We start from the raw sequence: 67,761 nt of genomic DNA on the forward strand, positions 1-67,761 counted from the left end.
CTCTTCCACATGGAGATTTTCTCCAGTTACACTGTTTTATTTTCATTTCATTCTCCTAGATTTTAACCATTACATGAACCTGATTTTCTCTTGGAAAAATCCCATAATATACCCATTTTCTTTGTTTGCACTGTATGCCTGCGTGCTATCTTTTTCTTACTTGCCCCCATGTATCATTGTATCTTTTGCTTACAAACACTATTCACAATATAAATCTAATATAAATATTCACTCTTAAAGTGCATATAGTCAAGGACTATATGCATAAAATAAGTTGAATTATACCTCCTATACTGTAGCTTTCTCTGTAGAAGTTTTTCTGAAAAATATTTCTCTCAAAAGACTCATTTGCATAGCCAAGAGGACACAGGCCTACCTAGGACATTCCCCTTTTATGTATTTCTCTGATGAAATACCATTTCTTTTCTCTTCTCTTGCATCATACAAAGATAATTATTAAAATGAGTTCATTAATGAAAATGCACTTCTGAATAATGAGCTGTGAAGTCTCTATTTTCTCCTATTTACTTATTTATTTATTCAATAAATAAATGAGTGTGTTGGTGTCCAAGCCTTGCAAAGTAATTTGAGATGAATTGACTAGGAAGGCTTAGCCACATGCAATTAGCACCAAGCATAGTGAATGTGTGGCTCAATTAATAATTCATAAAGATATGGCACAATCAAAAGTCTTTTTTTAAAATCCTGTAACAATTATGCCATAATCTAGCTCAAAATAGCACAAGCTCTTACTAAGTCTATATCACACTATGAAAATGAAAATGGTACACTTGTCAAGACAGAGATGGGGGAGAAAATGATTGGGAAACTCTAAGGGTTCTATCTATCACCTGCTATTCCCAGAACAAAGACCAGGAAAAAAAGGAACGTAGCAGTCATGTAACAGCATCTTATTCCACCACCCAATTTTAAATGTGAGGTCCCTTTAATTTTTTTATTCCTCTTGACTTGCAAACCACCTTTGGGGAAGGGGAAACAAAAGAAAAATCCCCTTTTGTGCAGCATTTTAAATTTTGTGTCAGCACACATGCACATAAATAAAATAAAATGGACACAGAAGGGAAACATAGCTACAGTTCATAATAATTGATGATTCTTTACAATAAATCTATTGATGTAGATGTGCAGACAGAAGCTAGAAGTTTCATATAGAATAATGGGATTTGTTTGTCATCAACCTTGAGGACGGGGAACATCCATGTCATAACATAGAGATCCTAATAAAGAAGTACATAAACATGAGCCTAAACTGAGCTTCCGCCTGACAGATTTGATGGAAGTAAGCTCAGTTAACTGAGGCCTTGCTCTTTTCCTTAGTAATAGTCACATACTGGTACCCCCAGAATATCTCTGGGAAGTGAGATTAGACCTAGTATTCCTCACCTGTCATCTGTGTGGAAGGTGACCAGTAGTGACAAAGTATGGCCACTCTAATGAATCCTGGAGATGACCACCGGGAGAAATTTGGATTATGAAGGCCACGTGGCAATCTGGACACTTATAACCTCATGTTAATCTACCTCAGAGATCACTTAAGTGATCACAGTGCCAGTAATCACATCTATGACTAGATTTGAAACTGTCTCAGAAACCTATGAAGACTTAACAAATACTAAGTCTTTTTTTTGCTAATTCCAAGGATCTTTTTTCTTAATGTTGACATACACATAGGGTGGAAGATAAAAAAAAATTCATTTATCAAATTCTTCCCTCACCTAGAATATTGACACTGCCAGATACACTGACTCATAATACTTTTCAACAGAGTTTCTGACACATACAACCATTATCTTATCTATCAGAGTGTATGCCTGGGATAGGAATGTCCTTCTTATGACCTCAAGTAGAGGGTCATAAACTCTTATGATTCTCCCAAGGTACATAATCAATTTTGTGCATATATGTGTTCTAATCCACCCTATCTAGTGTCAGTGTTCCATTTGGAGGCTGATCATTGCTAAAATTACTAATTAAAAAATTTTAAATGTCAAAAATAAGTCTGGATCTTGACAATCAACTGGGGATTTTTCCCCATTGTAGTGTAGTAGATCAACAGAAGACCTGCTCTGAAGGAGTCCCATATCTATCCTTGCTTCTGACTCAGGGTACCAAGGAATCTCAAAGCTACTATAGATCCAACTTTTCAGTGAACCAAAGGCCCTGAGAGTAGGAGGCAGGGTGGCGCTTTGCTTCCAGGGACTCAAAGAATAGAAGCTGAATGTCAGCTCCACTTTCAGCGGATATTCTGGATTGAGCCTTATCCTCCACCATTTTGCAATGAGACTTCAGGGAGGGTCATAAGGGGTTGAGTTTAGCACAAGTCCCAAAAATCCATTTGCCACATTATAAATTCCCCAATCTAGAACTCTAAGAGTTCTCAGATGCCTGTGAACCAGAGGCTATCAAGGGACCATACCAGTTCCATGCTCTGTCATCAGGATAAGTGCCCAATTAAGATTATTCTGTCATGATATGCTGGGAAAGCTCCCAATTACTGCTCTTCTTTTGCTTGCGATTCAAAGTCAGTATCTGTCAAGGGGAAAATTCTCCCTTCCTACCTCTTCCTGTATTCTTATACCAATATACCCTAAGCTTGTCACTCCACAGTCAATAAATACCCTCTTCTGCTGTCTCTTTACATAGCTACGTGGCAATCCTTTTATTCTTCCCTGATGGTCTTTCTATTGCAATGTCCACAGCATCAATTCTAAACCTTCTTCTCTTTCTCCACTACTTCTAAACCATACCTTCCATCCCCACCACCTCAACTGAGGACTAAATTTGCTACTTTATTGAAAAAATAGAGGCAAAAGTTCTCCCTTTGAGAGGTGGAGCCAAGATGATGGAGTAAAGGCAAGGTTCACCTGAGCTCTCCCCCAAAACTCCTCCAAATACCTTTAAATAATGACTCTAAACAAATTCTAGGGCAGCAGAGCCCACAAAAAGATGGAGTGAAACAATTTTCCAGCCCAAGACAACTTAGAAAGTCAGCAAGAAAGGTCTGTTGAACCAAGGTAAGAGTGGGGCACAGTTCAGCACAGGCCAAGCCAATGCAGACCAGGCCCCAGTAAATCAAGAGCAGGCCTGGGTCAACTGAATGAGTAGCACAGTGGCCATTTCCAGACTGCTCGGCCCACAAAGAATAAGGGGATTGGGCAACAGGTCAGAAGGAGATTTATACTGGAGCACTAATGCATTGTTGGTAGAGTTGTGAAATGATTGAATCATTCTATAGAGCAATTTGGAACTATGCACAAAGGGCTATAAAACTGTGCATACCCTTTGACCCAGCAATAACTTCTAAGTCTGTATCCCAAAGGGATCATGAAAAAGGGAAAATGATCCCAATGTTTATAGCAGCTCTTTTTGTGGTGACAAAGAATTAGAAATTGAGAAGATACCCATCAGTTGGAGAATGGCTGAACAAGTTGTGGTATATGAGTGTAATAGAATATTATTGTTCCATAAGAAATGATGAGCAGGCAAATTTCAGAAAACTTGGAAAGACCTATATGAACTGATGCTGAGTGAAGTGATCAGGAGAATAATGTACCTAGTAATGTCAACACTGTGGGATGATCAACAATGATAGATTTAGCTCTTCTCAGCAATATAACAATCCAAGAAAACTCCAAAAGACTCACGATGGAAAATGCTCACATCCAAAGAAAGAACTATGGAGTCTGAATGCAGATCATAGCATTCTATTTTCACTTTTTTGTTGTTTTTTGCTTATATTGTTTTTCCCTTTTGTTCTGGATTCTTCTTTCACAACATGACTAATATGGAAATATATTTAATATAATTGTAAATGTATTACCTCCATATCATATTTCTTGCTGCCTTCTGGAAGATAGTGGGTAAGAAGGAAAGGAAGAAAATTTGGAAATCAAAATCTTACAAAAGTGAATATTAAAAACTATCTTTACATGTAATTGGGAAAAGATAAAATACTATTGAGTGGGGGTGGGGGAAGAAGGAGATTTACAGGTGTTCCTTTGCTGGCACCAGGGGCAGAACTCTGTTATATCGCCTACACTTGGATCTGGGTCAAAGTCCTGGGTCTTAGTCCCAATGTAAGAAGGAGCATTAGCATAGCAGAGCTTATAGACGCAGGTGAGCAGAGACCCTGCTCACAGTTCCAGAGTGCTTGTGGGTGCTCATAAACTAGTGCACAGGCCAGGAGAGTTAGTAAACACACCTTTCCCAAGATCATATCACCTGAGAAGAGCCAAAAACTTATAGGTCCCCAGAATTACCTCTGAAAACATCTACAGAAAAATCCTGAAGCTTGAGACAGTGCCTCCTCCACTTGGGAAGCTGAACCTCACTTTAGCATAGAGTTAAAAGTCAAGAAATAGGCTGGAAAATTAACAAACAACAGAGGAAATCTGACCATAGAAGTTACTATGATGACAAGAAGGATCAAAATACACACTCAGAAGAAGACAACAAAGCCAAAATGTCTGCATTGAAGCATCTAAGAAAAATATGAATTGGTCTCAGGCCATTGAAAAGCTCAAAAGAATTTTAAAAATCAAGTAAGAGAGGTAGATGAAAAAATGGGAAGAGAAATGAGAGTGATGGAAGAAAATCATGAAAAAAGAGTCAACAGCTTGATAAAGGAGGCACTGAAAATACTGAAGAAAATAACCTTAAAAAAACAGAATAGGCCAAATGATAAAAGAGGCATAAAAAATCCAATGAGGAGAAAAATGCCTTAAAAAGTAGAATTGGTCAAATGAAAAAAGAGGTACAAAAGCTCACCGAAGAAAATAATTCCTCAAAAGATAGAATTGACATAATAGAAACTAATGACTTTATAAGACATCAAGAAACAATCAAACCAAATCAAAAGAATTAAAAAAATAGAATAAAATGGAAATATCTCATTGGAAACACAACTGACCTGGAAAATAGATCCAAGAGAGATAATTTAAGAATTAATTTTTGGACTACATGAAAGTCATGATCAAAAAAAGAGCCTAGACATTATCTTTCAAGAAATTATCAAGGAAATCTGCCCTGATATTCTAGAACCAGAGGGTAAAATAGAAATGGAAAGAATCCACCAATTACCTCCTGAAAGAGATCCTAAAATAAAAACTCCCAGGAACATTGTAGCAAAATTTCAGACCTCCCAAATAGAGGAGAAAATATTGCAAGCAGCCAAAAAGAAACAATTCAAATATCGTGGAGCCACAATCAGGACAACACAAGATTTGGCAGTTTCTACATCAAAGGATCAGAGAGCTTGGAATATGATATTCCAGAGGGCAAAGGAGCTAAGATTACAAACAAGAATCACCTACCCATTAAAACTGAGTATAATCCTTCAGGATAGAAATGGATATTTAATGAAATAGAGGGCTTTCAAGCATTCCTGATGAAAAGACCAGAGCTGAATAGAAAATATGACTTTCAAATATGAGGTGCAAAAGAAGCATAAAAAGGTGAACAGGAAAGAAAAATCATAAGGGATTCAATAAGTTAAAACTTTTCACATTCCTATATGGGAAAACGATATTTATAATTCCTAAAAACTTTCTCATTATTAGTGCAGTTAGAAGGAGTACACATAGACAGAAAGCAGAGGTGTGATTTGACTGTGATGGTACGATTATCTAAAAAAATAAAATTAAGGGATGAGAAAGAAGAATGGACTGGGAGAAGGGGAAAGGGAGATGTAGAATGGGATAAATTATCTGACATAAAAGCGGCTTGAAAGAGATTTTAGAGTGGAGAGGAAGATAGGGGAAGTAGGGAATGGAGCACATGAACCTTACTCTCATCAGAATTGGCTCAAAGAGGGAATAATATACACACTCAGGTATAGAAATCTATCTTACCATATGGGAAAGTAGGAAGGGAAGGGAATAAGGGAAGAAAAGGAGCTAATAAAAGGGAGAGCAGCTTGGGGGAGGTAAAAGTCAGAACAAAACACCTTTGAGAATGGATGGGGTAAAAGGAGAGAGAGGGAGAGAGAGTAGCATAAACAGGAAAATAGGATGGAGGGAAATACATAGCTAGTAATCATTGCTGTGAAAGAAAAATTTACAGTGAGTTTCACTGATAAATTCACTGATAAACACTTCATTTCTCAAACGTATAGAAAACTGAGTCAAAATTATAGAAATATGAGCCATTCCCCAAAGGATATGAACAGGAAGTTTTCGTACAAAATAATCAAAGCTGTCAATATGAAAAAAAATTCTAAATCACTATTGATGAGAGAAATACAAATTAAAACAACTCTGAACTACTACCCAATACCTATCAGATTGGATAACATGACAGAAAAAATGACAAATGTTGGAGTGGATGTGGGAAAATCAAAGCACTAATGTACTATTGGTGAAGTTGTATACTGATTCAACAATTCTGGGGAGCAATTTGGAACTATGCCCAAAGGGTTAGAAAACCATGCATACCCTTTGACCAAGCAATGCCACTACTAGGTCTGTATCCCAAAGAGATTTAAAAAAATGAAAAAGGACATATGTATACAAAAATATTTATAGCACCTCTTTTAGTGGTGCAAAGAATTGGAAATTGAGCTGGAAAGTGGGGAATGGCTAAACAAGTTGTATATGATTGTGATGGAATACTATTGTGCTTTAAGAAATGAGCAAGATGCTCTCAGAACTGATGCAAAGTGAAATGAGCAGAACCAGGAGAACACTGTGCATAGTAACGGCAATATTGTATGATGATCTGCTATGATCTACTACTATGTCTACTACTACTTTCTTATCTAGTCTATTCCATTTAGCTATTCTCAGCAATACAATAGAACCAAGACAATTCTGCAGGACATGATGAAAGGTGCTGTCCAGCTGGTAGAGCCTGCATGCAGACCAAAGATATTTTTTCTTTATGTTTCTTGGGGTTTTTGTCTGTGTTTTCTTTCACAGAATGACTTACATGGAAATGTGTTTTGCATAACTACACATGTATAACCTATGTCAAATTGCTTGCCTTCTCAATTGAGGTGGGGAGGGAGAAAATTTGAAACTCAAAATTTTCCAAAAAAAGAATATTAAAATTGTTTTTACAGTAATTGGGAAAAATAAAATATTAAATAAGATTTTTTAAAAAGTTCTCCCTTCTCACCTACTTCAACTTCAAAACCCCTTTTTCATAACCTACATTCTCTTATCCTTTGCTTCAGTCTCTAAAGAAGAGTTGATCCTTCTTTCCTGGACCCGTCCCTCTTCTGGAGCTCTCAATCCCCACATCCTCCTGTCACCACTAGCAGCTTGTCCCTTTGATGACAGGATCATGGAGCTGAAAGGGGCTTTAGAAGTCATCCAGTCTACTTCCTTTATTTTATTGATGAAGAAACTAAGGCCCAGAAGTGTTTAAGTGACTTGCCCATAGTCACACAGCTAGTAAATGCTTTTCCAAACTCGTTTCCCTTTTTTGCCATTTTGAAGAGTGTCAAGTGAAACCTCTGAGTTGTTTTGATTTGTATCTTTTATTATTAATGATTTAGAACAATCATTCATATGGTTGTTAATCTTTTTCAATTCATCTTTGGAGAGCTGTTTGCTCATATTCCCAATAATTTATTGAAGAAGGATTCCTGGTCTTACATATTTGTGTCAATTTACTCTATAACAGATATTTAATGCAAAGATTTTTTTCCTACATGACAATTCCTCTTCTTGTTCATTATACACGTTGTTTTTTAAATGTATAAGTTCTTAAATTATAATTGAAATAATATTTTATTTTTTTATGATTGTCTCTATTCCTTGATTAGTCAAAATTCTCCTAATAGTCATAGTATGGAAGATGCCTCCTATTCTCCCCAATATTTTTTGGTATGACCTTTTATATTTAGGTTTTATATCTATTTGGAACTTATAGTGATATATTGTATAAGATGCTGGTAAAACCCTAATTTCTTCCAAATGTATCCTAGTTTTTCCAAAAGTTCTTGTCAAATAGGAATTCTTTAAGTCCTCCTCCCATCCAAAGTAGTCTGTGTCTTGGGTTTATTGAACGTAAGATTGCTTCAGTATTTATTCTGGGTCTTTCTTATCTAGTCTATTCCACTCTTCTATTTTTCTATTTTTAACTACTATCAATTAAATTGTTCTTCAGGGAAGATTTATTTTCAAAATGTGCAAGGTGCTATATTTTTTACCTCACTTTTCTTATGATTGACATTATATACGTGGGGCTATAGGCATATACCAGCAAATTATTTGAATTGCTCTATGTTCTTATTAATTTTCAAGCTCCCTCTGATACATAGAGATAGCTGCTCATCCATGACTATTCCTCCTCTATAACTCTTAAACATGTCCTCTTACAAAATTTCCAAAATGGGGAAAGATGAGAGGGTCACCTCCAAACTTCTAGGAGACTTCTACTAGATGTTTCATTGAATGAACACCCGCTGAGAGCCACCACCACCACCACCAAGATACTCAGTCTTCTAACAAATGGTAACAGATTCAAATCCTTTATGTTTCTACCTAATTCCAGCATTGAATCTAAGTTCAGTACCTGATATATGGCATGGCCACCTCCCCTTGCCCCTGCCCCCTCTGTCTGCTGATTTGTTAATACCTACTAGTATGAGACCATAACTACTTGTATGAAGATGAGTTGGATTCCCAGAGCCGCACCACCACCACAAGGCTATGATTCAAATTCCAGGATTGTTACAAGTTAAAAGACTTTATTGCTGCTTCAGTAATTCAAGAGTAGAAGAGGCATAAATTTGCCTTTGTGAGGACCAGAAGGGGAGCAACTATCAGACATTCTCCTTGATAAGATTAATAACATAATAAAACATCACAATCAAGTGAAAAGAATACTTGATTTAGAGTCAAACGGCATGAGTAGGGATAGTTTCTCATTCACTTACTAGCTATATAACCCTGAGCAAATCATTTAACTTCTCTAAGTAACGGAGTATACATCAACAAAATGGGGATAAATATTTGTTTTGGTTGACGTGGAAAGAGAGCTGCTGCAGATGTGTTTGGAAAGAGTGGGGGTAGGAAAATGATACTGGAAAGGGAGAAAGATTACGACAAAAGAAATGCGCTCCTTAAATTTTTGAAAAATTTAAATCGTGAACTAGAAAATCATCAACAAAAAACGAATATTTCAAGAAAAAAGATCATTTATGTATCTATGAGACCCAACCTATTTAAGATTAAATTTAAGATGGTAGCACAAATATTGTCCTGCTTGTTTGCGTTCCCTTCTGAACTTTCTTCTGCTCTCCTCTGCGTATTTGAAGCATTCAATAGATGCTTCAGAATCACTTTCGCTCCCTACCATTTCCCCCCAAAATAAAAATCCACCTTTGTAACAAACAAGTATGGTCAAGGAAAGCAAATTTGTGTTGTGTGGGTTATTTCTAAACCATACGTCTCGTATGTGCTCATTTGCCATTATTGTTATTGTTCAGTCATTTCAGTCACATCCATCCAACTCTTCGTGACCCCATTTGTCATTTTCTTGGCAAAGATCCTGGGTAAGTCACTTAACCCTGTTGGCCTCCATTTCCTCATCTGTAAGTTGCCATTTCCTTCTCCAATTCAACTTACAGATGAGGAAATGGAGGAAAACAGGGATAAATGACTTGCCCAGGTTCACACAGCTGGTAAATGTCTGAGGCTGGATTTGAACTCAGGAAGAGGAGTCTTCCTAACTCAAGGCCAAGTGCTATCCACTGTCCTGAATTACGACTAGTTATTGCATTAATTAGGGTTTTTAAGACTTTAAAACTTATTTTCCTTTAAATTGTCACGGGCACTGTATAAATAATTTCTTTATTCTCCTCATTTAACTTTTTATCAATTCATGCAAGTCTTCCCAGGTTTCTCTGAATCTATTCCTTTTGCCATTTCTCAAGACACAACAATATTCCACCAAATTCTATACCATAATTGGTTCAGCCATTCTTTGAATGATGGGTACCCACTTTGTTTCCACTGCTGTTTGCTATAAGACAAAAGCCTACTACAAATAATTTTAAGCATATGGGAATTTTCCCTCTCCCTTCGATCCTTTTGGGGTATATCAATAGCAGTAATATCATTGGGTCAAGGGATTTGTTCAGTTTACAGACTACAGGAGTATAATGAGTCAGTCAACAAGCATTTATTAAGTGCTTACTATATACCAGGTACTGTGCCAAGCGCTGGGGATGCAAAGAAAGGCAAAAAAAATCTCTCGTCTTTAAAGAGTATACATTTTAGTGGAGGGAAGCAACATGTAATAACTATAACTATGTAACTATAACTATATATACGTGTGTGTATTATATGTGTGTGTGTGTGTGTGTATATATATATATATATATAGAGAGAGAGAGAGAGAGAGAGAGAGTATGTAGGGAGAGAGACAGAGAGAGAGAAACAGAGAGAGAGAGAGAGAGTGTGTGTGTGTATATGTAGGTACTCTTAAAGCGAAAGGCACTAATAGCTGGAGGAACTGGGAAAGGCCTCTTGCAGAAGGTAGCTTTGAGTGGAGTCTTAAAAAAAAAAAACAGGAAACCTAAGAGGCTTAAGTGGGGAGGAAGAACATTTCAGGCATAGGGGCCAGCCAGTGCAATGATACGGAGATAGGAGATAGTGTGTGAGGAATTGTAAGCATGCCAGTGTAGCTGGATCATAGAGTATATGGAGGAGAGTTAAGTATAAAAAGGCTGGAAAAGGAAAAAGGCCGAGGGGAGGTGGCACAGGTTGTGAAGAGTTTTAAATGTCAAACAGAACAGTTTATATTTGATCCTGGAGGTAAAAGCTCCACTTGAGCTCATTGAGTCAGACCTACACTTTAAGAAAAACCACTTTGGCAGCTAAGTGGAGGATGGGTTAGAGCTGGGAGAGATGTGAGGCAGAGAGACCAATTAGAAGACTAATGATAGTCCAGGTAAGAGGTGATAAAGGCCTGAACTAGCACTATGGCTATGAGTAGAGAAGAGGGAAAGTGTAAGAGAGGTAGTGTGAAGGTAGAAATAACAAGACTTAGTTATGGATCTGACACATGAGGTGAGTGAGAGTAAGGTGTCGAAGGTAACAGCAAGGCTGTGAGTCTGGGTGAGCTGAGAGGATGGTGGTACCCTCAAAAGTAATAGGGAAGTTTGGAAGAGTGGCAGAGTTTGGAGGGAAAGATAAGTTGTTTTGGAAATGTTGAGTTTGAAATGCTTACAGTACCTCTAATATAGTTCAAGATGTTAAAAAAAAAGATGGTGATATAAAACTAGCTCAGGAGAGAGACTTAGGGCTGGACATGTAAATCTGGGAATCATCTGCATAGAGATTTTAATTGACCCCAGGAGAGCTGATAAGATCACCAACTAAGGTAATAAAGAAAAGAGAAGGGCAGGCCCTTGAGGGACACACACAGTTAGTGGATGTGTCTTGGATGAAGATCTAGCAAAAAGGATTGAGAAAGAGTGGTCATAATGATAGATGGGGAATCAGAAGAGAATAGTGTCATGAAAACCTAAAGAGGAGTAAGAATTCAAGAAGAGATCCTGATTGACAGGTTCAAAGTTCAAGAAGGATGAGGACTGAAGATTAGGCACTGAAGAAATCACTGGAAACTTTGGAGAGGCCAGTTTCAGTTGAAGCCAAGTTCCAGAGGGTTTAGAAGAGAGTTGGAGGGGAATAATTAAGGATATCAATTGCAAATGACTTTGTCAAGGAATTCAGCCAAGAATGAGGGGAGAGTATAAAATAATAATTGGTGGGGCTAGATGGATCAAACGAGGTTTTATTATTGTTGTTTTTGTACTGTTTTTTTTTGTTTTGTTGTTGGGATGAGGGAGACATGGGAATATTTGTAGGCATCAGGAAGGACACAAGTATGTAGGGAAATACTGATGATAAGAGAATGGAGATGATAGTGAGGACAATTTGTTATACAAGTTAAGAGGGTATAGGATTAAGGGTACATATAGAGGGGCTTGCCTGGGAAAGGAGAAGGGCCATATTTTCATCTGAGCCTGGAAGGAAGGAAGAGAAAGTGAAGAAAGATTTCTGAAAGAAATGAGTTGGTGAGGAGAAGTAAATAGAGTAGCTTGATGAATTGTCTCAATTTTTCCAGTGAAGTACAAGTTGAGATCCCAAGCTAAGAAGATGTGGGAGGAGGGAGTATCTTGAGAGACTTAAGAAGAACCAAAATTTGGAATAACTATTATAGAGAGTAGAGTAGAAAATCAATTAGGGAGGAATTGAATGTTTGTCTTGCTTCACTGAAATTCCAGTTGAGACTAAATACCATCAATTTGCCCAGTCAGTATGGTTTTGTGATTTTCTCCAGCTCTGTTCAGCAACACATGAATAGGAACGAGAAAGGTGGATGGTGGGAGTAATACTGCACTGGGGGGGTTGGCAACGCATCATTGGTAATAAAACAAGGTGTCAAGGATTACAGCCAGTAGAGGAATGATGGCATAGAAAAAACAATGGAGCCATGGAGGCCATGAAGATCATATTGATGACAAAGAAGAAGGTGAAGTATCATAAAGGCATATGGAAAGATGGAATGGCAAAAGATTATTATCAGATAAAGGAATTTCGGAGTTCATGGACATGGAAGTAGAACAATCTTTTTATTTGATTGAAGTGCAGTGGAGGAATTCTTCATGGGAATTGAGTAGATTGAGGAACTGGGAAGTTAGGGTATTTGAAGGAGTATTCATATATATGCTGAAATCCCCTAGTATGAGGGTAGGGGATGGGGAGATGAGAAGACTGTGAGTTAGGCACTGAACTCACTTCAAAAAGGTATAGAATTCTTTGGGGGTGGGTTATATAAATAATGGCCACTAGAGTCTGAATTGGATTAGATGATAAATTAGTATATTTTGATTCTCAAAAAAGGATCACTTAGTGAATGTGGTCAAGAGGGGTTCTCAAAGTGGCAGAGGAGAACAAAGAATAGTTCAACCTCCCCTTCCCTGACCAATGAATGTGTGTGTGTAGTGGAGCTAGGGGTGGGGGAGTAGGATATCTGGGAATATCTCTTCCTGGAGGGGTGATAAGCAAAGCAGTCTCAACAGGAGGGAGGCATATCTTAAGAAGAATCAGAAGATAGAAGGATTGAGAAACAAAAAGGTGAAAGGAAGTTTTATAATTACCAGGCATTCCAGCTGGTATAGTGAATGTAGCAGGCAGTTCTAGAGTGGAACACTGGGCAAGGAAGATGTAAAGTAGGGTTGAGATAGGTAGGTGTGAGGGAGAGGTCACTTAAGAATGTGGAACAGAGCTTGTACATTAGCAGCTTGGCAGTTCAGAATCACTAGAATGGGGGAGTATAAAGGGATGTTAAGTATTGAGTAGTGAGTCCCAGCAGAGTGTTAGGGATTAGAGAGAAGCTGTTTAAAAGACATATGAGATTAGACTGTTCAAGGTTCTCCCTTGAGGTGCAGTTTCCTGGCCAATGGAAATATTCTATTACGTGAGACCTAAGAAGGTCCACCAGAGAAGAGGGACCTGGAATGAAGGAGGTATATAAGGCCTTATCTATAAGACAGATAAGGGCTGAAGATGGTTTTGGTAGAGACTCCACTGGGGTGGGAGGCAAGCAGCAAATCTAATACCATCCCTTTCTTGGTGCCCCATATATATGTGACTCATAAGGCCTGGGAAACAGGCAGGGTGCTAAGGATCTCCCCCACTCCCCACCCCCAATCTTCTGTGCCTGTTTTAAGAAGTAACCCTAATAGATGCAGAAAAAGCCTTTGACAAAATACAACACCCATTCCCATTAAAAACACTAGAAAGCATAGGAATAAATGGAGCCTTCCTTAAAATTATAAATAGCATCTACCTAAAACCATCAACAAGCATTATTTGTAATGGGGATAAGCTAGATGCATTCCCAATAAGATCAGGGGTGAAACAAAGATGTCCATTATCTCCTCTACTATTCAATTTGGTACTAGAAACATTAGCTGTAGAAATAAGAGAAGAAAAAGAAATTGAAGGAATTAGAATAGACTAAGAAGAAATTAAATTATCACTTTTTGCAGATGCTATGATGATTTACTTGGAGAATCCTAGAGAATCAAGTAAAAACTTCCTTGAAATAATAAACAACTTTAGCAAAGTTGCAGGAAATAAAATAAACCCATATAAATCCTCGGCATTCCTACACATTGCTAACAAAGCCCAACAGCAAGAGATAGAAAGAGAAATTCCATTTAAATTTACTGTAGACACTATAAAATACTTGGGAGTCTATCTGCCAAGACAAACCCAGGGCTCATATGAACATAATTATGGAATACTTTTCATGAGAATAAAGTCCGATCCAAATAAATGGAAAAATATCAGTTGCTCACGGTTAGGCCAAGCTAATATAATAAAAATGACAATTTTACCTAAATTAATTTATTTATTCAGTGCCATACCAATTAAACTACCAAAAAATTATTTTACAGAGCTGGATAAAATAAGAACAAAGTTCATCTGGAAGAACAAGAGGTCTAGAATATCTAGGGTATTAATGAAAAGAAATGCTAGGGAAGGTGGCCTAGCCATACCAGATATTAAACTGTACTATAAAGCAGCAATCATCAAAATTACCTGGTACTGGCTAAGAAACAGAGTCATGGATCAGTGGAATAGGATAGGTGCATAAGACGCAGTACTCAATGACTATAGCAATCTACTCTTTGAAAAACCCAAAGAATCTAGCTTCTGGGCTAAGAATTCACTATTTCACAAAAAGTGGTGGGAAAATTGGAAAATGGTAGGGCAGAAACTGGGCATAGACCAATATCTTATACCATTTACCAAAATAAAGTCAAAATGGGTTCATGATTTAGGAATAAAGGCTGACACTATAAGCAATTTGGGAAAGCAAGGAATAGTTTACCTATCAGATTTATGGAAAAGCAAAGAATTCATGACACAACAAGAGATAGAGAGCACTACAAAATGCAAAATAGATAATTTCAATTATGTTAAATTGAAATGTTTTTGCATAAAAAAAGCCAATGCAACAAAGATTAGGAGGGAAGCAGAAAATTGGGAGAAAATCTTTACAACCAGTTTCTCTGATAAAGGCCTCATCTCTAAAATATATAGGGAACTGAGTCAAATTAATAGGAATACAAGTCATTCCCCGATTGAGAAATGGCCAAAGGATATGAACAGACAGTTTTCAGAGGAAGAAATTAAAGATATCTACAAGCATATGAAAAAATGCTCGAAATCACTACTGATTAGAGAAATGCAAATCAAAACAACTCTTAGGTACCACATCTCTCCTGTCAGACTGGCCAAAATGACAAAACAGGAAAATGATAAATGCTGGAGAGGTTTTGGGAAAACTGGAACACTGTTACATTGTTGGTGGAGTTGTGAACTGATCCAGCCATTCTGGAGGGCAATTTGGAACTATGCCCAAAGGGCTATAAAAACGTTCATACCCTTTGACCAAGCAATACCACTTCCAGGGTTGTATCCCAAAGAGATCACACAAGTGGGAAAAGGACCCATATGTATAAAAATATTCATAGCGGCTCTTTTTGTAGTAGCAAAGAATTGGAAATCAAGGGGATGCCCATCAATTGGGGAATGGCTGAACAAGTTGTGGTATATGAAGTAATGAAATACTATTGTGTGATAAGAAATGGGGATGATACGGACTTCATAATAACATGGAAAAACCTACATGACATAATGCTGAGTGAGTGGAGCAGAACCAGGCGAACATTATATACAACCACAGATATATGGATTCTGTGATGACTAACCCTGATAGACTTTGCTCTTCTCAGCAATACAAGATGCAAAGACAACTCCAAAGGACTCATGATGGAGAGAGCTATCTAAATCCAGAGAAAGAACTATGAAGTATGAATGCAGATTGAGGCACACTGTTTGCTCTTTTTTTTTTCCTTTTTTTCTCTTTTGTTCGTTTTTTTTTGTTTGTTTGTTTCTTCTTTCTCCTGATTCATTCCATTGGTCATAATTCTTTACAACTTGACTATTGTGTAAATAAGTTCAATGCGAAGTTATATGTAGAAGATATATCAGATTCTATGCCATCTTGGGGAGGGAGGAGTCGGGGGGGAAAGAAAATCTGGAACTCAAAATTATGTGGAACTGAGCATTGTAAACTAAAAATTAAAAAAACTTGCAAAACTGAAAAAAAAAAGAAGTAACCCTAGTTTAGACACTTACAGGAAGAAGTTCAGGTTACAAATTCCTTTCCAGCATGGTAGACCAACTCACAGTTAAACCAGTTGTGAGTTAGTGTGCTTACCTTCCCACAGGCTGTCTAACAGCTGTTATCTTCTCTTTTTGTCACTTTTGCTAATCTGATCACAAAAGTTAGGAGAGGGTGGTAGAAAGACACTTTTTCTGTTTGATTTTTGATAGCCTACCATCCTTCTTTTGAGAACTGCCTATTTATATCCTTTGGTTATTTATCAGGAATTACTCTTGACCTTATACAATTGCATCAGTTCTCTATATACCTGGAACACCAGACAGACCTTGGGCAAAAAAAAAAAGTTGCAAAGTTTCCCTCCTAATCCCATTTGTGCAAAATCATCTGTTTTATATAATCACAATTGTCCATTTTACTTCCTGTGATCATCTCTATCCCTTAATTGGTCAAGAACTCTTCCCCTATTCATAGTTGATATCTCCTTCCATTCTCCTTTAATTTATTTATGATATGACCCTTCATATCTAGGCCATGTATCAATTTAGAGCTTATTGTGGTAGATGGTGTGAGATGTCGATCTAAGCCTAATTTCTCCCAGGCTACTTTCCAGTTTTCTCAGCAGTTTTTGCCAAATAGTGAGTCCTCAACCTCAGTACTTGGTGTCCTTGGGTTTACTGAACACCATGTGACTGTGTTCAATTACTTCTGGACATTGCGTACCTATTCTGTTCCTTGGGTCAGCTTTTCTTTTCATTTCTCTTCTTTTCTCTCTTTTAGTTCGAGATCTACAGCTAGATGCATTTCCTTCTCAATTTTTTTTCATTACTTCCCCTGAAATTCTTGACTCTTTGTTCCTCTGGATGACTTTTGGTATTATTTTGTCTAATTCTATAAGGTAATTCCTTCGGTACTTTGATTGGTATAGCTCTATTATCGTCTTATTACATTGGACTGGCCAAACCATGAACAATTATTTCCTGTCTAATTATTTGTCATCCTTTATTTATACAGTGTTTTATAGTGATGGTTATATAATTCCTCTGCATGTCTTGCTAAGTGGACTGCCAGATATCTCATACATTCTGTGGTGATTTTGAATAGAATTTTTTTTCTTACTGCTTCTCTTCCTTCTGTGTTATATTAATAGTATACATAAAGCTTTACTATATCTGTGGTTCATTTTCTATCCTGGTACTTTAATGACATAGATTATTTCTATTAATTTTGAGTTGAATTTCTAGGGTTCTATGAGTAAATATTATCTGCAAAAAGTGAGAATTTTATGTCTTCTTTGCCTATGCTTGCTTCTCCAATTTCTTCCTCACTTTATTGCTATAGTTAGTATTTCTACAACTCATTTTATTGTTTTAGCTGGTATTTCTAGAACAAATAACAGTGATAACAACGGACACCCTTGTCTGGCATAGTAACTAGCCAAGCATGATTAGCTGAGACGTGTGTGGGGGGGGGGGGTGTCACTTGTGCCAATCCCTGTCCTTTAGGTTTGCCCAGGTTCACCTGACAGAGCCTGACCCTTCAACAAGGCTTCCTCCTCTTGGTTATTGATTCAGGCCTCGACTCTGCCCACTCCAGGGCAATTCTATTGTTGGCTCAAGTTTAATTCAGCAAGAATGGAAAGTGTTAAAGGTGCAGTGAGTGTATAAATTAATCAGAGAACACAGAGTGATTAGAACAGAATTCAGATATCTACTACTACCATCTACTCTACCACCAGCATAGAAACCTCATTGAGACATTTGCAAGAGGTTTCTTTTTGAGGGTCAACTGCCATTTTTGCATTTTTCATATCTGTTCAGGTACCTGGGAAGGATCTCACAAGGTCCTGTACCAAAAGGAAGAAGATACAAATGGAAGGTGGCCCCAACCCAGACACAGAATTGCCTAGGAGGTCATGAGCTCATGGTTTCCATGTAGTTTCTCTACGCTGACCAGGCTCTCCCATAGCTTAGTGCATTGTCCTAGCACTTCAGATCCTGTAGAAAGAGGAAGCCTTAATGGTGGGGTTCACTCTTTTAATTATCTGAAGTTCTGGTTCAGTTGCAAATTAAAAGACATTTTGTCACCACCTTCTAAGCAGCCCTAAATCATTAACTGACATGAATCAGTCAGAGAATACCTCATCCTCAGAAGCACATGTAGAGTGGGCGTTGGGAACAGAGTTTAGAGACTTGGTTGGTTTCTATAACATATACCTTGAATCTTCTATATGCTTGCTTGGAATCTAAGTTTAGAATGCCCAAGGTAAAAATCTCAGGGGTACTTACACTCATTTTGCCACCAATCTTATTGGATAGATAGGCTTGTGGCGGTTTTTAAAAATTATTGTAAATGATGATACTAGCTCTTGATTAAGTTTCCTTTAAAATAGAACTTTTAATATTTAGAAATCTCAGCATTTTCAAAATATATGCATTGGATTGGGGTATCATGAAAAGGTTGTTGGGGTAGGGCTAATTTCTGATTCAGTTAGTTTAGATTAGATGTTGATACAAAATGCAAAATGAGGCACTCAGGAGTTCACGATTGGAGGTTTACTTAGTTGTAACAACAATAAGAATACACTTAGCTTCTATAGACTGGGTCCCCTTGGTTTCCTTATGAAAATTCATCAGGTCACTAGGGCCGGGTGTCGTCCTGGGGCTGAGAAATCAGTGGGACCTTTTAATGCCCTTAGGTAACCAAGTAAGGGCCCATCAACTTTGACAACCAGTGACAAACCTATGCCTTGAGGATGGGAGGGGCAGGGGGGTTGACCTTTAGTAATGAGTCCTTTCACATAGGTGTTTGGAGCTTGAAACAAACTGGAAAACAACATAAAATCACAGAGGTTTACAATATTTTCAAAGAAAAAAGATTTCTTTAAAACAATCAACAAAATAAGTCAACATTGATATGAAAGTCAAGCACTTCTGAAACTCACATTTGTGAAAAAAATTCAAAATTAACTTGAAAAGCTAGTGCTATTTTATGTTTTATAATTTAAATATCCTGGAGGTGGAAGAGAAAAGAGACCTTTTTCCTAAAAAAAAATCATTAATATTTCATTTTGAATTGTCTATTATTTTCTGGGCATCGGAGCACATCTAGCATAAAACAGAAAGACATCATCACTCAGAGGAAGGAGCAGGAATGCTACCATAAGGTCTTTTCTAGAGCATAATGAGGCTAAATAAAATTCAAATGTGGTTATTTAATACACTTATTTGAGTATTAATGAGCTAGCATCTGAGACCCACTGACCAACATCTATAGAAAAGGGAAAAAAAATCTGCTTTTTTGTATGCAGTGTGTGTGTGTGTGCTGTGCGTGTGTGTGATGATGATGATGATGATGATGATGATAGCAAAAATTCAACAAAGCAGATGAATGGTGAAGAACTGAACCTGCATTAGAAAGTATCTTCTCAGACCAGCTTTCTGGGATGGCTTTGAACTCTTCCTTATCATTATTTTATGCACCTTCTTTACTTTGTGTTGGTGGTGGGGAGGAAAAAAACACAGGAGACTAGCCTTTAGGATTTTTAATCAAAGCTACTGCTCTGCTGATTGCTGTAGTGGATTTTCAAAGGGTAAAGCAAGTGGGCAAATTAAAATCCCATATTCCTCTGGGCTATGAGCTGAACTTTCTGAAAAGCTCTGCAGCAAGAGCATATTTTCAGTTGTGTCTTACTCTTTCTGAGAACACCCATAGTACGTTTTTCTCTTTCCAACTGATTGGCAGAAAAAGAGAAGAGACAGAGACAGACAGAGAGAAAGACAAAGAGAAGATGAACAGAGAGACACAGACACAGAGACACAGAGAGACAGACCAAGAGACCAAGACTGAAACAGAGACAGACTGAGACAGAGACAGACAGAGAGACAGAAAGAAGGGGAGGGATGGGGCATGAGAAGAGGAAAGAGACAGAGAATATAGAGAAGTGGAAACTAAAAGATAGATGTAGAGGGAAAAAGACAGAGACAGGCAGAGACCGAGAAAGTGACAGAGAGACACAGAAAGGAAATATAAGGAAAGCATTTTACAAGCCTTAAAGCACCATATAAATAATTATTATTTTAAGAAAGAGAAAGGAGAAAAAGTGGTGGTAAAGTTCAGGGATAAAAGCAAAAGCCAAATAAACTGGAGTTGAAAGTAATGAACTCAATAGGCTAATAGTGACAACTGGCTGTATAATATAAATAAATTAGATAGGTAGATAGACAGATCAGGTTCTTCACTTGAATTTTTGCCCTACAAGCCTTAACACTGGCAGTGTAACACAGTGCATAAAGAAATTACAGTCTTTGTCTTTATGTGGACAATACCCCCCACCTCCCTCTGAGCCCCAAACATTGTCACTTTAATGGGAAGGTCCTTTTCCTAAGAATTCTAGGCTTGTTCGTTTTTTCAAATTCCAATTTCTCACTCTTAGTTAAACTTGCGACCTATGGTTCTCTCTCCCCTGAACCCTTAAACAGGAGAAAAAGGAGACGGGTTGACTGTTTAGTAGTGGTGCGGTTAATTCTCATAGACTGAAAGTTCCTAACCTTTGAACCATGATCTATTGTTAGATTTTGGGGTAAACATGAACTTGAATGAGGAAGAATTATATTTGTAATCTAAAGTATTTCTTTTTCTGCATTTACAAACATTATTCTGAGTTCACAGATTTCACCATATTGCCAAAGAGGTCCATGAAAATCTAAAATGTAAAGCGTTAAGTGTGTGTGTGTGTGTGTGTGTGTGTGTGTGTGTGTGCGCGTGTGTGTGAATAATAGAATGTTGAGACTGGAAGGAATCTTAGAAATCAACTTCATTCAGCCCCTTCATTTCACAGACAAGAAATTCATGGACGCTCACAACCTTCCACATTTCAAAATGTATAAACAATAAAATGATGGAAAGTGTTAAACGTCTGTCCTGTAGCTAAGGTAAAGAAACAAATACAGAATGTACTCCTGGCTAGGAAACAACTGGAAGGAAAATGCCGGAGGGCTAGCCTGCATCAGGCCATTGTGATCTCCAAGGTTTCTGGACACGCCAAGAAGTGGGGCGGAGCGTTTGTTGAATGCTTAAATACTTTGATGTTGTAGCACGCGTTGGTCACTGCTTGGTCCAGGCAAGGGCTGAAACAGTATTATGTTGTGAACAAGTGCCGCGGGTGGGAAAAGGCGAGGCGGCAGACTGGGAGGCACTGAATGTTACAGCGGTGAAAGACACCCTTTGTGCAAGCCTTCTGGAAAAGGGGGAAGGGAGTTGGGCAGAGAAAAGGAGAGGGGAAACTGAAGGGCCAGGGTTGCCATGCCCAGCTGATTCCTCCAGATGTGCAGGTACATTCCAGCGGTTACAGTAGCTGCTGAAAGCTCCTGTAGGGGGCCATATGGATTTCAGAGATGCGAGAGAAGACGAACCAGCGCACTCCTTCAACCCTTCTTTGGTAGGGGGAGGGGCGGAGAAATAGGAAGGAGTATAGTTTCTCAGAACAGAGAAGGGAATTAAGGAATTCCCTCCTCTCCTTTATATAGGTGGCGGAGAGATCACGCTGTCATTAAAAACACATCACTTCCCTTGGCGGCTGTGCCAGGCATCGGGAGACCGGCGAGCCATCACTGAGAAGGGCAAGCCCCGCCTGGGTAGAGGTGTTACAGACCTTCTTACCATACCTGGGGGAGAGGGGCGCCCGGACCGCGCTCCTTTCCTCCTGCACCAAGGCTGCATGGCTTGTGGCTTATTTTCCCAGCTGGCAAACGTCACCATGAAGACAAGGGAATGCCTGTGGTGAGTTGTTTATTTTGTTAGAGTTTGCGGTGGGGTTGGGGTGAGTGGAGAGACAGGGAATGAAAGGGTGTGGAGGAGAGGTAAGGGGAAGAGGGCATTGGGAATGAACTGTATTGCTTGGGTCTCCATCCGCCGGCGTTGTAGAAATGTCCCAGCCCTCAAGGAAGCCGCTGAGAGAAGGGTCTGTGCTAAAAAGTGCTGCCTATCTCTAAGAATTGCCCCTTTACAACATTTGCAGAGTTGAGCCAATTTGATGCTTAAGCACTGGGCGGCTGATACATAGACATATGGCATACACACAACCCTTCACAAAACACACTAGTCGTAAATCAGCATGTTCAGGAAGCAGGTTTCCAGTGTTCAGCTAGCACCAGCAGTTCTCCCCGGGCCACAAAATTGGCCCCTGCATTTTCCGTTACTTCCAGAAAAGGGGTTCCTGTAAGATGCATAGATGTGTGTGGCATGTAGGTGGAGTTGATGGAAAACTTGTCCTGTTGGAATCCCAGAAAAATAGGTGGTTAGTGCATCCTTTCTTTGAATACGACTGATTTTCCTTATAATTCTTACAAATCATAATACTGACTTGGCAGTATTTGTCACTCTTGAGGATAAACTGGCTTTGTGCCTAACAGACCCAGGAGGAACCCCGAAGAAAGTATTTGTTACCCTCATCTTTGGGGCAGGTGGTTTCAGAGCCTGATGAAATGTAAACCGGGCCTGGACTCAGGATCACAAAGTGTAACTGATGGTAATAATTGCCTGGAAGAAAATCCTAAATACATTAGTGAGATGGTAAAGCTTTTAAGGCTTTCTTGGGAGTGAGTGCCTGGCTAATGAGAGGTTAATTTTGTTTCGGAGGGAAGACTGTGCTGGTTTCCTGAGATAAATGGCCAGGAAGCACATTACCTCCCTAGCTCTGGCAATCGGCTCCCAAATGCTTTTTGCACCTGCTACTTTCAAGCTCAGTGAGTGGTTGTAAAGATGCTAGGATCCCTTCAGCCAATTTTTGTAGGTACAATTAATGCATCTTCACCCTTCCGATTCTGGACAGGGTACTAACTGTTGTGTCTATTATCTAATACATAGGTTCAAAAAGTAAGTGCCAGGGTCCAAGCTTTTCAAGGAGTTTGGATGCCCCTTTGGCCCTTCAGCCACCATACAGGACCATAAGGGTTAAAGATGATGTAAGTACAAACACATGGTGAGCTTGTATTCTTTTAGAACTTATTTTATTTTAATCCTTTGACCTCCCCTCCTCAAAATGGTAGATAACAAGGTGGGGGAGAGGGGAGTGGGAAACATACCACATACACTGTGTTTTAAAAATTGAAACCCCAGGTCTGATACCCAGCTGCTCTTCCTTAATGCACTGTATTAAGTAGACAGACCTTGAGACTTGTGTTGGATTTCTGAAAATGGAGATTATATTAACAGGGGAACAGTTAAGCCATCATGAATGCCATCAGGAAAAGCAAACCACATTTTGTTTAAAATCCATTAATGCTTCTTGCATGTGTTTGAATTCTACCCAGTTACACATTAAGATTATGTTTTGCTGGGTCCCTAAATAGCCTGCTACCTTGTTTCCTCTTTCCTGAACTAAAAGAAAAATGGGAATGGGGGAAGGGGAAGGAAGAGGGGAGGAGGAACTAAGTAGCTGGATAGATTCCTGACTTGTAAAAATCATTGATTTCAGCATATTGTTAGTTTGAAATGTAAAGTCATTATAAATCAGTGATGGAATATTCATTCAATTCTGTTTTTCCCAAAGTTGATGCTGGGGACCTCATCTCATTCCGTTTTTTAGTAAAAAAGACTGTATGCCCTTTGATGTCATCTACAAAGCTCTTGGGTTTAAAACCTGATACAATTTATTGATATCAACTCTAATTTTCTGTTCCTGTCTTTCACCTCACCTAATGCCTTGACACTTGAAAATGGGAACCTCCTTCCAGCTTAATTGTAAAAATTAGCATTTCCCTCTAGCCAACTATACACTTATATAGCAATAAAAAGTGAATTGTTACACACATAAATCTTGGGCTTGTCAAATTTTACAACAGAGGAACAATAAAGCACCTTAGAGGAGATGAAATTTTTCCTGTTAAGAAGTGTCATTTAGTGACCCTAGAGTTTGCAGAGAGCGCCCTCTATTGTTACCAAACTCTGAGTACCTGTCATCATAGTAATGAAGCTAAAAAAAAACCTCAGGGAGTCAGGAAAAAACAGACTCAAGTTATTTTCTTTATTTTGAATATTTGCTTTGTGCTGAGGTACAAAGAATTTATGATGCTTCTTTTAATTGGTTCTTAAAGCACAAGCTTCTGGATTAAAGGAGGATTGGCAGAGCAAATTTTATAAATTCTGTCAGTTTTGTTAAAATACTTTGGAATGCTTAATTGCACCTGTTTACTTTTTTAAGTGAAAAAAAGAAAACTTCCTTTGCTACAATTTTGATTTACTTAATCTAGTATGATAATTACTTACATCCTACAAAATAGTTGTGCCAACAGAAAAAGACTTTGGTATGCAGCAAAATCTTGAAGTATGCTAATTCCACATCTGATTCCCCTACCAAAAATCATTTCTCCAGGTCGTAGTAAAGCTATTATTATGTTATAACATAGTCAAAGCTTGAATTATATCTTAGGCAGTGAAAGTTGTGTTTACTACTTGAGTCACCACATCATGTGTAGTAATTATGCAATGAAAAGGTATGCCTAAATAGCGGAGGCAGTCCTGCATAAAGGCCCCAGTCTTGGCTGAAGCAGAATCTCTAGGAAGTGAATTGTCAAGGTGAGGGAAGATGCTGCAAGTCTCTGCTATCCCAACTTACTTGAATAGCACCTTGTTTAAAAGGAGGAGGGGAGGGGAAAAGGTTAATATGTCCATGATTTATTATTTCCAAATAGTGCTAAAGTTCTGATCTGGGATATATGTAAGACTAAAGAAAAAAAAGTCAGTCATGATCAGTTTGAGGAGGATAATATGTATTCTAGGAGAGATAGGGAAGTGGACTCAAGTAGGTTACATGGCATTTCACAACTACTAATAATCATGCTGAATTCTACTGTCTGATCCCAAGATTCTTGTTTTCTCCCTTTTCTGTCTCCTTACAGACAAGTTGGCCTTTTCCTTGTTGTTTCCAATTCTGGAAAAATAGAGATTAGATTAATGTGTTGGTTATTAGGGCCTGGATGCCTTATCTAAGCTCAGGCATAAAATAAGAGTAACACAATTACATAGCATTTTAAGCCAAGTGCTTTCCTAAGCATAAACCTGAGAACTAGGTAGGGAAAGGAGCTACCTTTTTTCAGATGAAGAAACTGAGGCTATGAGAAGTTGTGACTTGCCCTATGCACGATTTCACAATCAGTTAAGCATCTGAGGCAGAGTATTAACTTCTCATTAATCTAAATTATCCTCTATTTGGGCATGTTAAGGTTTGCCCACTGTGGGTGAACTAAGTAAAAACTAACCTACGGGCCCAAAGTAACCAGCTCTTGGCTAGTGGTCACTAACTAGCCACTAACCCCTGGATTTGATGGTCAAGTGACAGGAGAGGAACGTTTCTTGCAGGCGCCGCAGCTCCCGGCCCGAAGGAGCGCCAATGGGCGATCCCCTGCCGATTAAAGCTGCCAGTAAATTCCAACGCGAACCCACGGAGCCCTTTCCCAGCCAATCAGAGGCCCCCGGCCCGCCAGTCACATTCCGACTAAGAAAAGCCCGATTTCTTTCCTGCAATGTTCCGCTCTCCAGATCTAAGTCGGAATGTGGTTTCGGGGGAGGTGATTGGCTGCGAAGGTGAAGCCCCGCACACGTGATTCCCAAACGCTGCTCCTTGGGAGCATGGACGGAGATAGGGCGTGGCTGGCGGGGGCGGGGAGCACGCGATAGAAAACAAGCGAGCCAAACTTGGGAGGCCGAGTGGGGCCCTCGGAAAGTAACCCAAAAGGAGGGACCCCAGGCCCTGGCGGCCGCCTGTTTATATTAGGCTACGTTAAAAGAGCAAAAACCAAAGCGGTAAACAGAAGAGGAGAGGCTGAGCGAGGGCGATGGCAAGTCGCTTCCTCGCAGACAGTCCGGGGCAACCGAGCTCCCACAGCCCTGGGCGGGGAAGGCGGGCCCCGGAGGCCCCGAGAAGTGTCGGGTCTGTCTGGGTCTGCCGGCGCTCGCGGCCCCTGGGACGCCGCTGAGGTAGGAGGAGGGCGCGGATTGGCTGGGGGAGCGCCCGACGTGGGAGGGGAGTGCGGCGCTGAGATTGATTGATGGGGCGGGGGAGGGGCGTGCGGAGACACCCGAGCGAGGCCGGGGCCCCGCGCGCACACTCGCCCCCCACACCCGAGCAGCGCGGCGCACGCAGCCCCTACCCTGGCCTCGCCGGAGCCCGCGCGCTAGCGGCTTTAGGAAGGTGGGGAGGAAGGCGGCGAAACTCACTGGCGTTCTTTGTGTTCTTTTCTCCTCTTCTTGCGATGCTGCCGGGGGCCGTTCTCCTCCTCCTCCTTCTCCGGCGCGGTGTTCGCTGCTGCTGCGGGGGCGGCGGCCGCCTCTCGCCGTCGCGGGACTGAAGGAGGAAGAAAAGGAAGCGAGGCCCGATCGCGTGTCCATGCAGCAGCCCCGGCTCCCGGGCCCCCACGCTGCCGCCAGAGCCTCGGAGGAGACCTGCATGGACGGGCATGGGGAGAGCTGCCCCTTCCTGCGCCGCCGCCGCCGGGGCTGAGCCGCGCCGGCGCCGTCTCCGTCGCGGCTGGCACTCGCCTCCGCTGGCCGCCCTGCTGCTCCTGCTCGGCCTCGGGGGGCTACCCGCAGGTACAGACGATCCCGTGCCTCGCGGGGGGTTGGGGGGGCGCCCACACGTGCCCGGACGCACGCGCACCCGCACCCCACGCTCGACTCCAGTGACGGGCGCGGACTTGCGCGGGGATGGGTGGAGGGGCAAGGTGGGAGAGGCACCCACACTTTTACTCTAGTTGGAGATGCTCTCCCGGGAGAAGTTGGTAATGGTGTGGGGGCGGGGAGCCCACGAAAAACACTCGATTTCTTTGTTTCTGGCAGAAACCCCTGGAGGTTGAAGAAGCAAATTCGTGTGTGTGTGTGTGTGTGTGTGTGTGTGTGTGTGTGTGTTCAGCACACCTGGCTGCAAAGCCACCTTTTAGCAAAACCCTGTAGTTGGAGCAACTGCAACAAACCGCTTAAACATTTAGCGAGTCTGGGAGATGCGTGTAAGATGGCCCCTTCTCCCGAGCCTTCCCTACCGCTTTGCACCGACCTGGAGGGATCTCCCCTCGGGGAGAGCTTGAGGGTGCTGCGAGGAAGTGAAAGGGGAGTGTTGCTTTTGAGCTTTAGGCAATTGCTCCAGATGCATTATTGCTTACTGCGATCCTATTTACCGAAAGTCGGGGATCAGATCAAGTTTCCGCCGCTGCCTCCTCCCTGCTGGAGAGAAGGAGCCTTGGGCTGTCTCTGGAGTTGGGGGGGTTGGTTGAAGCAGAGAGAGCGTACTTTTTAACTGCAAAGTGGGGAAACCAGTATGTAGCTTAATCTCAACATAACCAAAATACTTTTAATCGACTCCGTATTTGAAAAACCTGTTTTAAAGCAGCCCTCAGTTCTCTCCCTAAAAACTTGTGGCTAGAAATATTTTCGGGGAGTATGGATAGAGTGTGAAAGAGGTTAATAGTTGTCAGCCATTGTATTGTCCGTATTATTCTTCCCTAAGGAAAACAGCGCTGTAGGTACTTGGATATGGGGCAGCAAGAGAAGGAAATCTGCTTTAGCATGCCAGAGGACCTCTTAGATTGGCTAGATTGGTGGTGTTAAAAATCTCTTGATTAATTCTACTTAAAAAGACTACAAGAAGGTTTCTTTGTAAGGCATTGGCCTAGGAAAAAAAAATTGTACTAAAAACTGGAAAGGGTCTCTCCCTGGAACTGGAAGTTTTATCTTTTTACTTCAGGATCTTTTCATATATTTATATAAACACCAATCACCAGTGTTTTATAACAACAAAGTATATGAGTACTGTGCCTTTCACTCCACGAAGATGTATGTTGTAATTGTCATTTATTTACTAGGTCACACCAACCGTGTTAAAATTGGGGATATCTTTGAGTAGTGGGGGAAAAATAGAAGAAGACGCTTTGCTCCTTAGAGAAGACAGTACAACCAATTTCGTCTTGTGAAAGGTTTCCTATTGTAACTGCTGATCTGAGGGGAAGATAGAGGCAGAACTTAAGAAGTGTGTGTCAAGTTTCAGAATTAGATTTTTAAATGAGTGATTTTATTTCCTTTAGAAAATAAATAGCTGATTGTATGCTATATGTCCAGGAATACTCTTTGGCAATGTTTAAAAGGTACATTGTTTTAAAATGATTAGAGGATCTTTGAAAAGGTAAGAGGAGTCATCTCATTGCTTGCATCACTTTCTACTTGGGCTTAAAGAAAATAAAATTGGACCAAATGAGTGTTTTAACAAAAGGGAATTTTTAATAAATGTTTTGCATTGGGTGGGTTGATGTTTAAAATATTAGGTATCGGCAACAAGAAAATATAAAGCACAGTGTCTTACTCAAAATTGTAGTAATAACTAACACTTAGATAACATTTTAAACATTAGATAAACATTTTCATTTGAGCCTCACAATAACTATGTGGGATAAACACTATAGGAATTTTTACCCTCTACTCCCTTTTCCCTCCACCCTTTTACAGGTGAGAGAACTGAGGCTCAGAGGTTAAGGAACTTGCCCATAGTTACATATTGTTAGAGGTGAGATTTATGCTTAGATCTTCCTACTCCAAGTCCAGCAAGCCATCTATATACCATACTGTCCAGTGGTATTTAATGGTTTTTTGCTGCAAACATTAAGCTAGGCCTGTTTTAGCCTTGGCTGCTCTGGTAGTACATGCCTTGATAATGATGGAAACCCTATTGGAAATGTAGAATGTGGTCCTTGAAGATTATTAATCCCTTGGGTAGGCTGCAAAAAACAACAAAAAACTTTATTTAGAAAATTAGAACTTCTTTGTTTAAAAATTTGGAACTTGAAACTTAATGATTTTTTTAAAGCTTATTTTTCATGCAGCTTCACTTTATTAAGGCAGTAGTTGAGAGATTTCTTGAACATTTGTTTCAGTCTGGCTCAAGCAATTTGTGTTTTGAAAAAGGATTGCCTAGCACCCTTTCTTTAGTGTGGGCCCTCTTGTAAGGGCAGTATTTTCTGAAATGTAAGGAATGATTTCTGTTCATTTCAGGGATCCTAGTCAAGTGCTTTTTGCAGATGGGCGACCATATGTTTTATCGCTGTAATCATAGCATTTGCCTCAGCACTCATATGGCTTAAAGAGTCATTCTTTTTAATATAGCTTGAACATATCTCACATCACAAAATTCATTATATTTCAAAATTGTATGAGTAAATTTGGCTCGCTCATTAGTGACAGTTTTGTTTTGAAATCTTTGGCGATAGGATCTTTTGTAAACACACATCCATTAGCACATTCTTCTCCATTAACTGAAACAAAAATAGAGCAGCTAATCTTCGTTCACATTAATAACAAATAACTTGATGGGCAAAACAGTGAAACCTCTACCTGTAAATTTTTAATTTACTCCCTTGGGAAAGCATAGAGTGCATTATTCACATATTTTTAACAAAGCTCTGCATTTCCTGACTGTGGATCAAATATGGAGCAGCTTGCTTCCTCATGTACTTCTTGGCTTTCCTTTGCTAGATCTTTGAGACTATTTCTACTTGGCCTTGTCTTGGCATTTTGACAGGAGGTTTATTTTACCACTTACAACAGGCAGAGTGTGCATTGCCATTATAAATTCATGAAGCCTAAATATTTCTGGGGGAATACTGCAAATTAGTCATAATAAGGAAACTTGGGGCGAGGAGTTGAGACTGTTGGACCTGGGCCTGTATTTCCCTTTCTTTTTCTCCAGTTTTCCCTCCTTTCTCCACCATTCAGCTACTAAAAAAGATCAGACAGCAGTCCAACACTATTTAGTTCCTCATCCCTGGAATATGCGTTTCTGTTTTGTGTAAGGTTTCACAAATGAATCAATACCCATCTGCCAGCTAAAGGAAAGGAGTGGGGAGAAAAAGGGAAAGCCAAGGGGTTAGAAATTTAATTCTTCTCCCTCTTCTGTTTTGACAGTTAGTGCATTTGCATTTCCACACCACTACTTTTGATAGTTTATGACTATTTGAAATAATTACAAGTAAATGTATGCTCGGTTGAATTTTATAGACCATAAAAAGAACAAATAGGCCCAGTAAGTTTAGCGGAAAGTTCTTGTGCTATCACACAATTATAAAAGCTGGATGTTAACCAAGTTATCTTAAGACCATATTTTCATTTCTTTATTTCCTCCTATGCTGTGAATCAGTTGCTTGAGTCTTTACTACCATGGCCACTACTAATGTATACATGGTAATACCTAATAGAGAAAGTGTATCCTTGAAAAGAAGGTAGAAGGCAGAAAGAATACTAGATTTGATATCAGAAGACTTGGGTTTGAATCTTGGCCCTCTTATTTATTTTATCTGTTAACTTTGGACAGTTATTTATCCTCTTTGGGCAACAGTGTCACTATCTATAAAATGAGAGGCTTGGATTCAATGACCTGTGAGGACCTTTTTAGCTCTAAATCTATGATCCATGATCCTATGAGGACTGGGAATCAATAGTGTTGAATCAAATGTTGAACCTAGGAGTCTGTGCTTACTGTTTATGTTTAACAAAACCTAGCCTTCTGAACTTTTTTCTTTTTTTCTATCTGTAAAATAGCCTTAACTCATTTTTTTTGGTAGCATAATTCTTTGACAACGATCAAGTTTCTTTTGAAGAGAATGACTTTAAAAATTACCTACTTTAACTACTCTAAACTTTGAATGCTTAGAAACTAGGACCCAACACCATCAGCTGTTTTTGTGATGGATGCCATAAAAGAAAATACAAATTTGAATGATAGTTATGGTTCAGTAATTGCTTTCATTTGTCCAATGTTGCAGTATTCACTTCTGTGGTTTTGAATCAGTTGAAATTAACTCCAAAGCTTAGGATTTCTTCTTTCCTTTTTTTAAAATTTAAAAGGTATTTGGAGGAATTAGATGTTTCTTTATATATTTTTTAAATTTCCTAACAAAAATTATATCGCCAGTGGTTTTATTATGGACTTTAAAAATTTTCCACTAAAACAGGTTAAAGTTCAAATTTAGAGCCAGTGTTCTAATGTAAGGTTGAATTGGGATTTATTTAAATAATTGTTTTATTTTTAATACCCAGAGGTAACTATGGCTTGATCTATATTTTTGTAGGTCTACTTCTATATTCCAGTATTAGGATAAATACTGGTTTTGTTCTCTTTTCTTATGTGTACTTTCATAATTCAAGGACAAACTATAAAGATGTTTTGGCAATTATTATTTTACGTTTTGTTGAATATATTATGCATTATTTCTCCTTAAGAAAAAAGGCAGTAGGTATAGTCACATCTAGAAATCAACATTTTACATTCTTTGTTCTTTTGGTTCAAAAATTTTAAAATAAAGTCATAGCCATCTGCCTCTGTCATAGAGATTAACTCAATACCTGTCTTTTCCTTTGTCATTGGCCATCCATGGAATAATAAATCCTGTGCAAATTTTTGGTCCAAAGCATTTGATCTTCTGGCACTGGGAGAATAGGAGGAAATTTTAAAAAATTAAAATATTTGGCAATACACTTGTTTATAGGTGGGTAGTTAAACTTTCTAGAAGGCAGGTGATTATAAGTTGTGGTTAAAGTGGAGTGTGTGTGTGTGTCTTTATACTTGGCTAATAGAAAGTTGTTTGGTTTTTTTTAAGACTCTTAGTACTTACCATTTTCTTAGTATAGAGGTTGCATAGATACATAGTATGAATTCAAACCCATATTTTGAACTTTTAAATAGATATTCTGTAGTTTAGAAATAGATATTTTTTCCTTTAGGTAATGATAGGTGCTTCTATTTTTCACAGGATCATCTCAGGTAGTTTTGGTTTACTTTCTAAAGCTAATTTTTTTTTTAATAATGAATAGAATTCTAGAATTTACATTATTGTAACTAAGTATTTTAAGTGTATTTGAAAAAGATAACAATTTGAATAAATACTTTCCTTTACTGTTCTATCATAGCTTCTCTCTAAGAGTCATCTAAACTGAGAATAATTTACATAGTTGGTTCAAGTAAAAAGTTTGAGGCCCAGAAGCAGATTGGTGTCTGTATTCTTTTAGACTTTTTGCTGAAGCCTCTTCCCCTTCTCTTTTTTTTTTTCTTCCTGATCAAGGGGGTATAACAAATAGATCCTGAAGGAAAATTGTAGTTTTCTTATGTAGTTCATTCAGGAAGTAATATAACCTCTTAAAATGTCTCACCTTTTAAGCAGTTTGTTGTTATCTTACTTCCTTTAGGTTATTGCCAACAGCCAGCCCAGTGTCGAATCCAGAAATGTACCACAGACTTTGTGTCGCTGACTTCTCACCTGAACTCTGCCATCGATGGCTTTGATTCAGAGTTCTGCAAGGCTCTACGTGCTTATGCTGGCTGTACCCAGCGTACTTCCAAAGCCTGCCGTGGAAACTTGGTCTACCATTCAGCTGTGCTAGGAATCAATGACCTCATGAGCCAGAGAAACTGTTCCAAGGATGGACCCACATCCTCTACCAACCCTGAAGTTACCCATGACCCTTGTAACTATCATAGCCATTCAGAAGCTAGAGAACATCAGGGAGGGGACCAGAGTCCTCCCACTTATCTTTTTTGTGGCTTGTTTGGAGATCCTCATCTTAGAACTTTTAATGATCACTTTCAAACGTGCAAGGTGGAAGGTGCTTGGCCTCTTATAGATAATAATTATCTTTCTGTACAAGTGACGAATGTACCTGTGGTCCCTGGATCCAGTGCTACTGCTACAAATAAGGTAAGACTGACTTTTCTTTTTTAACTTTCCTAACTTTGAGTTATATAATGAGCCGAATTTGAATTGAGAAGCAAAAGTTTCAATTAAAGTGAAGCCATTTTATTCCTTTTTTTTTTTAAAGAGTTGATAGCATCAGTTTTAGGGGTTGTTGGTTTGGTTTTTAAAGTTGTGAGTTGCTTAACCCAATACTAGGGTTCATTGTAAAACAAGCTAGATTAAAAAGCAAAAATATGTGGGGTGAAAAAAATAACATCAAAATTTGAATAATGGGGCAATAATAGTTTTTAACCAGAGCATGCCTGTGTGAATATAATATTATTCCTGTCTCTAAGCATTCAAATAACAAATCAGCTGAAGTATGTGAGTTGGTAAGGGTAGGTGTCTGAGGCCCAAGGAAATAACCTATTTGGGAAACAAATTTCATTGGAAATTTAGAAAAGGTAATAAGATATAGTGGCTGCAAGCCAGCACTGATGCAGACTGTCTCGAGTGTTTTAGCTCTTAACTTAGTGATGACCAAGGGTGTGTAAGGTGTCTGTTGCTGTGCAATGGTGTATAATCACAGGATAATCTGTGGACCACAGAATAGCAATTTAAGGCCAAAGGTGGGGGAAGGAGCTAAAACATTACATTCAGCTTACCCTGACCAGCTGGCCCATGTTTTATATAACTACTAAATCAGGAGTTCTTAACCTTATTTGTTTTTTGAACACCTTTGACAGTCTGAAGCCCATGTACCCCCTCCTTAAAAGTGTTTTTAAACGTATAAAATAAAATACATAGGATTACGAAGGAAACCAAGTATATTGAAATATTTCATTACAAAAAAAAAAGAACAAATCCAAGATCTTGGATCCCAGGTTAAGAACCTAATCATTAGTGTTTTACATAGAACTAGTTGGAGACCTGCCAATCTTCAAAGCTTTTGTGCTGTCGTCCTCGTGGGAGAGAAGGATCTATGTGTTGACCTTAGATTCTTGTTATCAATCTTACTCACTATAAATAAACAAAGAAATTAGTAATATAGAATTTTTTGCAAGAAATGTTATCCTCAATATTCCCATCTTCATCTACTGTCTCTGTGGAAGGTCTCAATATAAAAGTATTGTATTAGACAAAGATTTTTTGAACAAGTTGTTTCCAAACTTGTGATTTCTTTTTTAATCACTTTCTAAGAAAATGTCATATTGCCTCACCCATGAACATTCTACATGGCATATGTAATTTAAAATTAATTTTTGTAGGCATGTTGTAGAAGCTATTACATAACCTCTGGAAATAATTTTGGAATTCATTTCTCCAAACAAAGAAGAGCTTTGGACATGTATGATGAATACAAAAATGTTTGCAGTTATAGTCTCAGCCAAAACCTACAACTTTCCTTTTGGTTTTCTCAGTCTTGTAATCGACTCTACCAGTAATTTTTATGTAGAACTTTTTTTTTTTTTGTCATATGCCTGTTAAGGAACATGTTAGTTATAATGTATATACGAAGTGTGACTATAAAAGAATCCATCTCATTACTTTTATGGTTTAAAACAAAGGCCTGTCATTTATAACTAAAACATTCTTTAAGGCCACTGAACTTTGGAAATTCAAGAAGAAAATCTCTCCTGGGGTGTAAAAAGTCAGTACTGGAAATTTTATAAGTTACTGGAGACTAGAGATGGCATGGAATGTAACCATTTTCTTGTGTGGAGGTCAGAGAGGAAGAGATTACTCATTTTGCAGGAGGCTGATGCACCTTGCGAATTGTCCCATCTAGTAATGTCTTCTGTCTTCTTTCAGCCTTTTAAAAATTTGATGCTTTGGAATGACTGTACTTAAAAATATTACTGTAGTACCTGCTATTTTCTGGAGATTAATATTTATGGATAGTAGAACAATCAGATAGCAAATGAGTAATTGAGGTATTTTCATTGCTCTTTTGTTATGCTGTTGAAAAATGGTTCTTCACATCTGGTAACCATGCTGTCCAACAGCAAAATCCTCAGTGGCTCTACTACGGCCTGCTGTGTCTTTTCTGAACCACCTTACAAATCCTGTCTCAGGGTTTTTTGAGTGCATATGCATATACATACTGGCCATCTGAGGTAGAAAATACTAAACTATATCTCACAGATTTCCTTAACTTGATCTCCTTAATCTCTATACTAGATCAAAATTTCCTTAATCTCAATACTAGAATATATCTCGAGGATTTCTTGTAACTTTCCTTTTCAGGATTTACCTATAATCTATTAAGCTGTGGTCAGCTCCATTAGAAAAGATTGCTATATTTAAATACATTCTTATTTTGTTTCCATCCAGAATTGGACAGTCCATTGGACTTGGATACCGTTTGCCTAATCCCCCATCCCAAAAACATTCACCTTTCTTTTAAAAAAAAACCACCGTATGGTGAAAAGGATTGCTAAGTGAGATATTCCTCTCTTTTGTAGAGCCCTCTCCACTTGTTTTCTTGAGCAGGTTAATTTACAATTATAGATTTAGAGCTGTAAGAGATTTCAGAGGCCGTCTAGTGCAACCCCCTCACTTGAAAGATGAGATGAAGGCCCAGTGATGTGCTCTAGGTCACATTTGTAGAGTCAGAAGTGGGATTTGAACTCTGGTCCTCTCTCTAGAGTCTGTAAGTACTCTTTCCATTCACTTTTTAATTCTTCTCCCCTCCAGCTTTGATAACTTTATAGGTCTACCTTTCTCCCTTCCCCCAAAAAACAACCAAAAAGAAAAATCTGCAAGTAAAGTTTTGTCTTTTTTTTTTCTTTTGCTGCAGGAAGCCGTTTCTAACTAGCTGAAATAAGTAATAGGACCTGTTACTTTATGAAATATACTATGAATAAATAGCTGAAGGGCAAATAGGTTTGTCCAGATAAAGCATCCAAAGAAATACTTACTGGAGCTAGAAGGGGTTGTCAGGTCCAACCACTTCATCTTACAAATGAGGGAACTGAGGCTTAGAGACTAAGTGTTTTTTGTTCCAGCTCACATAGCTACCCTGAGTTCTTCCCACCATATGGTGTTGTCACCACATGTATACATATATGTCATTTTCTTCCCTACTCCTAGAATAGAGTGTAGCGTGTCTTGCTGTGTTGAGATTTACTTTTTTTAAGGAGCTGTTTTTTGCATTCCCCGCCCCCCACCCCGTCCAGGTTAATCGTTCTCTTTTGGGGGGAAGGGGGTGCTGTTGGATATATGTGTTGTATTTTTCACACTATCAGGAGGAAGGTGTTTTACCAACTGGCAAGGCTCTCATTCTTCTCTCAGCCCCCATTCCCACCCAAGCAGGGGGCTGCAGGGGTTCCTGCCCTAGCAGTACTCCTTTGCAAATCCTTATCATCTCTAGGCCTTCCTCCCTAACTGTTGCTGCTTGAGATGAATGTAGGCACCCAAGCATGAAGGCAAGACAAGGTGAGAGCCACAGAACTGGAATGTCAGTTTCTTGAAGGAGAAGCATTTCTCTATAGGGTGAAGACAGCCCAATTGCTTTGGCTTCCAAAAGGCTAAGTACAAGCTATGGGCTATAAAAACTTCTCTGGAGTCCTTGGTGCAATGGTTTCAAACTCATAGAAAGAGGCTACTAATTTTTATGTAAGGGTCCCTGCAGGCTGCATATTGACTAAGAAAACCACATATTAGCATCTGTGTTCTATTGTATTTGTATTTGTTTTAAAATATTTCCCAATTGCATTTTAATCTGGTTGGGCCACACTTCCTGCATGTTTGACACCTTTATTGCATCCACTCTTCATACCACAATGTCTATACATATGCTCACTGTAAGCTCTTGTTTAGCCAAGTTATGTGTGTTATGTATTCTGATTTAAGCAAATCCAAGATAGAATATTAAAATCCAGATTCCCAGACAACGTAAATTAGATTGAATTATTTATCTTTCAAAACAATTACTAGATACTTAAAATTGTTAGAGCAGGAAGGGACCTTAAGAACTTATAGTCCAAAAACCTTATTTTTATGCGCTGTTGCCTGGAGACGTGAGATGATTTGTTTAAGGGCACATAAATCATTATGAATACAATTAGATCTAAAATCTTGGTTTCTTAACTCCAAACCAGGCCATGCAGCTTCTCAGGAGCAGGTTGCACTACAGTGTTTGAAATGTGGCTCTATTTGTAGGAATCATATTTTGATGCCATAATTCAGGAATATACCTACTTTTTAAAGGAAAACACACCTACAATGCTAATTTAAAAAAAAAAAATTTCTTATTCAAACCAACATCCTGGTCCCCTTGATACCTGCTTCTCACTCTAATCACATGCCCTTACCTTCGTGTTTTTTCTGTCATGTCTCCACTGCTTTCAATCATACTACTACTATTTTGTCTCAGTAAGAAAAGAAAATGATGGGACCTTTTCATTGTAAATTTTCCTGTGCACTGGATCATTATAGAAGCTCATTTACTTGCAGGTTAGTTTATGTGTTCAGGAAGGAAGTTCATTCTTTTGCACATGTTTGTGCCAGATAGCGCTCATGAAGGAGAGTGACAATTGTTTCTGGTGAATGGGCTAGCATCTGGACAAGCTAGGACTGCCCTGGTGTTTTTCCTATTGTCACCACTTTCCCAGCTGACATTTGTTACCAGTTCTCCAGATTCAGGTGGGCAAGATAAATCTTGACAGCTTCCCAGAGCTATTGAGAAGAATACACAAACTGCTTTTCACACTTGGAAGAAGTTCTGTTCTCCAGATCAGTGAAAGCTCTCAAATTCTTCCACCCTAGCCTTTGGCCCCTTCATTCCTCTGGCCGCTGGTGTGCGGTCAGCCAGTTTTCCTGTTAGGCTTCTAGACCCTGTCTCTGTAGCTACATAGTGACTTTCATTAAGTTCTCCTAAAATTTGTAATGGTGAGAAGAGCAGAGCAATTTAATCTGAATGAATTCTTCATGTCTTCCATCTTCCTCAATTATATTTCATCTAGAGTCTGTGAGATAGTAGAAGGTACACTAGATTTAGAAATAGGAGACCCATGTTCAGATTCTGAATCATACTTGTTCTCTGAATGACCGTGGTCAACTTGGTTTACTTCTGTGACTCTCTGTTTACTTTTCTATGAAGGGGGGACACTAATATTGTATACATTTCAAGGAATTACTTATAAAATCACACCATTTCAGAGTTGGAAGTGACCTCAGTGACAACCTAGTCCAACCCATATCTGAAAAAAGAATCCCTTATCCCCAGCAAGTGGTCATCAGGCCTTTACATAAGATCTCCAAATGAAAGGGAAGCCATTGTCTTCTGACAACAGAGTCCTTCACTGCTGCTGTTAAAGCTCCATTAATTACCCTGAAAGTTTCTTTCTGGCTGCCTTGATGTCTGTTAGATCCTTCATAACTCTCCCCTATGTAGAGTATTCTGCTGTGTACATGATGCCTTCAGTCGACCCTTGTACCCTCCTTCCTTGAAGGGCCAGGACATGGTTATGTTTCCAGTAATTGAAAGGCATCAGTCTGCATTGATCTTTAGTTTGATAGCTTTTGGCTGCTTGTCCTCAAGAGTCCTTGGAGCAAGGTTTCAATCATCTAGTCACCTTTAACTGAGACTGCCAAGATGGGTGTCAACGGTGGTGATATTCCTTTGTGTTACAGGCAGATGAATTTGATAATTTGTATACAATGGCCAGTTATGCAAAATGAGCCAAAGTTTTATTTTTTTAATGTGAACACGCTGTATGACAAACTGCTTGCTTTTTAGAAAAAGTACTTTGTTGTTACTGATTCTGTATATCCTTCGAGATTAAATACTATATCATAATTTTCATGGTATTATGTAGATATTTGTTATCATTTTTATTCCCACTTTTACTAAGCTAAAAAAGTGGTTGTATAGGGGCAGCTAGGTGGCTCAGTGAGTAGAACACGGGCCCTGAAGTCAGGAGCACCTGAGTTCAAATCTGGCCTCAGACACTTGACACACTTAACTAGCTGTGTGACCTTGGGCAAGTCACTTAGCCCCAATTTCCCTGCCTTCCCCCCTGCAAAAAAAAAAAAAGTGGTTGTATGGTTGTCCCTAGGGAAAAAATGCAAAGGAAATACAGTATTATGAATTGTACACGAATACATAAATATAAAACTTCTATTTTGTTCCCTCCCTAATTTATTTAGATCTTTATATGTTTTATAAAGCAAAACATCTATTTCTCCTTCATCTTTATTAAAACATGTTGGATATTACATACAGATATATAATTTCTTCAAAATAAAAACTGCCATATTTTAGACTTCTCCATTCCTGCAACTTCCTCTATCATTCTCTTTCAAATGTGCCTTGGAAGAAGAGGTTGGAGCAGTGGAGTCCTAATTATCCATTTCTTAAGTAAATTTAACTTAGAAGCTGCCTGTCATATGTAATGTCCTTGTTAAGGAACAGTGTACCTCTTCTGCTTTAAAACCAATGCACTGCTTGTACCATCTATTAGTTTGTAGGCCAGAAGCCAGAGCCTGGTCTGTATGCTGCTGGAAGTTAGAACTTGCTTTTCTGTCACATTTCCAAGGCTTCAGCTCTCTTAAATATAAGAGGAAAGGGCAAGAAGAAGCATTAGATGGTTACTCAGTTTTAGTTGGCATCAAGCAATATTAACCAAATAGTTTGCTTGTATGGTAAAAATTGCCTATCAGGTTGAGCAATGAAAAACGCTTCCTTACCTATTTTTTTGTTTTGTGTTTATTTTGACTGAATAGAACTTGCTCATCTACACAAAGTTCGTTATCCTTTAGGTAGAGCTACTTAAATTGTGACTTTAAAAATAACAACTGCATTTTTAAAAATTGTCAGTGAGAATGGAATGGCACACATTTAAAATATTTAACTTGGTCAGCCTGGGAGGGGGTTGAGGGGGTTGCTTGGGGCCAGGGGACTTCTAGTGAAACTTGGTGCTGTAGAGGAATGAGGCCTCTATGTTCCATTTAGATGGTTATTTTGAGACTATGCTGAAGAAAAAAATTGGCACTGTGTAGAATTGATATGACAGCATTTTATAAACTAACTTGTGAGCTGTTCTTCATGTTACTAAAATGAATGTAATCTTTAGATTTAAAGGTTTGTGTGTGTGTTTGGGCATGCCTTTCTGCCTATGAAATGAGAATCTAGAGGACTTAAAAAAAGAGGGAAAGGGCAGTGATTTGAAAAATTGCAGTTAACAGAGTTACTGATCTCTGGAACTGTTGTCCCTGACCTTCCTGCCTGACTTAGTTTTCCCAAGAGGAAGAAAGCTCTGTGGAAAGCCTTCAAACTGTCCTACCGTTATTGCTGTTTTGCATTTTTCTAGATATGAAAAAATGTTTGTGATAGACTCGGCAAGGGTGAGCCCCTCCTGTTGGTGTGGACCAGCTCTACCCCTGCCACCTCAGAGTTCAACCTGAGTAACTTTAAGGATAAGTCACTCAATAGGTATTTAATAAATACCTACTATGTGTCTGGTGTGCAAACTTAGGTCATTTGTGGCTTCCAGGCTGTTCCACTGTGATTTTTATTTGGCTCCCATCAGCAGACCACAAAGAGTGGGCCTGGCTAGGGACCAATGACTAAGCCCCTGATTTCCTTGGTCTTTTCAAGCCTTGTTGTAGCCTAGGGTAGAATCTGGGCCTTTGAGGACACCCAGGCCTAGGTGGGGAAAGCTGTCTGCACTTGTCTAGCTTCGGGCCTAACACTTGAGAGCAACTTTGGTCTTTCATAATTCAAAGGTTATTACATTACAGAAGATAGGAGGAAGACTGGTGGTGAATTTTAGTGCAGGATGCATTGAGTGACAGCAGTCATTCAAGGGTGGTGGGGTCTATTACTTCTTTAGGTCTCTCCTGAAAGGCTGGTACCAAGTTCTTTCTGGACATGTTTATAATGTTGGGGTGATAGCCAAATTAGCTATTTTAAAAAGAGTCACAGTGGAATAGTGACTGTGATCCCCCTGCTTAAAATACCTGTAGTACCTAATTGCTTTCACAATAAAATACAAACTGCAGAGCCTCGTTCTCAGTACCTCAGACTCAACAAGCAATTTTCAAACCTTGTTAGGCTACTTTTATGCTACACTTCTTGACATAATCTGCTTTCCTGGCCTATACACTATTTCCTGAACTCATCTCACATTCTCAAACATCTAGGTCTTTGTTCACTTTATCTCCTGGGCTTGGACTGGTCCATTTTGCTCTTTCCACCACTCCTAACCCCTACACATCTCTCTCCCTTTTGTAATCCTTCTCTTTTAAGGCCCTGCTTAGATGTTATCTTCCTTCATGAAACCTTTCCTGGTTTCCCCCCTCCTCCCCAATAAGTGATCTTACTTTCCTCAAAACTCTTATGTACTACTCTTTAACTTTGCCTGTGCACTCACCATAATATATTTAACCTATGCTATTTTGCTTTTTCATGGTGAGGTGATAAATATCATAAGTTCTTGAATGATATTGCCAACAGAACACAGACTCTATCAGGATCTCTTAGCTTAGTTTAAGGATATGCCTAGTTAAATGTAGATAATCTTATCACCACAAAGCTGGTTGAGCACCAGATGATTTTGGGGGGGGGGGGATGCATTCCTCATGGAGAACATTTACTGTAGAGTTATGAAATGTCATTCACAGGAGTTATCTATGCCTGTGAAATCTTGACTCCTTCTGGTATCAGGATAAGTAACTCATTTGTTTACTGTCTTGAATCCCCTTAACTACTTTTGATTCCAACCCCTCCCATCTTCTCCAGCAGTTTGCCTACACAATTATCCTCTCTCTGATCTTCCTTCTCTGCTACCTTCAAACAAGATCAAGTCTCTCTATCCTTAAAAACAACTCTGTGTCACTAGATTCTAGCATCCCTGTAATCGTCCCTTTCGAAGACAACAACCCCCCCCCCCCCCAATTGCCGTTACTTCCTTTCTTTTTATTCAGTAATTAACCGTGAAACTGCTCTCTCCACTTTACTCCGTATCTCTTAATTGCCAGGTCTTTTCTCAGTCCTCATCCTCTTGACCCTTCTGCAACATTTGATACTGTTGACCACCCTTTCCTTCTGGATACTCTATATGTCTTCCCTGAGTTTTTGTGGCACTTTTCTCTCCTGGATTTCTTCTCTTAACTGTCAGTGGATACACCCCAAGGGTACTTGGTCCTGAGCCCTCTTCTTTCTCTATAGTCTTCCTTGGTGACCTCATCAGCTCTCATAAGTTTAATTATTCTTTCTATGGTGATGATTCCCCTATCTGTGTATCCACCCCTCCTCTCTTTCCTGAGCTCCAGTTTCACATTTCAAATTGGATGTTCCCTAGGTACCTCAAACAAACTATGTCCAAAACAGAACTCATCTTTCCTTCTGGACCTACCCAACTTTGAATTTCCCTCTTACAGTTGGGGGCCCCACCCTTCCGGTTATGCAGGACTGCAGATAGCTATCCATTCATTTGTTAAATCTTCTTGTCCACTCACTCTACCAGATTGGGCCCTCATCATCTCTCACCTGGACTATTAGAGAAATATCCTAACTGCCTTAAGTCTCTATTCTAGTCCATCAGTAAATCAACAAGCATTTATAAGATACCTATCATATGCATTCTCCTTGACAGTGGGTATACAAAGACACAAATGGAACATTCCTTACCTTAAATGGCAAGTTATTTTCACAGAACCATGTCATTCACCTACTTAGTGAACTCCAGTGACTTGCTTCTAAGCTCAAATACAAACTTCTCAGTTGGGCTTCAGAAGCCTTTCACAACCAGTTCTCTACCTACCTTTCCAACCTTCCCACACTCTCTGGTCCATCAGAACTGATCTTGTCATTCCTTACACTCTGCTTCCTATCTCTGATTGTCCCCCCATGCATGGAATTCACTCCCTTCTCATCTCTATCTTATCCCTTATTTCTTTCAAAATTCAGTTCAAGCGCCACCCTCCTCCTCAAATACTTTGTATTTATTTATATGTATGTATGGATACATACATACGCATATGTTGCCTTCCCTGAAAGAATATAAGATCTGTGAGGGCAGAGACTTTCATTTTTCTCTTTGTATCCCCAAGTCCTAGTACAGTGCTTGATACATAGTAGGTAAATGTTGGTTAATGTTTTGTTTTTGTACGCCCAAAACCTCATCCCTGTGTCATATTCGTGCTTAACAAGTATTTGTTGAATTGTTGCTGAATTTAATTAGCCTTTCTTGTTTTGTGAGTTACTTTGTGGAATTGGCATCTTTTACCCCTGCCCCTCATATGGTTATCCTGTACCAGTGGATTCCCACAGCTGGGTTCCATGTTAACATCTCAGACCACCCTCAAAGCCTCCAACTGTGCGTATCCATCACCGTATTGCCAAGTGGTCCTTTAGCTGTCAAGCCACCTCTGTTTCTGCATGTAGAACTCACCAAGGTTAAAAGTCTGGTCCATTTGTTACTCTTTGGATAGAGAAGAGATGTGGCACTGGAATGGGGAAAAGAGGATGAGAGAGTTAACTTTACAAAAGCAATGAAATCAGTCTCATTCTGAATCTCAGTACCTACAGGGAGTTAAAAATAATGATGATGGATTTGAAGCCTTCCCCTTCCCAAATATAGTACTGGATTGCTTAAAAAAATTATCTGCATCTTGGTTCTAGCTTCCATATATATTTGGTCCTGATCTGTGATTCATCAGTGTTGGGAGCACTGAAATGCTCCCTTATTGTTCCCTTCTTAATGCAGATCACCACATGCTCTTAGAGAGTTGCCAGGGACAAGGAAAGCAAAGATTGTAACTTTCCTAGGGTAGTATAGCTAGCTGAAGTCAAAGGCAAGACATGAAATTTATCTTAACATTCTTTCATTCTCAGTCTCTTAGTCACACACTGAATGTACCGTATAGTAATAATAAAGTTATTTTTGGTTCATTGATTTCCATATGGTTTGTTGACATGGTAAAGGTTTGTAAAGTCAGAGGAAATTTGTTTTTGGTGAAATATTTCAATGCAACTTGTTTTTCTAAAATTAAAATGTAAAACCTGTGTTTTCTATGTTTGTGAAGTTCTAAAAATATTCTAACTAATCTAGATGAAATTGATTGTTCAAGCTATCATAAATTATCTCCATTTTATGCTACTTTACTTTTTTAAAAAGTATATATTAATAAATTACTAATAACGTTACTTTCAAAACTGTCCTTCTCTGTGCTTCCTTCTCAACTACCTTTTGTTCTCTCTTGTGCATTTTTAAAATGTGGCAGTGGCCTCTTTTTTTGACTTCTCTTGCCAATCCCCTCTTGCACAGTTAAAAATTTAAAGGAAAAAAATCTTTTTAATAAGCATAGGCACAAAAAAATCAATGAACACAATGGCCATGTCCAGAATTATGTCTCTTTCTTCGTCCTGTGCCCACCACGTTTCTGTCAGGAGGTGGATAATCATGCTTCATCAAAGGTCATTTGGAGACCTGGTTGCTTATTGCATTGATTAGAGTTTTTAAGTCTTTCAGAGCTGGTTTTCTTTATGTTGTTGCTGCCCTTGTATAAACTGTTCTACTTCTGTTCACTTTCTGAATCAGTTCACACAACCTAGGATTCTTTGAAATAGTTTCTTTCATCATTTGTTATCCCATAATAATATTAAGTTCATATGCTACATATTATATTTACGTACCACAATTTGTTCAGCTATTCTCCGGTTGTCTAATAAGCAGCGTAAGGCACATCCCCTTAGATTCTACTTGTTCTCTTTTCTTTTTTCCCCTTTTCATTCTGCCTTCAGGATTTCAGTTAGCTTTGCTTGTGACTATTCCCTTTCCAGTATTATCTTCCCACATAACCATCCCCCATTCCTACCTTGTTTGTCTGTTGAGTTTGACATATTTCTATATGAAGCGGTGTGTGTATACCTTTCCTTTATTCCATTTCAGATAAAAGTGAGAGTCATCTGCTGCCCTCTCTTTGAGCTCACTGATTCCTTCATGTTTGTATAGTCTGTTCATATCCCAGTTAGAAGAAATGGCAAGTTCCAAACTATTCTTCCTTGTTTCTTTTCTCTCTTTAAATCTTCAGAACAGAACCAATCTAAGCCAAGCCTTTTTTTCCCCCAATTCCCTCAGCACCCTTTGAGAATATTAAAGGTCTGAAGAGATACTTGTTTCTTTTCCCTTTATTAGATATTAGTGCTACATCACCATAAAGCTCCTTCCAAATGCCCAAATAAATTTACCTTTCTAGGTTTCTCTTGACTCTGATTATATTTCAGAGTTGTTTCTCAGCTATAGTATTTTTATCAGAAATACTTAAAAGTACTCTGTTCCATTAAAGATCCCATTTACCCTCTGTGTTCTAATAGAATTTTACTTGGCTTTGCAAGGTAAAATTATTCTTGAGGGCAAGCTTATCTTTTTTGCCTTTTGAAATTTGTATTCCAAAATCTCTAGTTAATAGTAGAAGCTGCTAGATCTCATGTGAATCCTGTCTCTGTTTACTTAGTATTTGAACTGCTTCTTTCTAGGTGGTTCTAGTATGTTTTCTTAAATATAGAAGAATTGAATTTTGATTGAAGAAAATCAAAAGCCTCAGGAATAGTACAGATTTTGTTCCAGTATTTCTCGCTGTGTCAGGGTCATTAATTTCTGTTTGGTCTATTCTGGTTTTCAGGAAGTACATTTCTTGGGTATGATTTACCTGTTTATAGGTATTCATGTAATTAGTCCTTAGGGTAAAATCTTTTTTTCTTTTTTTAAAGTTGCTATTTCCAGTAACTAGAAGTTACTTTCTCCTTTTTGGCAATCTCTAGACTCGAAAGACAAAAAAAATGATGCTAGTTTGTTTATTCTTTGATTCACTCATCTCTCCAACTTGAGTTGCTGAACTGAAGTTTTGTGCTATGACCAGGTTTCGACTCCTGCTGTTACTTTTAATGGTGTGATCAGCCTTGTTTGGCCTCAGGTTCTTGGGCTGATCTTTACCTCCTAAGATTAGGTCCCAAGGGTCTTTGAGGTTTATGTACTGAATATTCATATCTATGTGGAGTGTATTGGGGACCTTATAGCCCCTGGGCCCATGGTGTCTGGGTCTGAGGACTACTGTTAGGTGGTAGTTGCTGCTCTCTGCTACCAAACCCTGAGGCTTCCAGGCTGCAAGTCTGTCTCTGGTCTCACTGGTAGGCTGCGGCCTTGCTTGTCTAACTGGCATTGGCTTTATTGCCGTTAGTTTTCTAGCTGACTTTTTGTGCAGTTCTGGGATGGAAGAATAGTTTCTCATTGGCTTTTTAAAATGATTCAATATGGTTTGAACTTCCAGGTTTTGCTAGAGTAGGTATGTGGAAGCTGAGCAGTGTGCCTCCATACAGGCAACCATTTTGGCCAGAAGTCTGCAAGTTTTGTTAATAATAATAATAATAGCAACTCAATGTTATATATCATCTTAATGCTTACAGAGTGCTTCCTTCACAACAGTCTGTGTAGGTTGTATATTACCATTCATGTTTTTTTCTCCATTCCACTCAGACTGGTTCACTAATTGTTCCCCAGAAATGACATTCTATTGCCTACCTTGATGTTTCTGTACACATACTAGGTCACTATGTCTGGAGTGTACTCCCTCTTTACTTCTTCCTCTTAAAAAGTACAGTTCAGATGCTACCTCCTGTACAAGACCTGCCATGATCACTTAAATTATCAGGCACTCATATTCCTGAAATTACTTTGTATTATTGTGCATTTACTTTGGCTAGAAATCACTGTAGTTTTTTCAGTTTTTTTAAATTAAATTTTATTTTCAGTTCTGAAGTCTCCCCCGCCCCCCACACCCATCCACTTCTCCCATCAGTCGAGAAGGCAAGAAAACAAAATGTGTTACAAATATGTATAGTCATGAAAAACAAATTCCTGCATTAACCATGTTCAAAAAAAGAAAGAAAGGAAAGAAAATATGCTTCATTTTGAACTCTGGTTCTGTCAGTTCTCTATCTGGAAATAGTGTTTCATCATGAGTTCTTTGGAGTTGTGGCTGGTCATTGTGTTGATCAGATATTAAGTCTTTCACAGTTGATTACAGTTGTTACCATACAAATTTTTCTCCTGGTTTTGCTCACTTCGCTTTGTATCAGTTCATGTAAGTATTGCCAGGTTTTTCTGAAACCATCCCCTTCTTCTTCCCTTAGACTACAATAGTATACTATACATTCATAGCAATTCCCCAATTCATGATCATCCTTTCAGTTTCCAATTTTTTTGCCACCACAAAAAGAGTAGCTGTAAATATTTTTGTATGTATGGGCCCTTTTCTTTTTTCTTTGATTTCTTTGGGACATAGACCTAGTAATAGTATTGCTGGTTCAAAAGGTACACACAGTTTAATATATTTTTGAGCATAGTTCCAAAATGTTCTCCAGAATGGTTGGGCTAATTCACAATTCCATCAACAATGCATTAGTGGACCTGTTTTCTGACAGCCCCTCCAGCATTTGTCATTTTCCTCTTCCTTAGGGAGGAGCTCTCCAGTGTCCTCCAGTCAAAGGAAGGAAGAGAATCTGGCAGGGGTGCGGAGGAGGTATGTTTCAGAATTGGTTTCATCTTGCAGAATGATGAATTCCTAGAGATTGTGAAATCCAGGTCAGGGTAGGAAATAAGCTAGAGCAGGGCATGAGTGGAAGTTACATACAAACTTATGCTTGATATCAGAAAAAAGTCAGTAACTATTAAATGTTTACTATATGCCAGGAACTCTGCTGATCATTAGAGATTGAGACAAAAATGAAACAACCTCTGCCTTCAGGGAAAGGCTAGATCACCACTTGTCAATTGTATCAAGTAGGGATTCTTTTTTGGGTGTGGATCAAACTAGACTGTATTGCTAAGGTCCCTTCCATCTCTGAAATTCTCTGATTCCTTAGATTATTGTTGCTTTTTCAGGGGAGATTGATTTGTATTCTCTTTCCATCTCTGTCTTGTTCTCTCTCTTCCTCTACCCTTTCTATTCTCCCTCTTCTCTTCCTCTTCCTTTCTTTCTCTTCCCCCTTCTCTCTCCACCCCCTCTTTTAAACTCTCTCTACTCCCCCACCATGGGCTTTATGGATGGTGAAGATCACAGGGAACGAAACATTAAAAATGGATGAGAAGAAGTGGAGTAGTTTGTCTAAGGATTGGTGGTTGAGAGGAGTGAGGTGGAGGAAGTTTAACAAAAGGCATTGATGTTTTAAATGCATAGCAATAGGATCTATCAATAATAAATGGTGTGGCATAGAGCAAATGTGCCAAATTGAATTATTACAGTATATGGATTAGTTCATAGAGAAAAAATAAACTGTATAGCTGGTGTTAAAGATGTGCTGAGTTCTGATTAAAATTTACAAGAATTATGTTCATGTTGACAAAAGCTTTTTTAACTTCTACTTGGAAGCATAAAAGTGTTTTACTTTAAAAATTGTACTTTAAAAATTTTGAAGTATTTCAGGAAAGAATTACTCTGAATGAATAAATTTTTTACCTTAATTAGAAAATAAATTTCTGATATCTCATCCCATTTAATGGTTACAAGGAAGCAAATCTTTTCATAATTGAAAGGAAAGCAGAATGAAGATGTGATTTTATAAAATTATTGATCTAGAGCAGAGGTAACCAAAGTGGGTGATACTGCCTCCTGGGGGGCCCTGGAATGATCCATGGTGGGGGGGCAGTAGTAGCCTCAGGTTCAGTTGGGGGCAGTGGAAGGATAAGGGAAGAAGAGAAAAAATTTGGAAAAAAAAAAACGTTCATACATGTTTCATCTGTTGTGTGACAGAGTTAAAGTTGTGTTGGTTACATTCTTTTCCAAATAAACACACAAAATGCAAGTTATGACCTAGCAATGGTCAAGTCAGCCAACAGGTCTTAATAAGCAAGTGTTGGCAGGAGAGTGTGTCATGCCTTGTAGGGTAGTCTAGCATGCATTGGCAGGAATGTGTGCATGTGATGACTTGTTTACAATGTGATGCTATGTAGTTACGTGGTACGATATTGCATCATCAGAATTTCAATGCAGGAAAAACCCACAAATTTACAATAAATTATTAAATTTAAGATGCGTCATTTTTTAAAAAAAAATTATGTATTTTTTGAAATAATGCAAGTTTCAAAAAACATTATGGGGTTAAAGAAAGTAGATTTTCAGGGGAGTGCCGAATAAAAATTTTTTTGTTTGTTTTTTGAAAAGGGGGTAGTAGGCCAAATAATTTTGGGAACCTCTGATCTAGAGCAAAAAGGGAACATAGATGTCATCTGTTCTATTCACCTTCCCCCTCCCCCCTTCTCCCCCACTCCATTTTATACATCAAGAAACTAGACATGAAGAGACTTGCCCCTTGTCACAAAGATATGGTAGACAGCAACCAAAGGATTCATGCCCAGGTTCTCTGATTCCAAAGCCAACATCTTTTTTCTGTGACATGATATTTTTGGTTTTACTCTTCTGGTGTGTCTAGTTCTCCTCATTTTCTCTTTATATCCTACCACCTCTCATATCAACAGATATGCTATAGATGGAGTCCCCTAAAATAATCCCAAACTATGCTTTGGAATCTGTTAATCTAGACACTTTCTAGAGTGGTATCATTCCAAACATATGTATGAGATCATCTTACGCAGTAGAAAACCAGACCAAAAAATCTTAACTAGTTTCTCTGGTAGAGATTATCTCCACGAAATTTAAAAGAGAGATAAAAATTTGTCTTAGATAATTAAGAGTTCCTCTTTGGTACAGAAGAGTAGGAACAAAACTTAATATTTTGAAAACCATAACAAATGAAGACAGCTGTGTGTGGGAGTCTTTATATAAAGTGTTTTAGGTGCAAGTGATAAATAAAATTGTGTGTGTTAAGTTACTGGATTGAAATAAGAGTGTTAATGAATAAAACAGATTCTTGGTCAAGATTAGTAAATAGTTCCATATGTTTTGTACTGAAGCTTATTGGCCTTTCTTGGAAACTGTTATTGAAAGCTGGATGGTATCAGTGCCTTTCTTTCTGTCCCAATCAAATAACTTCCTCTTGGTTTTTCCCAAGGTGAGCAAAAAATGCTTATTTCTGGAGATGATGCCAAACTGGTTTAAATTTAGAGTTTGGTAAACTGGAAAGACAAATTGCTTGGCTCTTTGAAGCAATGTTCATTTAATCATTGAGTGCTGATGTTGTAATTCTTCAGAATAAGGGTAGTTATTATATGAAAACTCCAGTTCTGTTTCTCATGATTGCTGGCTTTTATATTAACCCCTAACTTGCTCAGGTACTGAACTGACTTGAGTTGCTCCTTATCATATATTCTTGGTATCATACTTGTTAAGCTGTTTGAATTTAAAACCATGAAATAAAACTAGTAGACCTGATAACTGCCTACTTCCACAGACCTTATTTACATATGAAGTTCTTATGTACAACCAATTTACTGAAATATCATCTTTGTTCCTGTTCCTCTAGAGTGTTACAAGGTGTTGAAATGTGAGAAGATTGTTAGTGAAATGAAATCGTGGTTCAGGGTAATTGGAGGTGAGAAAACCCAGCATTTTCATAGTGCATTGTCTGCTTTTGAGCCGTGTTTTTCAGTCCCAGCTGCAGACGGCAGATATGAATTGTGAACCAGCTGCTGTGGTGCAGCTGGTTCAGATCTGACTTTATAAGTGCCTGAATGAAGCAAAAGTGAAATGTCTGGAAAATTCCAGTCAGGCAGCACCAGTGGGAATGTGTGAAATTAAATTGTGTGAACAAATGTGGGCTCAGTTGGGCAAATGAGACAAGCTTGACAGTAGGGGTGAGAACCTGTAGCATGGGAAGTATTTAGAATTGGGCCAGTTGAAGGCCTCTCCAGCAACAGATGTTCTTTGGATTTTTCTCCTTAACCTCATTTGGCCTCAGTTTCCCTCATCTGTAAAATGGACTGGGTGTGCTTTATCATTGATTCCAGTGCTAGGTTCTGTGGTGCCTTGTGGTAGTTTCCTTGTTCAGGGACAGAAGAAGGGGAAAGTTGGTGGAAATACAGTATTCATGATGCTAAAGATTGGGTAAAACTTCAGAATACAGTTGATTTATTATTCAGAACTGATTTATGGTACAAAAGAAAAAGAAGACTAGATTTGGAATTGGAAGACCTTAATTCACATCCTAGTTCTGCCACTTCCTAGGCCTCAGTTTCCACATCAGTAAAATGAGGGAATTAGATTAGATCACTTCCAAGTTCCCTTCTAGCTCCAAATCTAGGATTCTAAGATCTTTATCTTGTGTCTGTCAGTAGTCTGGTCTTTAAATTGCTTGGCAGTGTGTTAAACTGTGGGAATACAAAAAAAGGCAAAAGACAGCCCCTGCCCTCAAGGAGCTAACAATCTAATGGGGGAGGTAACCTGAAGACAACTAAGTGCAAAGAAGATATGTCAGGAACAATTGAAAATAATCAACAAAGAGAAGGCACTAGACTTTAGACAGTTGGGAATGCTATCGAAAACCATTTGCTGACACCAATGGCTCTTCTTCCTCACTGTGTAATCCCTTGTTCAGTAGTAGTGCAGTTAATCAAGAGTCATCCTGCCAAGAAAAGGAAAGGCCAGTGTTCAGAATAAAGGGATGTTCGAGGGAAACATTTGATGTAACAAAGTCAGGTTCTTTCAACCCTGCCAGCATGCATCAGAAGCGTATTGCCCAGTACTTTCCCTGCTGGCATGTGATGGGAAATGTTTCCAACTGTTAAGTAACTTTTGTCTTAGAAACACATGCTTGGTTGGGATTTCCCTCACTTCAGCTCTCAACCTCTAATCTCAATATTTATATTTGGCAGTGGATGTGACTAACAGTTATACTATGCCCTGATCTGATAACTTTGTAGTCCAAAGGAGAAAAGTCCTTATTAGTCGAGTATAGTATACAGTGTTCTAGATTTGGAGTCAGAGGATCAAGGTTTGAATCCTGGCTCTGCCTCTTATTAGCTGTGTAACCTTTGGGTAAGTCATTTAACCTCTATTGGCGTAGGCCTCACTTTCCTCATCTTTAAAATGTGGGGGTTTGACTGGTAGCCTAAAGACTAAGGAGGGTCATGAAGAACCCTGAATTCTTCCATTAGCGCAATTAATTTATTAGATTAGTTAATTGTCATTTTAGAAAGACTAGAGAGCTTTTTGGGGAGGGAACTAGGAATGAGACAAAAAAGTGGGCAGGAAGGGGAAGGAGGCATGGCTGCATCAAGTGGGGTAGGGATAGAGGGAGGGTTGACTTAAAAGAGGCCTAAGTGTGTCTCCAAAGAGGGGTTCTGCACTATGGTCAGAGGAGTGGGCTGTGGTAATATGAGAGCTGTATATTTACACTCTAGTAATTTTTGAGCCTATCAGTTTATTCTTTCTAGTAGATAACATCACCATACTTTATTGGGATAAAGCAACACACTGCTAAAGACCTTTTTTTTTTTAAAGTTTGACTAAAAGAACCATGAATAAATTTTAGCCTAGCACATTTTTGTTGCTCTATTTTCTACCTACTGAATTGTACTTTGGAGCTACTGTAGTCTTCACAATAACATTGCTCTCCATCCTGGAAAAATAAAGAGAAAATTTTCCTTTGTGTATGTACCCTGCATTTGCCTTAAAATTTGGTTCTGAATAAAAAGGGCCCCTAACCATTGTGCTGAAATGACACCAGCAAAGTATCTGGCATGATCTCTAAATGATTTGGAGTTGAAGGCAAAGGCATCAGGTGTCCCCCAGCTACTACTCCCTCTTCCCAAGTAAATATGACCCCTTGCCATTAATGCCATGACTCCTGTGTAGCCAGAATATTGTGATTCTAATATTTCTCTGCTTTAAAGAAACAAAACAACAACTCTTTCCTTCCTACTTTCCACAGATAACTATTATCTTCAAATCCCACCATGAGTGTACCGATCAAAAAGTATACCAAGCCGTGACAGATGACTTGCCAGCAGCCTTTGTTGATGGCTCCACCAGCGGTGGGGATGGTGATATCAAAAGCCTGCACATTGTGGAGAAGGTGAGCGGCCATCATGTGGAGATGCATGCCAGGTATATAGGAACCACAGTGTATGTGCGGCAGTTGGGTCGCTACCTGACTTTGGCTATACGCATGCCCAAGAACCTGGCTATGGCTTATGAAGAAAGCCAGGATCTGCAGCTCTGTGTGAACGGCTGCCCCTCAAGTGAGCGCATTGATGATGGGCAGGGGCAGGTATCTGCTATCATGGGGCAGATGCTTCCCCGAGCTGCCTCAGCCCCAGCCTGGCCTGGGTATACACTGGAGACTGCCACTACTCAATGCCATGAGAAGATGCCAGTGAAAGACATCTATTTTCATTCCTGTGTCTTCGACCTGCTCACCACTGGTGATGCCAACTTCACTGCAGCAGCTCATAGTGCCTTGGAGGATGTGGAGGCACTGCACCCTAGAAAGGAACGCTGGCACATTTTCCCCAGCAATGGAATTGGGAACCTGATGGGAAGCAGCAACTTGTCGCTCAGTCTTAGACTCATGTGCTTGATTCTTGTGGCGTTTTTGTAGGGTTGTTTTTTTTGTTTTTTTTTTTTTTGTCTATAACAAAAGTTTTAAAATATATATTGTCATAATATATTGAGTAAAAAGATAAGAGTATATATGTATATACCATGTATATGAAGGGATGTTTGTCCTGGGACACCCACCGGATTGTATATATTGTGTTGGACTGTTTTTCATGTATGTTGGATGTAGTATTCTTTGATTGTATCAATTTTGCTTTGCAGTTTTGTGAAATGTTTTATAATGTCCCTGCATTGGGACCTGTTAGAAAGCACTTTATTTTTTATATATTAAATATTTATGTGTGTATATGGTTAATATGTATAGTCCATACACACAGATACCACACCCAGTACTCCCTCTGAAGAAGGCCCACTTAAGATGCAGATATGCTCATTACTGCTATTTTTTTTTACCTGATTGTTAGTGCTGTGTTGCCAAGGACCTCAGTTTTCACAAAAATCGCATTCTTTATTTTTATAGATCAAACTGATTAGGTCATTTAAACTATATCTTTATCCTATTTTCCTCCATCTTTCACCCAATAGTAAGCATATATGCTTATCTTAGACTACTGAGAAAGAGATCCCAACTGCCAATCTTACACGACATTTTTGCCAGTTATTCTTCAGAGAGCAGAGACTCTCTGAATCAAAATTTTTGTCCCCTAATGTACTATCAACCTTTTTTTTCCTCTGAACATCTTTCTGAATTTTGTTTCTTGTAATCTTTCTTACCCTTTTTTCTTTTTTCTGTTCTTTTCAAGTTTTTCATACATGCCACCTCCCCCAGTTAGGACTGTGTCTATATATGCAAGATGAAATGGAGCATGGAAGCAATGACAATATAAGCTTTGTTGTACTGACGTGGCTCATTGGAGGAACTTGGTTAAAGTCATAGTTGTTGCCCAGGTCATTGCATCAGCTTCTCTCCTAAGATGTCTAAATGAATTTCAAGAGTAGCAAATTATCCACTTAACTCAGTGGTGTTTTCAGAAGTCTGGGAGCCAAAGCTCTAATTCATGTTTATCCGTGCCACCTTCCCCCCATTCTCTCACCTAAAAGAAAAAACAGTCAAATGAATCTTTGACCACCTCATTGTAGCTTAAAGTATATTCTTGTACCAAGTGGAACCAAGACAGCTTTACTGCATTTGGATGATTTTGGTAATGTATAAATCTGTGTTTGGCTCACATTTGTCAGCTAACTGCCTCCCTCTTGCACATCACTTTGCCTGTAGACGTAGGATGGCTAATGATCAAGTCTTGCTTTCCTTCTTCCAGCTGAGGAAACTGGGTGGAGTTCAACACAGCAACAATCTTGAGTGATTTGAGGCTTCTTTGTACTGAGAAATGCTGGTTTAATTTAGGCCTGTGATGAGATAGATATCTTGGGCTCCTTGTCTATTCATGTATCTAAGAGCTTGAGAGAACAAGTTGGTGCTAGGTCTGGGAAAATGTTGGAAAGAATCCTGGCTCTCACATGGAACGGTACAACAGCTCCAGAGCTGGGGACTGGACCTTTGACTTAAGTGGTATAGGGAACTTCCAGATGAGGACATTCCCTCTACCAGTGCAGGTTTAGCACCTTCTCTGCAACTTGTAGTCTTAGAGAGTTATGTAGGGGCACTTAGAGGTTAAGTAACTCGTCTAGGGTCTCAAAGTATTGACTTTGTTGTGTGTTAGAGGATGGGACACATACTTCAGAGCTAGTTCAGTGGAAATGGATCTTGAGAGGATCTTAGAAATTATTTAGTCCAGCCCCCTTGTTTTACGGATAAGGAAACCAGAGTTCTGAGGTTAATTGGCTTGCCAGAATCACGTAGGTAAGTAATAGAACTTGGGATTTGAACACAGGTCCTCTACCTTCAAATCAAGTGCTATTTGAACAAATTTCTTTAATTTGTTTTTTCAATCATAGGTTTTGCACAAATTGTTATCAAATTGAAGAAAGACCATTTCTCAAAGCAATAGGAGAGACCCTGAAGACTTTTGGACAGAAAGGTGTGCCATCACTTTTCTACACTTTTGGGTCCTTTTCAGGGAGGAAAAAAGTGCCTCTATTAATGATTTGAAAAAATAAAGCTGAGCTTTGTATTTCACATGAAAAGATAAGTGGAAGTGGTCTATTCCTGGTGCACAATCACACTATGGGTGTAAGTACGTGACTCATAGTGTGCTTAACCAATTCCCTTTCTTGCTAGAATACCTATACACTACTTTGTAATCCTAGGCCCCACAGATCAGTATGTTTCAGAAATGGAAGTTCTTCCCTAGGGGGAGGGCTAAGTTCATTTTCTGCTGTTCCTTCTCTCGGGTTTCTGGAGAAAATGTTACTTGCACATGTTGGTTCCTGAAATCCACCATTAGCCAAAATAAAAAAGTTTCCCTTCACCCCAAACCTGTGGGTGGATAGTCAGAAGCTGGTGTATGGTCTCCTGGGGGAACTCAAGCATGAAGGAACACGGATTTTCCACAGATGCTTCCAGTGACTGCCTTAAGAAGCCTTCGATTCTTTTATATTTCTTTGTGTGCTTGGAAACCCTCACAATGTGTCAAGACTTTGCAGGAAACTTTTAGATGTGGTTCATGGATATCCTAATAAGTATTTGTGTAAAAGAGTGAGTGTGCAGTGTGTAAATACTTTAAATTATTATGCTAGAAAAATAAAGTTACATACCCTGCTGTGGAATGCTTGTCGTGGTTATAGTGACCCCTGCTGAGAAAGTAGAGAAACACAGGTGAAGAAAGAATCTTTAAAAGCACCCATGCAGCATATCAGATAACCCATTTGATTAGACTCATTGTATCCCCTCCCTCCAAACTCAAACCAACAGCATTTTCTTCATTCTCTCGTTATTATTAGTGGCTTTTTTAAGGGGTCATGGGGCAAGGGGGGGTTGGTTATGTCAGAAAACTATCAGAGCTGGAAGGGACCTCAAAAATTATTCAGTTTAACCCCTTCATTTTACAAATGAAAAAATGGGCTACAAATGTTGCATCGTCTGTGAGATCTGATAATATTCCAACATCATTATTTTCAATAGCTATCTGGTTCGTGTTCATATTCAATGTTGATCTTAGTTTTATTGCTGCAGTACATGTTGGAGAGATCATTAGTAATAAGAACTGACATTAAAGCAGTGCCTTAGGTTTGCAAAACTACCTTTTTTTTGTCTTATTTTATCCTTATAATAATGCTGTTAAGTAGGTGCTATTATCCCCACTTCACAGATGTGGAAGCTGAGGCTTAGTCTGAATGACTTGCCTCGGGTCACCACATGGGTGGTATTGGACTGGATTTGATCCCTGGACCTCCTGACACCAAGTCCAGCATTCAACAAGTTTGCTGTGAAGATTGGGTTTTCAAAATTTTTAGCAAATTCCCACATCTTGGATATTCTTTAAAATTACATTACAACTTTATTTAGGAAACGCATTGAATGGGGCAAAAGGTTCAATTCTTTTGTAAACAACAGCCCGAGAAAACAAGTTGTCTACAATAAGCCTCTTCAACAGTGCCTTTAGTTCTGCTCTAGAATGCTACATCTTGACCCCCTCAGCCGGTATGGAATCATTGCAGTTTGCTTGTGGATGGATGTTGGTGCATTGCTGCAGAATGTCATGAAACTTTACGTATCGGTACTGCTGTATATTTGTGCAATGGAATCAGCAGGACCCACACTGCTGCTCTGTTGTCTTTTTACATATTTCTTGTTTACTTAACACATTCCTCACATGTTCAGACCTCTCTCATTCTTACCTCACCCCACTAATGCTTTTTGATGGAAGACTGACTTGAGACCTCGAAACTTCCTTGCCTCTCCATGTGTATCTGTATGTTTACCTCTCCTCTCCTCCTTCACTGCTGTTCTGAGCAAGGGATTTCCCTTCTTGCCCTTCCCACTTCCTCTGGCATCTTTTATCAGCTATTACATCTTTCCTATGTATCTTCTCTCTGTACTATCTTATGTTTTTTTTTTAACCTCAAAATTGATAGGATCCTATCCTAAGAAAATCAGCAGCCCCTTCCATCTGCCATTCTTTCAACTTCCTTTTTCTGTCAAGCAACTTAAAAGTTTCTTGTCTTCTCTACCACTCACTCCTTAACCTTTTGCATTCCAGGCTCTGCTTTCAACAGTGACCAGTTATCAAGTCCATTGACTTTAAGTCTTTACTGTGTCCTCTCCGCATCACATGAACCCTTTTCATTACTGTCCTTGAAACTCCTTTATTGACTAACTGTTTCCCAAGCGTGCCCTACCTTTCTTTATTTTTATTTTTCCGGCTCCATTGAATCCTTTCTTGCTCATCGCTACATTTATTCTTATTGAGGTCTTTTTCTTAAAATTTTTTATATTACATGTATTTCCATATATATGTGTGTGTGTGTGTGTATATGTATGTGCACTTTTTCTTTAAAACATTTTATATCACTTGCATTTCCATACAGATTTATATACTTCCCTCCCCTCGGGGAACCATCTTTTGTAACAAAGAATTAAAAGAGGAAAAAGCAGTTTAGCTAAATTAAGCAATACATGAAGAAGTCAGAGAGTGTATGCCATGTTCCAACTCGTGAATTCCTGCCAACTTCTGCAAAAAGGGAGGGAAATAATTTTCCCATGCTAATTTATGCAACGTTCAGTTTCAGGCATTTTTCAGGGTTTTTTTAATTTTTCTACTTATGTTGTTTTAGTCATGCATATTTTTTCCAGTATTATTTCACTGTGTATCAGTTCATTATGTCTTCAAATATTTCTTTGTATTCATATTGTTCCTTACCTTATATTTTAAATATCACCTCAAATGCTTTCTCCTTCATGACTCTTTCCTACCTTCTCTCCCTTCTTAGTATCCCAGGAGCACCTTGTGTCTCTGTTGAACATTCTCCCTTGTTATTTAGGTACATCCTTGTTCTCTTTACTAATATCAGCTCTTAGAAGGCAGGGGTTATGTTGTTCATCTGTTTGCCCCCCAGTAGTACCTAGCACAATGCTTTGCATGTAGCAAAGCTTAATGAATATTTGTGGAAAGAGTGAAACTAATCAAATGTGATTTTATTTTGTATGTAAATATCTGCTCCCTACTTATGTACATGCCAACATGGGCTAGGCCCAGGATACATAACAAAGTCAACAGTAACAATTTCTGCCTTGAAGGACCTTAACTTTATACTGGATGAGTACAACAAATAGCGGGCAAATGGAAGATAACTTTAGGAGGGAAAGCATTACATTTTTTTCTTTCAGTAAGGATGTCCTACAATTACTTTCAAATTTCTGTTTAGAATTGCACCTGAACATGAGAACAAGGCTTTTTCTTTATTCATGATATCAATTTGTGTTTATATAGTGCTTTAACCAGTCTCAAAAGAGAAAATGTCTCATTTACTCCTCTAATGAGTTACAGTGGGCCAGTATTTCTACTGTGTTTTATAAATGAGTGAGTGCACACATAAAAGTTAAGTGACTTACTCAAGCTCAAATAGATAGTACGTGATAGAGCTTGGGCTCAGTCTCAGGTTCAGTGTTTTTCCTACTATATACACACACACATATACATATATACATATATATATATATATATATATACACACACACACACATATATATATACACATACATATATATATATATCATCCTGATTTGCACCTTGATAGATAATTTGATTAATGAATTCAAGTGTATAGGTTACACTATGGTTCCTTTCTATTTGTCTGCCATCCAAACAAATCACTTGCATCTTTATTCAGATGCATCTTTATTCAATCAATTACTTTTGAATTTTCCATTTTCAAAACTCTAAAAATCAACAAAGTTTACACATTATCGGCTAAATTAAGATAGTAATGTGATATTCATCATATAGGGATAGAGACTAGACCTGTGATCCTTGGTCTAGGGAACTCCCAGATGAAGAAACTCTCTTTGATGCAGACGGGTCCCTTGTCTTCAGTTTATAGTCTTAGCTGTCAGATAGCATAAGTGACTTGCCCAAAGTCATGCAGAGTATGTGTGAGAGGCAGAATTTGAACCCCAGTCTTCTTCCATCTTTCATATACAAAGATAATAAAGTGGCTAACAGCCTGTCAGGAGGTATATGTTCTGAGTTGTCTTTTCAGGAGTAGTGATGAAATTTCTTTTTTATCTCTATGCTTTTTTTTTTCACGTTGGTATGCATTTTCCAGGTGACTGAGACCAGAGTGAAAGGTGAAGTCAGTGGCCATGGAGCAAAATTATACTAAACCATCTGTAAAATTATGGTCAGAGGGTCTTTTAAAATTTAGCAGGGACAAAGTTATCATCAAGCCACTTGGCAAGCCAGTAGCAGAGAGCAAAGCTAAGTTTGCCACCTAGTGGCTTGTATCAGTATTTACTTGTGAATAGAGTTCCTCTGTCATTCAGCACCGTGGAGTTTGGTACCTCACTGCCCTTCAAGGGTCTGTGATTCCTAGTTTATCCTCATTTTAGCCGTATGCTCTGCCTTTCCCTTCACTCTAGATCAGTGCCAGCAGGATCAGACAGCCATTGATCTCTTAAGTGAAAGCGCTATAGGTCTCACCCCAAGGACAGCTAGACCCTGTGACCTTAAGGCTAAGCATGGTTCTCTAACAAACTCATGATGATGGGAAACACATAATTAATAGTCATTGCTATGAACACAAATGGGATGAATTCACCTGTAAAATAAGGATAGCAGAATAGAAATCAGAATGAAATAAAATCGGATAACTTAAAGAAGTATTTGGCAAATCTTAAAGGACTGTATAAATGCTAGCTGAAACATGCCCCGTTAGGACTATTTAAACTGCCCAAGAATAATCATAGCTAACATTTGTCTATCTGTCCAGATGGTTGGTGTCTGGAGAAAAGGAGTATTCACCATAATGGCTGAATCATTTAATAAAGATAGTAGAGAAGGGATACACAGGTATTTTTATCCCCAGTATTCTTGACTGGGTTACATAGAGATTTATTCAATCAGAAGTGGAGAAGCTCAGTTCCCCTTTGTTGCACATCTCTATTGTTACCTCACTAGGGAAAGAAATGGCCACACAGGGTAGAATCAGCTTGTCCAGTTCCTTCTTTTCCCAGTCCACAGGCCACATGTATAGCCAAAACTTTAAAGTTTGCAAAGGGTTTTATATTTGTTATCTTAGCTGACAGATCCTCACAACAATTTTGTGAGATAAGTGCTTTTATAAGTGCTTTTATTTCCAATTTACAGATAAGGAAACAGGGTTAGGTCAAATAATGTGCCCAGTCACGTGTCGAAGTATCTAAGGCAGGATTCGAACCCTGACTCCTAGTGCAGCACTCTATCATCTTGCTGTTTCCATATTGCTGTGATAATTAGTAGGTAGAAGGCCTCTATCCAACTGCATTTCTCAGTGTTGAATCCATATTAGGCCTGTATCTAGCACGTGTAACAATCTCTAGGACAATGAGGAAAAAATGAGTTCCATTCCTATTATGTTCTGTCAACCAGATGGACACATACATGAATCAATAAATTTTATTATTGTTTAGTGACAATGTAATGTATTATTAAAATATAGGACTTGGTTATAGCCAGGATGAAGAAAAAATAGGAGAAACAAGTATCATACAATGCATGCAGATATCAGAGCTCTGTCTATCACACATAAATAGATCACAGTATCTCAGTAGCCATCTAGTCCTACTTATGTCAAAAAAAAAGTCACCCCTAAAATATACCTGACAAGTGGTGATCCATCTTTCGCTCAAATACCTCCAGTAAGGGAAGGGGAGAGGGAGGAAATAAGCATTTATTAAGTCCCTACTATGTGCCCGGCACTGTGCTAAGCAGTTTACAAATATTATCTTAACACCCTGCCTTCCACATTCCCATTCCACTTCTGGACAGCGGTAATTGTTTGGCCTTCTATCAAGTTTGAATTCACCTCTTTGCAACATTTGAAACTTTGCTCCTGGTTCTGCCTTCTAGGGACAAGGAGAACAAGTCCTTTCCAAATGAAGACACCTGTCATTTCTTCTTTAAGCTAACCATTCCTGATTTTTTCAACATATCCTAAAAATGGTATGGACTTGAGACCCTTTGCTATCTTAAAAGCCTTCCTCTGGACATCCTTCTTAAAGTGTGATACCCTAAACTGAACACAGTATTTAAGATTTGGCCTGACCAGTGGGATCATCACCAACTTGGCCCTATGCCTTTAGGGCTCATGGCTCAGAATCCCAAGCTCTGGGTTTGAACAGGCCAGATTATATCTTGGGGACTTAATGAAAAAAGTCTCTTTTGTCTGCATGCACCCACCTTTGGCAATCTTGAACTACAATTTTTTCTCAGTAGGTGTCCTTAGCTAGCATTCAAGCTTCCAACCTGATGATGGAGCCTCATCAATTAATATATTTCAATTACAGGACAACCTTTATTTCACCCCCATAGAAAATACAAAACTGCATAAAAGATAGTATTAGTTCGTAAAAAGATCAATTAAATTCACTTTTCCTCTCTAAGGAATTTACTTCCCTCCAGGTGCATATATAATGTTATAGAGTTATAGTACAACCTTAAGGATTAAAACTTTCCCAGAAGGGAATAAGGATTTTGAGGTACATGATTAAGTGCAATCATCTATCATATTCCAAGTAACTTATGGTGATAGTGGAGGCTACATGTTTCTACCTCTTCTCTCCAAAAACAAAGAATACTTTTCACTCCTTCAAAAGAGTGAGATTCAGGAAATTTCATAACTCTGTCCCTGTCTGCCCTGCATGTTGATATCTCTTGAGCCTAGAAGCTATCACAGCTTCTCCATGGTTACCATCTACAAGACTTGGAGTTTGTCATCCCTAAAGGACTGTGCCGATACACAGGCTATACCCCCTGAGAACAAATTCTGTTCTCCAGTTTTTGCTCAGCTCTCTGGATCTCTCCACATTCTCTGGCAGATCTGTTTGCCTCCTTTGGGACCCAGGTTACAGCTCAGATCTATACAATCAAATGTTCATATTCTATAAACTTTGAAGTGAGGTAGTTCGGCAAGGTGAAAGGAGAAGTCTAGTCTAACCCGTATCTGAAAAAACAAAACACCTCTACATCCCAAGAAGTTAAGAAAACCTGGATTCAAGTCCTACTTCTGACACATGAAACACTGGCTGTGTATCCATGAGCAAGTCAAGTCACTTAACTTTTCAATGCCCCAAGCAATTCTCAGTCGAAAAATTACAGATAATGTTCAACACCACCACCACACCAAAGTTTCCCCACACCAAAGAAATCATAGGTGTGTATCAAAATAAAAAGGACAATGTTAGGTGACAGTACGTCATCATTAGTGTCTCTTTGATCTTCACAACAAGCCTATGGGAAAGGCAGTACAAATATTATTCCAGTCACTCAGGCTCACAACCTTGGAGTCATCCTCAAATGAAGTAGTGTCACGTTAAAAATCTGCAATAAAGAGAAACTGAGGTACAAAGTTCCAAGCTTGATCAATTTATTAGTGTGGCTAATAAATACCAATAAATTGGCTCCAAAACTCCTCAGTAGCCAAGGATGCATCTGGCAGAGCAAATCTAACACCATTTACACAGTGACTATTCTAACATTTTGTTCCTGATTGGTGGGTGCTGCTTATATCAGTTCCTCACCAGGTGGACCAACCTCCCCTGACTAATATCCTCTAGAAAGTCTCATGGCAGGCAGAATTTTTATTGCCAGATTGACTCATCTTCCCTAGAAAGTCCTGTGGTGGGCAAACATCCTATGACGAGTTTGACTCATCTCCCCCCATGATCAGCAAAAGCTCACAAATTTGAATTTTGGTGGTTGGATTTTAGCCCGTAGGGAAGTTAAGCTCTTACAGATTTTACTAGTAGGGCCTATGCAATCAAGTCTGAATTTGATCCACAAATATTGATTCTGATTAGATACAACTCTCAATCAATAATCATGGAATATCAATTTTCAAATGTCATAATAGGCAACTAAATTATAGGCTTAAGAGAACTCAAACTTACATAATGAGGGAGCCAACTAATACATAGTGAATTGACTAAGCCTTATTAAAATACTACAAATTGAAATAGGGTATCAATTTTTAATTTCATAATACCCATCAGTCACCAAGTCCTAATTTTCCTACCTCCATGACAACTCCCATCTATCCCATCCTCTCCTGTCACTCAGACACCACACTAGTGAATGCCCTCTTCTGTGGGGTGATTATAACGGCCTCCTAATTGGCTTCCTTGCTCAATTCTCTTCCTACCCTAATCCATCCTCCATTCAGCTGCCAAAGTGATTTTTCTAAAGTGTAGGTGTAACTACTTCATTAATTAAATAATTGAGGAATTAAGGTTGCCAGGAGAAATGTCAACAATCTCAGATATGAAGACAATATCACTTTGATGGCAGAAAATGAAGAATTAAGAAACCTTGATGAGGGTGAAAGAGGAAAGTGTAAACCCTGACTTGAAGCTTATCAAAAAACTAAGATCCTGGCAACTAGTCCCATCACTTCCTGGCAAATAGAGGGAGAAGAAATGGAAGCAGTATCAGATTTTATATTCTTGGGCTCAAAGATCACTGCAGACAACATTGTAGCCATGAAATTAAAAGGCGCTCCTTGGAAGGACAGCTATGGTAAATCTGGACAGCATACTAAAAAGCAGAGACATCCCCTTGCTGACAAAAGTCCATATAGTCAAGGCTATGTTTTTTTTTTCCAGTAGTTATGAGTGACAGAGTTGGACTATAAGGAAAGCTGAGCACAGCAGAATCGATACTTTCAAATTGTGGTGCTGGAGAGGACTTTTGAGAGTCTCTTGGACAGCCAGGAGATCAAATCAGTTAATACTTAGAGAAATGAATTCAGACTCTTCACCGAAAGGACAAATACTGAAGCTGAAGGTTAAATACTTTGGCCACATAATGAGAAAACAAGACTCATTGGAAAAGACCCTGATCTTGGGAAAGATTGAAGGCAAAAGGAAAAGGGGATGACAGAAGATGAGATGGATAGACAGTGTCAAAAAAGCAATGAACACGAACTTGGAAAAACTTTGAGAGATAGTTGAGGATAGAAGGACCATAGCTTTCCTTCCAAGGAGGAAGCATGAAGTTCATGAAGAGTCGGACACAACTGAGTGACTGAACAACAGAAACAAGTTACCATATCATTCCCATACTCACTGAACTCCAGTAGTTCTCTACTGGCTCTGAGCTCAAATATTCATTCAAACCCTTCACAGGCTGGCCCCAGCCGATCTTTCCAGCTTTATGTTATAGTACTCACCTGAATTATAGTTCAGCCAAACTGTCTTTCTTACATACTATACTCTACATCCCATCACCATGCATCGTCCAGGCTGGCCCCTACACCTGGAATGCACCCTCTCTTCACTTCTTCGTAGAAACTCTAATTTCCTTCCAAGTTCAATTCAAAGATTACCTTCCACACAAAACCTACACAATGATCCCTCTAGCTACTAGCGGCCCCCCCCATAATTATCTTGTATTTATGTATATATTTTGCACATATTTACAGATGTGCATGCTGTCTTCCTTCCTCAGGAGAATGTGAGATCTTTGAAGGCAGGGACTATTTTATTTTTGTCTTTTTTTTATTTCCCATTATTCCTGGTTCATAATAGGAACTTGAATACTTCATAAGATCATAACTTTTGAAGTGGCAAGGACCTTGGAGGCCTCATTTTACAGGTGAGGAAATTGAGACCAAGAGAAAGTTATATGACTTGCCCAAGGTCACACTGCTAATAAATGTTTGAGGCAGAACTTGAACTCTGATCTTCCTGACTCCAGGTTCTGCATTCTACCTACCCACTGTACCAACCAGTTGCCTCAAATTCAATTGACTGATCTCCATTTTCCTTTGGAGGAGATTGACTCAGTAAGATTAGATGATTTTTTACTCACACACAGTAAGTGGCAGAGTTGAGATTTGAATCTACATCTTTTGGTCCTAAATTCTTTGCTCCTTCTCATTAAAAAAGAGAAAAAAAAAACAAATGGTTTGTAATTTGGGAGTTCACTTTGTAAGAAATGGGAGGGGGAGTTTTGTTTCCACAGAACTAAAGGTGTGCTTCCCTGCCCTCCCCCACCCCAGCTTTATTAGAGACCAGGCCTCAAGGTCGGTCAGGTGAGAGGTTAGAGGCTTGTATGCATGTGCATACTTTTTGAGAAGGCAGTCTGGGGAATTAGAGAGGCCAAACCCACTTGAACCAGTTCAAGCTTATCTGGTCTTGGTCAAGCTTATCGGGTCTGGTCTTGGTCAAGAATCCAGGCCTAATTTGCATATGTTAAAGAGGGAAAGTAGGGGAAGTAAAAGAATATAGTTTAATCCTAAACTAAGACAAGGAAAATCTAATTAACTTCACTTTTGCTTCTGTATCCATATTATCCTATTTATATAAACTGTATAACCTAGGAAAACTATGTAAAAAACAAAGATTGTAAACTAACCATGACTCTAGCAGGAGTGGAGGGAATGGTTACCCCTGCTCCTGCAGCTGTATTGGGGTGAGTGTTCCCGCGAGCACTGCATCTGCTCTCCTGGGGAGCGTAATAAAATGCCTTCCTCTGCCCACTCTGGTCCTGAGTTCTTTGGGTGTGAATGGGCAAATCACATGGATTTTCCTAAGGTCAAGTGAAGGGAAGCAACAGGCAGCGGAAGCTTGCCAGGCTTACTCCTGGATCTTGTCTTGGGGTGTCCTGTGATCCCCACTGTGGGGTTAAGAGGGCTACCACTCTGGATTCCCTTGGGGAACCCTGTGGTCTGCATGGCCTTCTTAAGGGGACATCACATGGGACTTCCGGCCCTGTCTCGGGAGCCTTGTGATCTTACTGCCATCCTAAGGGGCCATCACTTGGGTCTTCCTTAGGGTCTGACCCCTAGGAGGCCCTGTGATCCCCACAGATTAAGGGATGGCTACCACTTGGTCTTCCTCTGGGAGTCCTGTGGTCTGTACAGCCTTCCCTAGGGATTATCACAGGGTTCTTCTTCAGGACTTTGGCCCTGCCTAGGAAGTCCAGTGATCGCCAAAACCACGTTTCTCACAACTTGTATAATCCATGAAAATGAAAAATCCTGCTTTAAAAGTCAACAGAGAAAGTATGTTGCCAGATTTGATCTTTTTTATAGATCAACCAAGGAGGAATTGTGTCATCCATCAACAGTATTTCATTTATATTTAACAGGCTTATTTCAAACAATGTTGTAATCCGAGCTGGGGAGATGCACTGCTGTTTTGCCATCTACAAAGAATCCTGGAGGAAGAGTTAAATCCCTTTCAAGCACTTGGATTGGGAGGAAGGGAGATGAGTGATACCTTCATTTCTTTACCACTGATTTCCTTTTTTGAGCAGTAAATAGCATTCAAAGGCTGGTCAGTGAAGCAGGGGGTTCATTGTGTATTCCCTTCTATCCTATCCTCCCATATGTTTCCCCTTCCCCAAGTTGTTCTTCTGTAGCTGCTGCTGAGACATGGTTAGGCTGCTGGTGTTCTAGGTAACATCCTCCCCTAATTTCCACAAAGGTGAGACAGACTTCAGATTATATGTCAACAGTAAGTCACATACACATATACATATGTCTGTCATACATACATATCTTACAGAGGTCATAAACAGATGAACACCATTTGTCTCAGAAACCATTTTCCCCTTGAGGCACATGGATTGCTGTGTCTACTCTTAAAATCATGGTTACAGGGTTTTGTTGTTATTGTTTTAAAATTCCAGTTCATATTCTCAAATAACGCCCTAAATTCAAAGTTACTGGATGTCAAAAACTAGACATTATGAAACTCAAGGGCTCCAGTCAGCCCTTCTCCCCACTCACACATCCTCTGCCTTGTAGCCTCTCACCTAGACTTCTGCAGTCGCCTAACTGGTCCCCCTGCCTTGAGTCTTTCCCCACTTCAACCCATCCTCCACATATCTGCCAGAATGATTTTCCCTAAGACCAGATCTGATCTTCTTGATAAATTCCAGTGGCTCCCTATTACCTCTGAGCAAAAGAGAAAATTCTTCTGTTAGGCTTTTAAAGGACTTTAAAATCTGACCCTAACCTCTCTTTCCAGTCTCATTATACATTTCCTTCCCCCCTTCTCGAAGCTCCACATAAACTGGCCTTTCTGTTCCTCATACAGAGCACTCCATGTTCTGTCTTTGCATTAGTGTTCCCCATACCTGGAATTCACTCCTTCCTCTATGCCTCTCTAAATCTCTAATACAGCTCTAGCACCACCTCCTACACAAAGCTTGTCCTGATCTCCCCAATAGCTAGTGCCCTTCTTCCTAACTAGCTTGTGTTTAACTATTTCGTATTTATTCAGCACATGCTTAGATGTGTACATTTTGTCTCCCTG

General features: G+C 39.1%; 1 protein-coding gene across 1 annotated transcript; it reads left to right on the forward strand.

Annotated features, from left to right (window-relative positions):
- The first annotated feature begins 23,043 nt into the window (after positions 1-23,043).
- Positions 23,044-56,545, forward strand: RGMB (repulsive guidance molecule BMP co-receptor b). The gene is made up of 4 exons (XM_036741932.1): positions 23,044-23,141; positions 26,528-26,766; positions 32,398-32,906; positions 52,717-56,545. The coding sequence occupies exons 1-4, from the start codon at positions 23,137-23,139 to the stop codon at positions 53,383-53,385; spliced, it is 1,422 nt and encodes a 473-aa protein (XP_036597827.1). The 5' UTR covers positions 23,044-23,136; the 3' UTR covers positions 53,386-56,545.
- The last annotated feature ends 11,216 nt before the right edge of the window (positions 56,546-67,761 follow it).

The sequence above is a fragment of the Trichosurus vulpecula genome, chromosome 1, assembly GCF_011100635.1.
Source record: "Trichosurus vulpecula isolate mTriVul1 chromosome 1, mTriVul1.pri, whole genome shotgun sequence".
Lineage (NCBI taxonomy): Eukaryota > Metazoa > Chordata > Mammalia > Diprotodontia > Phalangeridae > Trichosurus > Trichosurus vulpecula.

Bases quoted from the DNA above. Each gene is read 5' to 3' on its own strand.
- RGMB (XM_036741932.1), top strand. The intron at 26,767-32,397 runs GTACAGACGATC...TACTTCCTTTAG, and splicing joins CCTCGGGGGGCTACCCGCAG to GTTATTGCCAACAGCCAGCC. The intron at 32,907-52,716 runs GTAAGACTGACT...TACTTTCCACAG, and splicing joins GTGCTACTGCTACAAATAAG to ATAACTATTATCTTCAAATC.